Consider the following 72,089-nt stretch of genomic DNA (forward strand, 5'->3'; position numbering starts at 1 on the left):
CAATGTTGTTTCCTTATCAGACCAGACATGCATTGTATTTTGCATGTGTCAAAAAGTGCTTGCCAGCAGGACTCGTTCTGATAGCGACAACAGGAAGTCTGAAATACACCAAAGGAATGAAGGCTTGGGAAGCCAGACCCAGAGGAGCAGCAGTAATAGCTGTTCTGGATAAGGAGGTTAAGCCACAAAGAGTTCAAGCCTATCAGTGCTGGAAGTTGGATTGCAGGAAATTGTAGGTAGCTGCAAACAAACCGGGGGGAAAAAAAAAAAAGCACAAGGAAAAATGCCAAGCAGAGAAGAGCTGTCTTAAGTTTGAGAGAGGCTCTGTTCAAAAAAATGTCGGATAGATATTGTCTTGGAGCATAACTTAGGCTCAGATTCACTATATGTGAACTCTGGCTTCTTGCTGCGAGTTCCAGAAGAAGCTGTTCATTATGAAACATCTCTTTAGCTCACTTTTTTGATGGAATAAGAGACGCAGGAAATGAGCGTGCTGGCCTGTCTGTTCCTGCATACTCTCTATCTGCCCAACATTAAATTCTGCGCAGCTGCCAAATCTCCTGTAACTCTCCTTTTTCCAGCCCCATGACCTGCAGCTCAGAAGCTCCCAGGGTCTTCCAAGAAGTAGCCCAAGACCCCCAAATCTCACAACATCTATAAGCAGAAACAAAACTGAGCAATGAGAAATCTGGACAGATTTTTGTCAGTGACTCCTTTAATGAGTGGATGAAAATTTAGGTTTATAATACATGCTGGGATACTAGCACAGTCATAGCATCGGCTGCTAGGAAAGATATAATGCTTGTATTTAAGTACAATAGGCTCTTTATAATCAGATATTTTGTAATGTTCTAGGGTATTTCTGATGCTAGTGGTCTAAACTGTTAAAAACTATAGCTTAGACAAACAATGCACTGAGTATCCCCTCATAAGACTGATGAGAAATCTGATACATTTTTCCATTGCCTGTGCAGAGGAAACCAAATGGAAAAGAGAAACCACAGGAACTCAGCTCAGCAGCTTAGTGTCCAACAACGTCTTGAACAGTAAAAATGACAAGTACAATTGGAACAGGAAACACATCTTGCTTTTCAGTTCTGGGGTCCACTGCAGTGTCATACTGCTGCCTAATTTTTAACCAGGCCCAAGAAGAACGAGCTCATTGCAGTTTACCACAATAAAGATGAGGTATATCTCTGGATAGATAGTAGTTGGATTTATCCAGCCTTTTGGAAAATTAAGGCATGGTTCAAACACATATTTCTTTTTCGTTTCTTCTGAGACAGCCAACCATATAATCATTCCATGCGCTTTGAATAACACGAGAAACTGAGACTGACTCACTGTTTCCTATTTCATTAGCTCAGGACAGGATGCAGATCCTATAAACACATTCCGTGTGAGTCTTTATATGACATGAAGTTCCTTGCTCTAAGTTTGCAAACCCACTGGTTTTTATATCCCTAAAACAACTGTTTATGGTCTCTCTCTTCCAGCTCTTCTGACTGCCCATATCTAAGCATGAAATACAACTTAGGACTGCAGCATTTTTCCCTTCATAACTTTCTTCTCTCGGTCACTGTATTCTGCTTAAGCTTCTCTCTGACTAATAAAATCAAAATATCTACCCATCAGTAGCTCACCAATAGTGAAAGAATGGACCTAGGATGGTGCCTAGGATGGAAAGACCTTGGCTGTTAAGCTGTTCATTGCAACTACAGGTGAGGAGGTCACAAAGTCAAGAGAAAACTGCATGGTGACTAGTCAACAAAAACAGCTTTAAAAGTACATAATCCAGATATAAGTAACTCCTGAAGCCAGTGAACCAATCCATAAGGTATAGGGTAAATCAGTGCCCTTCCATTAAAATATGTTGTCTACTAGATTGGAATATAAGGCCTGAGCACAAAAATGAGACTGTTTTTGTTGACACCCAAGACTCATGAGATGGTGAAATGAAGTGTGGCTTGGGATGGAAATACAGCTTTTGGAACAGGAACACAAAACATGAGTGCAGAGCCCTCCCTCTGTCTCATGGTTTGCTTGCAGCAGCAATGGGAGCGTACGGGAGAGAGAGGGACAGGTAGCTTGGGAGTGTGAGGTTGCTGCACCTTTTTAAGAGTGATGTGTATCTTGTGAATACCTCAAACATGCAAAAATCCTTTGAAATCTGCCACTCTTATAGAGTGGCAACTACATTTCTGCAAATATGGGCCTGATTTGTACCTCTTGCAAGTGGACAAACATTGAGCCAGATCCTTCAAACATGTTTTGAGTCCCTGTAGTATATCAGTAGGGTTCCAGGTGTGTAAGGGTGGGAAAGACATGTAGTAGGAAAGAGTAGGAAAAACATGCTCTGTGGTAATGGATATTGTTACAGAGTCTGTTGGTAGTGCAAATAAACAATCCTCTGATAGTCAGAGATGCAGTAATTCCATTGGCCTTGAAAAAATCTTTTGTAAAAAAACTCCACAGACTAAATGTGTTTTGGTCTTTAGTTGCCTACATAAAGGCACTTAGAGATTTAGTGGAATTTTTCACATTAGCAGCTGGCTCTAAATCAAATCAATGAGATTTAAGCAGTTCCATCCTACAAAGAAAAGGTGGCTATCTTGGGTTTCTAAGCACTTAAATACATTTGTGAGCCTGGTCTTTTCATATTTTTGATATCATTTTGTGCAGAAGAATTTGGATACTGATATTTCTAGTCCATGAGATATTCCAATGTTTCCATTAAAAATTTCAGAACAAAATATCTACATTTTATTATGTCCCACAGCATGAATTTTCAGAGAAACTTCTATACATAGCCATCAAAATATCTTGGTTTTCTACTGCTAAATTCAAGTTCTTTGAAGTTGTACTTCATATAAAAATTTTAATATATGTAATAGGCTAAAACTCAAGTACATTTAAAAAGAATTTTTAAAAGGACAGAAAGCATAACTAAACAAAATATTCCCACGCTGTTATAACTGCATTTTTCAACACAAATTTACCCTGTTTATGGAAGTAAGTATAATGAAATATACAGGTAAGTCATAGGTAATTTCTGGTGCAGTATTGCTTTAGGTGTATTTGCTAAAATGCAGACAGAGCAAAACAATAGAGTTTGAGGTTAGCTTGCTCTTTTTTAATCATTCTGCTATAAGACTAAACATAACCATCAATGGAAAGGATAGCAAGCATTAATGGGAAAGGCTGAAAAATTTAGTCAGTGTGTTTGTTTCTCCACTTTAATAAAACACCAAAGACTCTGTATTTTTTGTACCTTTTTATTTTTGCTTTTGTAAAGACTTTGGCAAATTGACTCTTCACACCCACACTGGAAATTGTCAGCAGCCCACAGCAAGGTAGCACTTTGCTGTCCACATTATTACCTGTTTTATGCAGTGGTGCTTCAAGGATATTGAACAATATGTAAAATTTTTACATTCTCTAAATCTGAAGGGGATTATTTGAACCTCATAGGAAAACTGTGCATAAAAAGGCAATGTTATGCTCCAAGCAATCTGAACTAAGAAAGGATATATAAATACAGCCTGAGATGAATAAAGCTGTAGCTGCAAATCCACTGTGGCTGTAAGTGGTTTCCCCTTAATAATGAAATACCACACTGGCAAAAATGAATATATAACTCATGCTACCCCAACCCTTATTGGACTACAAAATAATGGTATTTTAAAACAGAGAGTCCTTTAATTCTCTAGAGTGCTCTTTGGTCATGTTTCAAGTTTTCTTCTGCAACTAGGAGGGCTAAAATCTTACTTGAAAGGATGTGGAAACTGAGACTGTCACGCAGTCACTTGTTCTGGGTCTTGAAGTGAAACTCCAGATATCCCAACACTGGCAGGAACACCACAGTTGGCAGGAGTACCGATGACCAAATTTCTCTGTAAAACAAAGCACACGTTGGCACTGAAGCTAAGTTTCTTGGTTGGAGGAAAGAAAGTAAGAAAAACATTTATTCAATAAAGGAAAACTTATTTGCTGGTAGGAAGGGAAAGAAAAGAAATCTTTTCAGTGAACATAGAAGAATAATCTTTTGCTGCAAAGATCTTTAGAAGCTTTTGAAACGTTACATGATTTCTTTTTAAAGAAAAATAACTATTTCCATTGACAAGAGTTGTGAGGATCTCTTCTGCAGCTCAGATAATCCAAGCCAGAAGCTACAACTCAGCCTTAGCCAGAATTTTTGTTTTAGCGAGTTATTTGAGCTGTCCCTCTTCTGTTCCTGTTATTTCTTATGTGCATGCTGCTTCTCTGCCCAAGTTTGATCTAGCAGAAGTCAGCTGCCTTTGAAGTTGACATCATTATCTGAGAGGGACATTGTTCTCTTGATGCTTCAGGGAGCAAAAAGTTGCATCAGGACTCTCCAACACAGAACCTGAGTTGCATGACATAGTGTAAGGCAAAGACACTTGGCTCTTTCTCTTTCTTTCCCTCCCAACCCCTTGTGTGAGGCTGGGGATGCTTTTCCACACCTATACCTACAATATGGGTGGCTAATGCAGGGCTGCAACACTTTGTGCCCTTTCTGCCCTCAGTGAGTTGCAGGGAACCATCACAGTCATCATCTCCAGCTGCAGCAACAGTACGCTGAGCACTCCTTGGGGTGCTGCTATTCAGATGAACAGTAAACCATTACTCATTTAGGTATTCAGATAGTTTCTCTGGGTCTCAAAACCCAAGGAAGGGATTCTCATACCTTCATGCCTCTTAGATTTTGCAGAGATTTCATTTCAGTCAATAAAATAATATTCTTTTCTGTATCCTTCTTCAGCATTAACATTACAGGTGGTGGCAATAAAAGGTTAGAGTCCCTCTTATCACATCAGAAACAGTACTAACCTGGGATGAATTCACTCTCTGTGTTCAGATTTGTCATCTTTATTGAAGGCTTTCTACTGCGGTGGTTATTGCTTTCCTAGCCCATTCTAACTTCTGGTCCTACGTCAGCAGAAAACGAGCATAGAAACAGAGCACTGGCGCTAACTCCCTGCCATATGCTCTGATGAACTTGGCAAAAGTGTCATTGTGTGGCCCACCACTTTCTGAGTCAATTTTGTATTACTGTGGGATCCTTCTCAATAATGCTGAAAACACAGTCCAGCTAAGGAGAACTTAACATTTGCATCTCTCATGGGTGCAAATACCCAAGTTTGTCCAAATGAAGTGCCAGAAATTCATTGTCTACTGTCAGATTTCTGTTGAGCACCAGTCTCTATCACCTGCAATAAACAGGATATGTCGCAGTGTTAAGATATAGCAATGTCATTTTTTTAAACAGAAGTTGTGTCAGTCTTCTCCCAATTAACAAGCAATAGGACAAGAGGAAATAGCCTCAAGTTGCATTAGGGGCAGTTTAGGCTGGATATAAGAAAGATTTCTTCACAGAAAAGGTTGTCAGGCATTGGAATAGGCTGCCCAGGGAAGCAGTTGATTCATCATCCCTGGAGGTATTTAAAAGATGTGTAGATGTGGCACTTCAGGACAGGGTTTAGTGGTGAACTTGGCAGTGTTGGGTTAGCAGGTGGACTCAATGACCTTAAAGATCTTTTCCAACCTAAACAGTTCTGTGATACCACACATAATGCCAAGCTGTTACCATTTTCCTCATGCCATGAATAAAACATCACTGTGGCTGGAAGCACTGGGGCTTAGCACCTGGGAGTTCCTGCATGGGAAGACATTCCAAAATTGCTCCTTATAGCTAGAACCTGTCATGAAGAAAAAAAATCTTAATTACTGAAATAAGTAGAGTTAACTATTTAATGAGTTAGGCTGTTTATGAGGTCAATTTTCCCACAGTTTTTCCTGAGAGCTGGCAAAGAGGGAGAAGAGTTCTGCACTTCATTCTCATTGTGGTTGAAGTTTTGTGATTAATTGCCATCGGCTGCTTTGAATCGTTAAGGTGCAGAGCACAGGACTATTACAAGATCATGTTTTGATAGCCTTTAACTCTAGAGCTCTGCTTAGGTTTCTTTCACAGAAGTTGGAGAAATTGCTGTGAGAAGGAGAGATACCAAAGTTTCACAGTGGGTCCTGAGAGGGGACAGAATCTGTGCTGGCTGATTAGACTGCCCAGGTAAGAGGCATGCTATGGGGACTGCATTCCTATCCCATGGCACAACAAGTACCTAAACAGAAGAACAAAAAAACCCTTTCCATTACTAATGGAGCAGATACAGTCAAGGATAGTTGCAACTTTCCAAATTTAAAAAAATAAGAGGACCCATTTTCATGTAAAGGAAAAACCCCCACCCCTACTCTAACTCTGTGCAGCTCAGAGCCTCTCCCTGCTGGGGCACCTTGTTGGAGCTACTTCCTCTCCCTATTCTGGTGCCCCTTGTATCCTGTTGGTTGCAGGATGGCAGCTCTCTCAGGGAGACTCTCTACCTTTAATATGAGGCAGCTGTGATTTTCACAAAGGCCACTTTACACAGCCCAAAAAAGAGCCAGATGAGGGCTCTTGTTGCTTGTTTTGCTCCTCTGTTCCTGGCTGTGTTATCCCCCTCTACCTGGGCTCCCTTGCTGCTCACAAATTTCTGCTTTAAAAGTATCCCAAGCTACAGTATGAAAGCTGGTGATGTATAGCATATCCTAAGGAAAGATTTGCCTCTGTTCAAAAACCTTCCTGACCTCATGACTGAAGAAGAACAAAATAATGTATTAACAAAAACATGATTCACTGCCAAAGAGAAGGAGTTCCTGTAAGGACTGAAACAATAAATCTCGTCTGTACTGAACTCCCAGAGGGAGTATGTTGTGTTTCCTCCTGTTCTTTATCAAAGTCCCCAAAATAAGCAGGAATGGGCAGTGACCAGGCACAGTCACCACACACCTTTTTCCATGGAGTAATTAAGGCCTGCCTCAAAGTGAGAGAGTACTCCCTGCCTAGCTGCATAAGGGAGAGCTGACAGCACTACCACCGCTACCACCAAGCATGAAACTCCTGGAGATTGCCTCCTTTTTCCTTGCTGTACTCTGTGTTTGCACTGTAGGAGGTAAGTTCTTTGGCTTTTTTGGATAGACTTGACACATCTCTCAAGTGGCTTGTGAACAAAGCTTAGCTGTCAGTCACTGGGTGCTTTTTTTCATTTCTGCTGCAGTGATTGAAAGACTGTGTTGGAGGAGAAGGTTCTAACTGGCAGTCGAGTTATATGTGTTCTGTGAAAAACTTTCCTGCCATTGTATTTTTGTGACAGCTTTCTTTCTAAGTGTCATGAAGCTCCTAAATCTGAGAGGAGTTAAAAGCAGAGGTGTATTTACAAAAGTTTTCAGTTCTGTTTTTCTTCTATGCATTAAAGCATTTTTTGTAAAGATGGCTTTAAGGGGGGAGTTGAATCTGAAAGATTTTGCAATTTTTGCTCTTGCAAATCAGATCCATCCTGATAGATTTCCCTGGCACTATGCCAGCAGTAAGTTTGGCCAAGAATTTCTCTCAGAAATAATCTTAGTTTTGCCCACAAAGATACAGGGGTTTGCAATATTTATCAAGTGTCAGATAATGAGGGGTGCAAGCCTATGGGTCATGTGAGTTACTGGGTGCAATATCTTTTAGGTACAATTCTTAAATGCACATTTTTAATCAAACTTTTGGTGTTCAGGCAGTCACTGAACTGATGTTTGCATTATTCTTCAGCTTGAAAGATCATGCTTTTAAAATAGAATTAACAAGTAAAACCTGAAAGGGTGAGAGAAACTGCAACAAGGGCCAGAATCTATCATCACCTTTGTCAAAAGATACATTTAAAGTAAAATCTGCTTTTTGTCTGTACTTTCATTTCGCAGCCTTCTGGGCCAAAACTTCCACAAATGCCTATAGATTTCCTGAAAAGGATCTCTTAATCAGACCTTTAAAAATTGATAATACTAGATTAACTGATCTAAACGAAGTTAATCAACTTTTGCTCAGGTTATGTGTTGAAATCTAGTCTTTTGTGGTATATCTTATGCCATTGCTTGGGCTCACTGCTCTTAGGGAAACAGATCAATAAAGGAGATTAAAAATAAGCTTGTGCCACAGAAAGCACTGCTTTTAAAATTATGTTAAGTAAGTACAAGCCCTAAAAATGTTTGAAGTACTATTTATTCTCTGTCTGCTACTCCTAGTAAAAATAGCCTTCCTGTCATTGTCGAAGCTTTAATTTCACAATTTCTGAAAAGCAAAGTGCAGATGCATCAAAAAGAGCATATTTAACACAACAGTCCATAAAGCTTACCACAAAGCAACATGCAAAGGTGGGAGGAATCCTGCTAATTTTGTACAATCCTTTCTTAAAAAAGGATTTTGCCTCCTCTGCATGATATGAACATGGCAGAACCGATGACAGTGAATAAGCAGATTTTATATATGATACATTTGTTCTGAGCAATTTTGATTCTGCAAAAGTATTTTTTAACACTTAATTGCAAGGTAGATGTGGTAGTGAAATTCTGTTGGTAAATTCACATTAGAAAATTTAGAAAATTTATGGGGAAATTTGGACTATGTCTTTATCTACCTTGTGAAAGTAAAGTTACAAGCTTCCTTCAGGTTACCCCATGCATCAGCTTGTTAAGACAGAAGTGATTTTATTGTCTGTTGTGCAAAGCTGGACCAAAGTATTTGGATTTCCACTTTTTGTGATCTCTAAAGTGCTCTGGACATCTGGGCTGTAACAGCAGAGTCTTGTAATCTGAAGCTGGGAAGTGATGGTCAGGAGACTCACACCGGTCTCCCTTGTGCTCAGTCTCCCTTTTTTGAGCATTGGAGACAGCAACAAGACCTTTCTGCAGTTGTTTTTAGTATTTTAAAATTATGATCAATAATTCTTAGAGAAGGTCAAATCACACCGCAGTGTTTTAATACTCCCTCCCCCAGGTTTTGGAGTAGTTTGCCTTCAAAGCTCACAAAGATAAATGTGTGGGCTTGCAAATTTTTCATATGCCACACACAAGGTGCTTGTCTGTGTATCTTTTGTGTATCATATAGAAGTGGACTAGGAAATTTCCACTGTGGTTAGTAGAGAACATACCTGGTCTCCTGTGGGGCTTCCAAATTTCATGCTTTTTCTTCAGGTGTATTCTCAGAGTGCCTTTCTATAAAATTTTCTAATTTGTCTTGGGATCTTTCATCCTCAAAAGCCCCTATTGTTTTGAAGGAGTCTGCCCTCTGTCAGCACATTACTGGGGGCTCAGTTATGTACAGATGTGGTGGCTGATAGCCTCCTGACAACTCATTCCTCCTATCTTGACTTTTCTCAACCTTCTGGGAGTTAAATCACATGCTTAATACAGGAGTTCCTTCATGCTCTTCACAAGGTGTTCAGTCCTCCTGGCATATTGCCCTCTATTCTTACCTGTTCCAAAATGTAGCTTGAATAAAAATGCTTTCTGGGTTGGTTCATAGAATTTCCAGCTTTAAACAGACAGCACTGGAATGTGTCAAAAAATACGTCAAATTATAGTAATCAAATACAAATGCTCTTGAATCTGCCTTAGGATGTCATTACTTTTAAAATGTGTAAAGGTGAAGTTTGTTCTTCTAAAAGATGGGAGGATAAGCCTTGGCATGTGCTTATAATGTAAGTGCTTAGATGTTGCGTCTTCCTGCGCCTTGGTCTTGTACTACAGCGTGGCTGTGGCTGCACAGCACAGCACAGCAAACGCCCTCCACAAAGTGCTGGTAGCACAGCGCTGCATCCTTTTCACTCAAGCACCCAGGCTGGCTTCTTGCAGCAGTGGTGGCAGAGGAGAGTGGGTTGTGCTCCTCCCAGCATCGATCTGGACGTGTTCAGGCTGTGCACCCGAGCGGGGGAGCTGGAATGTATCACCTTGCGTTGGACACGTCCAGGGGGTGGGTTATTAACGCCCGATTGCTGACCCCTGGTGACAGCTAGAAGTAGCTTTGTCCGAGTGCTCTGTCAAAATTGATGGCACTACAAAATAACAAGGCTGTTTTTCTTTTTCGAAAGGTAGGAGCAAATCTTGGCATTCAGAGTTTGGTCTAAATGCCTCTGAAGTAATTTGGAGCTGTTCCATTTCACTGTGGATCAGCCCTAAAAGATGTGTTTCCCAACCCCCTTCCTCATTAAGGGGATGCAGTGTAGCATCCCAAGCCTACAGCCCAGCCGATTAATCCTGACTCCCAGGCTGATAGCTTGAGAAAAGTTCCACTGAGCCAGGGCTTCTGTAGTGATTACACACATTTGCAGCTGTCTGAACTCTGCTCTTGTTGATGTAAACTAGAGGAGATGGATAGTCTTTTTCTTTTCCATCTTCTGTGCTCTCAGCTCATAAGCCTTCAAGTATTTTAAAAATTAATTTTTAAATTTAAATTCTAACTAAACTGTTTTGAGCAGTGAAAGCTTTTAAGAATGGTCTCCCCTCACTCGGGGTTATTATTCATGTTTGTTCTCTGGACAACCAGCAAGGCACAGACTGTCACAGTTGGACCATTGTCTCATTTCTGAAAATTTGAGAAATGTGAATAGGCTTTAGATAAGACTTTCTTACACCTTTAACTTGCTTGAGCCAAAACTTGGAAAGTCTTGTGAATTTGCCTGTTGTGAAAAAAAAAAAATTGTATTTGGTTCTTTTACTGTTCCTAGCAGTTTGCCAACACTAGCTTTGTCAAAAATCAAATTATAGTGCTGGAGTTTATCATGCCCTTTAATTGAATATTGAATTTTTATTCCTGCACAGATTTTTTTGGTTGGTTTTTTTTCCCTGCTGCCACATTCCTTTAATTCCTTTTGCATATTGGGCCAGTTTTTGCCTAATGGATTTTAAAGGTGTATTTATTACCGGACAGAAGAAAACTGCATGTTGTAGCCCCAAGCCTGAAAGCAAGTTTACTGCATTTATTGAGGGTAGAAGCAGATGGCTTGATACCTGCTTGGTTATGATTTACAGCCAAAATAAATGGAAACTGAATATGAAGGGCAAGTTGCCTACAGCATTCAGCTCCAAACCTGGGAACACATAATGCCGTATAACATGCCCAAAAAATAGTTGTCTCTTCTGAAAATTTACCAGAATGTTTTCTCTTTTCTTTAGCTGACTCTTTTTATCTGTATTCAAACCTAGAGTTCTTATTAAATGATTACTAGTTTATAAATTAGGAAAAATGATCTGCTGAGGTTTGGTTTGGTTTGGTTTGGTGGTGGTTTTTTTTTCTGAATAGGAAAGTACTTTGAATTTGGACTCAGGTTGTTTATACATCTGAGTCCTGTGTGGAAAACCTACAAAAGTACTTGAACTTATATTTTCGTACTGTAATTTGTACTGCAAAATTACAAATTAAAAATAATATTTAAGGAACTCTTAACCTTGGGAAGGGAGTACTTATAACTGGTACTATTCAATAGCCAGACTAAGTTCAACATGTAAAGACAATAAAATCTCGTGGAAAACTGATTTTTATTTATGGGCCTTATGAAGTGGGGAAGAGGCTGTTGTTGTTTGTAATTTTTGCTACAACAGCTCAAGGAAGACTCTTTAATGGGTTTATTTTGCAATTCTATAAATAGAGAGATAAAGTTGGATTTGTGTGTAGCAGGTGTTATTTCCAAAAACAAGTCAAGAATCAAAGACCTGGCTCCTTTAGAAGACAAGCATCTACTTTTGGTTTCAACTAGTGCTCTAAAAGACATGTTTCTCTATTAAAATAGGTTTCCCTTTTAAACAGAAGTGTCAAACCCCTGAGTAGCACCATGTCCGGCCCTGCAAGTCACTGTCACGGTTCCAGCAGCTGAGATATCAAGTAGCCATACCTTGGCACTTCTCTGGTGAAAATGGACCCTTGGATGCTCTAACACTGGCATGTGGTATCCGCCAGACCTGCCTGTGATAGGAAGAGGGGTTTGACACAATTTAATATGATGTTATCTCCACACTGCCTTCTGGCCCTACCTCCCCATGTGAGAAGACTGAGCTGATGATCACTTGCCGATATGATGACTTAGAATAAAATTCAGCAAGTGTGATCTGCTGGGGTGTTGTAGAAAGGGGTAGGAAGCTCTCTACTGCCACCCACCCATGGACTAGAGGCTGGCCTGGAAGGGTCCAAATTAATTTTAAAAGACTTTTTTTTCTCAGCAGTCAGAGTAGACAACAACCCCTTTCAGGCCAGACTGACTAGCTGATGGTCCAAAAACGTTATGTTTCAAACTAGAAACAGGGCAAGGATTTTCTGACTGCTTTTATGTGGAAAGTGAATGCTTTCCTTTCGTACAAGTGCAAATTCTATCCGGTTTATCAGTAGATAAGCAGAATAGTTCTACAACTATTTTGAATCCCCTTTTTTTTTTTGTTCAGCGGCAGTAACATGCTCCTGGGTGTTAGCTGCATGTTGTAGATAGCAATGCATCTCAGGTTTCTGAAACCACAGAGCAAGTGGCACATATTTTGCATCACATTTATCTGCTGTAACCATTCTGCCTTGTCTTATCGCTCTAACAAAATTATGTGTTTTGCTGGGATAGGAGCATTACACCAGCCTTGCTGTCTGAAGATTTGTATAAGATAAGTAATCATTCTAAAAAGCACATTCAGTTTGTCTTAATGGTGTGATTTCTCAGTGTGGTACTTGCTTTGAGGAGTGTCAGTGTAACTTTAGGGTTAAATCAATTAACATGATGGTATTAATGAGATGGTTATGCTTCTTTCAGATTTCTTCTTTCATAATCTTTAACAGGAGATTAATGTTGGTTTGGGGTTTGAGAAATTTGACTATTGAGGCAACAGCTGATAAGAATGGCCAAAGCTTTGGATTTTAGTTGGTCTGAGGAAAACAGTGCCAGGAGATTTACTAACTTTCCTGGCCAATTTGAGTTATTTTCCTCTGTAAAATACTTATTTGTTGAGATGTGTTTGCATTGCGTATTAATTACTTGAAGTGATCAGAACCCCATATGTTCCTTAAGTTTTTACTACTTTTCCTACTTTTTCTCATACCCATTGTTCTCATGCCAACATTGAGTCTAAGGTTTTATTTGAAATACAGTGTTGATAACTTTTTAAATGTTATTGTATGGGTGCTATCTATCTCAGTGAGAGGACAGCCTGAAATCATCTTTCCTAGACAGATAAATTACTCCTCTTCATCTCAGCACAGGTTATATATCACAACAATATAGATGATGTAAATATAAGTGTTTGCAAACTCATTCAAAGGTTAGAGAAGCAAAAGTATCACCAAATATTTTCAGACAAAATGGCAAAAATAGGTGACAATTACTCTGCAAAGAAATGTGAAATTCAAATTCTTTCCACCCAAATTCCTGGTCTCATGTCCAGTAGAGAGGGACAGCTTTTGACATGATACATGGCTAATTCTTCTATGGCCATTTGAAGTCCACAAAGGCAAAAAAATGAGGGTTTTCTTTACCCAGGAATTACAGACACTCTGAAAGTTCTGCCAAGTTGTCAAACCTCATTTGCCCTTGACTCATAAAGATCTTCATTAAGTCAGAAATCTGTGGTGTATTGAAGGATGTGTTTGGGACCAGTGTGCAGTTCCATTGTAGTTACTCATTCTTGCACAGGACTGTTAAAATCTCTTTCTGAAAACTACTGAATTCTTTGAATTGTGGAGCTTTTTAGACATCCTATGGAGTCTTATTCTGTTTTGACTCTCATCACATAATCCTTGGAAATTGTAGCTACACCAAAGGCTGGCTGCCCAGAAAGACTCTTCCAGCAGAGCAAATTTAGGTTCTATTTAGGAAGGTCCTTTCTTATAAGAGTAGTGTATTAATATATTTGCTGTGATTCAGAAGACAGCAAATGTATTTAAGAAACTGTTGGGCTTGAAACAACTCACTTGTTTCCAACATGCAGCAACAAAAAGAACTTACTGGAGATTTATGCCAAATAACCTAATCCCTGAGATGTGCTAATGACAGCAAGGGAAGGACACAGCACACATATCAGAGGCAGAAAAACCTTCCAGTGCACAATGGTTTTTTGGTTCTCTGCACATTTTATCCTGTCTAATTCAAATGGCTCCAGAGGATTCCATTACATTTGCAAGCCATTCCCTGTGCTAATGGAGCCATGTGGCTGGCATGTCTTAATGCTCTTGAATTTAGGTGAACTAGGCACAATTTATCTTACTGGCTTGGAGACACTTCCTTGTAGTGCACTGTCTGCTTCTTCCCTAATTGCTTTCACCTTGCATTTCTAAGAGCTGGCAGAAAATGCTGTTTCCAGATGCAGAATGTAAAGTGGGGATTGATCATTCACGGGAGAAAAGCTTGAAGAAGAGCAGAAGGGGTTTTGTAGGAATGGAACAGCTTATTGACAATTGTAATAGTTGTAATTGTCATGGGGAATACAATCACACTAATGGCCAATAAAAGTGCAAGGGATGTCTATAGCTGTTCACCTGCATGATATGGTCAGCTCCCAGCTCACCATGACTTCCCAGAGCGCTGACTGGGAGCTGGGATTTTGACGGGCCTGAGCGCTCTGAGTGTGGGCCACTCTGTACCGCCAGGAAGCTGTTTCTCAGAGTGGGAGCTGGTGTGGCCAATGCAGCAGTTCCCGCTGCTCTTTGGTAGGTTAAGTCCTCAGTGCTGACACTCTGTTGCAAGTGCTCTTTGTAGTAACAACTTCGTTTTTTAAAAAGGAATACTTTGTGGCAAAAAGCTTGTAAGAAGAGAGTCTCAGTTTTGCGACTGATCTTAGCAGTTGTATCAGATTGGTAGAAATTCAGAATAACCTGAGTGTTCAATCAGCTTGGCAAGATAGAGACAAGGAGATCTTCATTTGCTCTATGTGCCAGTTAGAGAAATGAGATATTTTCAAAGTATACCCTTCATCCTTGCATATAAAGTAACTCCAGCGAGACTGTACTCTGCTCAGGGCTTGCAAAGGCTGTTTGGGGCCTTCCCTTTGGGATATTCTGTACCATTTAACCTTTGTTCTAGGCGGAGTGGAAAAGATGAAGAGAGTCTCAATGGGCCATTGAGCATGGAATTACATTAATTATAGAAGCAATTTATAGTGTTTCCACGGAGTTTTCTGACAGGAACTGCTTTTTGATGTTCCAGAGGCTTTCAGAGCTTTGTCAGGAGCAGAGTGACATGGGCGGGTGTGGCTAAAATGGGTGTCTAGGCTGATCCCAGATGTTCTAAAAATAAATTCATCATAGCAGACAGTGCAGTGACCCTTTCCTGAATTATACAATTAGTCATGCTGCTGGAGATGCACTGGGATCACAAACACAGCACAGAACTATATGACTTTCCTAACTTCTGCAACACATTGCAAAGGGGAGCTACCAACAGACCCGGGCTCAGCTCTGGCTGGTTTAGATTTGCCCTACCCAAACACACTCTTTCTGGGAAACAAAAATAGGCTTGCAAATAGCACGGTGAGGAAAAAGCTGTAAGCACTGCAGTTTTCTCTCTGCCTTCTGGGTGGGGGTGACTTACACCAACACTTTTATTCCTTCCTGTTGCAAGGGAAGGGGATCTCCTTTATTTCTTTTTCTTGTTCTACTCAGCAAGGCACAATATGTATAGAGCTTTCTATGTAAAATTGCACCCACTAAGGACATTTTTCAAATTTATTTAGCTTGACTAACACAAGGGTGAGGGAGGTGGCAGTTCATTTTTTGTACTATAATATAGTCCTTAGAAACTCATACCTTTTATGTTACACATGGACAAACAAATATATCACAATCAAAGGGTGGCAATCTGGTGGTTTAAATGGCTTTAAAGGGTTTAATTAAAACCTATTAAATAGTTTTAACAGGTTTAAATAAAGAGAATTTCAGAGCTTGGAGCTTTCATTCAAGGCAGGCTGGAGTGCTGATGAGCACGCTGAGCACATTTATTGTTTTATGGAGTGCGAACAATGTACTCATCCACAGTAATAGAGATATCCACCAAGCTTCACGTGAGCAGAAGGCACACTGAGAAAGCTTGTGATTAAAAGCCTTTGATAGGGAGTTTGCACTTCTTCTAAGGCAATAAAACCCCCCTTAAAACTGGCTAGTTAAGTGCCCAGATTTCTATGTCCACATCTGCAGAGAGGCAAATCATGCTGTGCTTGGGTTGTTTCAAATACTCAGTAACACGGGGGCACTCATCCAAAGCTTCTCATTAACGTTTTGAGGAGGGGAGCCCTCAGCGGCCTTGGCAGCTGCCTTGTCAATATTTCTCTGTGCAGCAGATCCCTATGCAGGAGCTGTTTGCTGGGTGCTGTGAGCAGGCTTTGTGGGAGCTTTTTGCCTGGGGATTGGTAATTCCCAGGAGCTCTCTGCTAGTGCTTAGTGTTGGGTCATGCTAGCCCCACACGCCTGAGTGAGCAGGAGGAGCTCTGGGGCAGTGCTGGCACCGAAGCTGCATTTCCTGCCTTCTCCCTGGTCCCTGCTGGAAAAATTGTGGCAGCTACCTCCCTTTCCTTCCTCCCCTCAGCTCTTGCTGCTGGCTGCCTCCAGCCCACCCAGTTTATGTTTCCTCTGCAGAAACCAAATCCCACATTACCCCAATTGCTGCTGCCTGTTCCCATGCCATGCAGGAGGAGCCCTGTCCCTGCCTCCTTTCCCAGCTACGGGGCTTTGCATTTATGCTCTCCCTTCCCTAATATCCATCTCTTTCACCTGTTTCCAGGTGCTTTTGCCGTTTAAAGGAAGAGTGTTGTGTCGGTGGCCCAGGAGCTGCTTCTTCCTGCCTTTGTGTCTTTCCCTATGCTCATGCCTATAAGTTTTTCCCACTCTTTTGCAGCAGGCTGTCTCTGTCGTGTGACACCAGCCTGCAAACCATGACCAGCAGCTACAGTGAAGAAGTAGAAAGTAGACTTTAAATGCAAGATCTCCACATGTAGGATTTTCATAATGTGTTTTTGGTTTGTTGCTGAAGAGAGACGTGACTGAAAGGAAGGTAGCAGCTTGGCAAACCGGAGGTGGTTTCCCACCTCCCTAGGCAGCAGGAATCACAGGCTTTCAGCTGATTGGCATCAGGCAGCAAAGGATGTGGCCTTTCTCCCTGCCTTATCATTTTTAGCATTGCCTGTAATATCTAAATACATCTCACAGGCGTTCACCTTAACCATGGCCAGTGTAACTTTGTTCAGGGTCTACTTTGTCCCTCCAGCTGCTAATGTAAGATATTCACAGCAGATAAAATCCCGAGGTGGAAAACGGCTTACATTGCAGGAGGCTGCGTTAAGAGCTTTTGCAGCAGTGCAAAACCATTGTGAGGCCAGGCTGGAAAAACACTGTGCAATTCTGGCTCTTGACAATAGCGAAGTGGCAGTGACCCAGCATGGGGCTGTTACTGGGGACACAGCTTTCCTTTCACCAGGTGCTGTCACAGCCTGAGTGGTTGTGTGCAGGTCCTGTTACAGGAACATCTGAACGCATGCATGAGGCCTGCCACACTGTGAGTATTGCTTTGCATACTAAAGAGACATGAAAACATGAGTGTTGTGAGGTTTTTTGAGTTTGCTTCAAATTCATGAAGTTTTCACATGGCTTTGTTTAATTTAATATCCTTCACTACACACTGTTATCAGCTTTGGCCATTTACGGGGTTACATCAGAACCTTGATTCCCATTAAAAATCTAGTTGATGTGACTATAGAGGGAAAATCTGAAGGGTGAGTCCTTAAGGATTAAATGCACTAGAAACAATATTACTTCTATAAAATTAATTCTTCCAGAAGAAAATATCAGGGGGAGTGGGGTGGTATTCCTTTTTTTAAAAAATTTGTCTCTGGAGTGTTTCACTAATAGATTTTTTATTTGTGATCTTCAAATAGCAAGAAAGGAGTTGATGGTTTCAAACAACACTGTTAAAATTGCACTTAAACCTCTTCTAACAGTACATCTGTATTTTTGTTCTTTGGATAATGTATGAACCTTTACACAAAAATGCATTACAAAAGAAAAAAATTTATCTCAGGGTTTAGGGTAAAGGGTCATGCAGCGGAAAGAAATACAAATGAGTAGTGAAAACTGAAATAAGAGAAGTGCAAGGACTGTACTGGGCCTGGGGAAAGATCAGATAAGAGAACGTAAAAATGAAGCAGCATTAAATGAAAGAGAAAATGTACCAGACAACAGAGCTTAAAGGTAAGAGTAAACAAGTTGTGTACATTGTCAGGCAGCAGCTATTTCTTAGGAACTTTGAGTTCCCAGATCTGTACCAGATTTTCTTACAAGGACAGCTGTCACTTTCTCGAGAAAGGACAATTTTGTTTTTTATGAACTATACAGTCTTTACATGGGTACTGCTGGAACAGTGGTTACAGAGGCTCTTTCATGGTCATGAGGGCTAGCAGAATTATCATGGGCTAGAAAGTGATCACTATTTCTGATGGTGTGGAAAAACAGAAATTGAAAAAATTTTGACTTCTCCATGATTTGTGTGTAGTTGCAAAGGCCCAGGGTCACACAAACAACCATAATATAACATCCTGAAAGAGAGTAGGTTTAGATTACGTATTAGGAATAAATTTTTTACTAGAATTAGGGCAGAATTAGTCAGGGTGGTAAGGTACTGGAACAGGTTGCCTAGGGAAGCTGTGGATGCGTCATCCCCGGAAGTGTTCAAGACCAGACTGGATGGACCTCTGAGCAAACTGGTCTAGTGGAAGGTGTCCCTGCCAACAGCAGGGAGGTTGGAACAAGATGATCTTTAAGGTCCCTTCCCACCCAAACCATTCTGTGATTCTATGATAATATATAATAAACAAACATAATATCAACACCTGTAGATTCTGCTTTATAACCTTGAAGCAAGGAATTATTATGTACAGGTTTCCTTAGGACATGTCTTTGGTAATTGTTCCCAGCTACAGCCTGTAGAGCATTGGTCAGGTTTTGAGTGGGAATATATTACATCCTCATCAGCAAAATGGTTAAAACACCAGCTTCTGGCTGTTATGCCAATAGTTTGACACAGGCACTGGAATACCTGTAGAGTTTACAGTCCAAATTTCCCTTGTCCATTACTTCTCATTCAAAACTTCAGTGGACATAAGTTTATTCCTTTGTCTTGGCTGCAGCTCCTCACCTACTGCTGTTGCTGTGCCTTCCACTGATCCTTTCCTCTCTAGGCTGAACAAATGCAATTTTTGCAATCTTTCCTGAGAGGTCATTTTTCTCTAGACTCTTGGTGATTTTTATAGTTCTCCAGTAACTTCCCACCTCCAGGAATCCATACGCTTCTTAACAACATTCTGAAGCTGGACCAAGTATTTCATCTGAATGGAAGGATTTTAATCACACCGTTTTGTCTATCTAGTGCACTGTCAAGTGAAAGAAATGTCAAACAGCCATTCCACTTGTTATCTGTAACAATAGTGACTTTCCCATAAAAATAATTTCTTTTCAAAGTTAAATATTGATGCCAAACCAGACAGCACTTAAATTCAGTAATTCATGTAATGAATAGAATCAATATGTACTTTGAACAATCTATTAATCTTCAAAAATTGCTTTGGCATTCAATTTTGTGTTATCTGTTTCATGTGGTGTTTTAAACTTCATAGTTTTTGCCCTGTGGTGTCCTGTAGGGTATAAAAAGAATTACCGATATAATAACGTGCAGTCATTCCTTTTTGTTTCCTGTCCTGATTATAGCAATGACAGGCATCTAATTAACACGAGGTCAGAACCTGTTTATCTCTCCACTGTAAAAGTAAAAATAATAAGAGAGAGAGCTAAGAGGTTGTGAGAACTCTAAGCTCAGATCTTAGAGACTAAAGCCTACATCAAAAGCTGTAGTTTTAGGACAACTGTGCCTATTGGTCAGTCCTGTCTAAATTCAGGGACCCCTTCTGAATTTAATAGCAGAAAGTAAGTTCAGTGTTTCAGTTCATCCATTTCAAAATCTAAAGACCAATGAATGTAGTATTGCTTTCATTTTAGAACAAATACACCATTTAAATCTAAGCTAGAAAAGACAATAAATGGAAATTCTGTGAAACTAAAAGAGAAAAAAAACCAACCAAACAAATCACAACAGTTACTCTCTTTTTAGTTTGGTTTTGTGGCCATGTGTCACATGTTCTTGGATATCTTCTTAATTCCTCCTTATTTTTCCCTGCCACCCTGCCTGTCTTACTGTCTCTAGGCCTTTCTGCCCTTCCCTTCTTTTCTTCCTCTCCTTTTACATTTCTCCTGGTTTGTATTTCTTCTTGCCTTATTATCTGCTTTAAGACCTGGTTTGTTCTTTTTTTTCTTTTTGGATGTTACCACCACCATCATCCCTCCTTTACTTAGCCCAGTGTAGTGTCTGAGAACCTTTTAGCCCCATGTGCATTCTCCAGACTCAAGGATGCTGCATCACAGGTTACCTGTGCTCTTTTAGCTGGGTTTATTGCCAGCAAACACAGCAAATAGCAGTGGTTTCTGTGTGGGAGCAGTTGCTGAGTAAATTTGGCTACTCCTACATCAGAGTACATCAAGGTGCTCTCATATCAAAGGGATCACTGCATTCAAATTTGCTAAAAAACATGCAGTTGTAACTTTACTTAGTTGTCCATCATCTGAGGCTGCAGCCGACCTGACATGAGCAGAAAAATGAAGATTTCTGTCCTTTTCTTTGTCTATCAGCAGTCTCTAATGGATGAAAATTATTTTCTCTATCATTTTTAATCTCTTGCTTTTATCCCCCATAGGATTCTCCTTAGTTACAATTTAACATTGCAAATAAGAGCATAATAAGCCACCAGTTCTATCATTTCTTTTAATCAAACAGTTCCCCCCATCCTGTCAAGTTTTAAACATTCTTATATCTTGCTTTCAACTTATTTTAAAGTATACTTAATTATTCACCATTTCAAGAAAACAATTAATTCATAAAACTCTATTGTACTCTGTTAATTGAATTTACCTTAGTTTATCTCTAACCTGTGATAAAATCAACCTATAGTGAGTCATAATAAAACTGTGACTTATATTCACATTTTTTTAGTTTTAAGGAAATCTTGGCCTATCAACATGGTTATTAAATGGAACACCTTTAAAGGATGAATAATCTAAATATTGCAGTGAGCTTTCTACAAAGTCGTGCCGAGTTAGAGTTTTGGGAAGAGTGAGTTTGGGAACGAGCTGATTGGCCAGCTAGTACATTTAGCTGGCATTACAGACATGGTAGATACTGAGGTATGTTAAAACAAAACCATATGAAATGTAGGCACTGTTGAAAAAACATTCTGTTCTACTGCTGTGGCCTTGTGGTGTGGGAGATTACAGGAGCTTTGTCAGCAGCGCATAAAGAGAATGAAGAGATGGAAAAATGTTCACTGTTTAGGGAAACAAGATTGCCTTTAGGTCTCTCTGGATAAAATTTGTTTTCCAATTATTTCAAGTGTGGGCTATGAAGCATTACTGTGACTGGGTAACTAAATGGCAAGAAAACCTGTATTTTAAATGCAGTGTGCACGAGTCTGTGCATGGTGTGACTGTGTTCTGGGGAGTAGAGCTGGGGCAGCAGCAGGCCCATAGAGGACTCATTTAATTTTATATGGGATATGCCCATATCAAACTGGGCCAGCATGTGCTGTGACAAGGCATTATGAAGGCAACAGCATACCTAGAAAAGATGCCCAAGAAAGTAAGACTCACTGGGAAAGGGCTGAGACCTATTACACATATGCAGGTGCCAAGAGGGCACACTGCTTGGAGAGAAGTTGTAAGGGCTCATTTGGTTAAACCTTAATACATTTCTGCAGAGCCCCTGCAACTGTATTTTTTTTTTTTTTTCCAGGTTAGATCTGTGGCTCTTGCAGGCTTCGGGTGATGCTTGTGAAATGTTAATCGGAGCGCAGTACACTGAGCAAAGGGAACAAAACTGACTGTTCTGACTGTTCTCTCAAAAGAGAGAATGCCAGCAGATATTACCATGAATGGAGTCACACAAGAACACTGACATGGTGTCCTGACTCAGTTTAGCATGTCTGTATTACAGCATGCTAATGCAGCCTGACAGGATGTCATGCTTCAAATCTGACAGCACATGCAGATTAGCCGGTGCCATTTTCCTCTCCCATTCAGTTACAGAGCTGATCTATTCCTCCACAAATGTACCCGTACTTGTCTCACAGCCATCTAAAATGGTTGAGAAATGCCTGTTTCTGAGTCAGTGTAGCTTTTTCACCCCCTCCAACACCCCCAACTTCTTTTAGTAGAAAAATATGAACATCCTAGCAATAAGACTGAAAATCTTGCTTGAAGCCAAAACACTTGTTGAGTTATGCTGTTACAAGCTTTCAACACAGTAAGAAGAGACAGAAATTACTTTTCTTTTTGTTTGTTGAAGTTTCTTTTTTGAATGATTTATTTGTTCTGTAAGATTGAAGAGGCACCTACTAATGACCTTTTAAGACTGGCATCATTTATGGCAGTAAAATCCCAATAGCTGGAGCACTGCGTTGAGGACAATGGAGAACATCAGTCATTACTCAATGTGGTGCTTCTCAAGCCATGCTCTGTGAATTCTCCTCTTCCTCTCACATTTAGGGATCAGGGTAATGCTGAAAAGCCTTCCTGAAGTGCTTATACTAGCCAGGGAGCAAGTACAATCTTGTTACTTCAAGACAGGAGAAGAGCTCCTTACTCCAGTGGCCAGTTATTTTAGTTAATCCTCCACCCTGAAGACTCAGAGCAGCTGTGGTTGTACTCAAGGAGAGGAGGAGAGAGCAAAAAACTTTAATTTGCTCCATCTCCCCCTACCAACAAGTCTGGGAGACACCAGTGGGAAAACTGCACCGTAGTCCGAGGTGGGAGGCAGCAGCAGATGCTCCCCATTACAGCAGTCAGGGCAAAATGAAGGGATTTAGGATACAGCTTGACAAGGTTGGTAGCAGTTACATGATTTTGTTGCTTCTGCTAATAAGCTTCTGAACTTGATTTTCCAGGAAGGTCCTTGCTGCTCTCTGGTATTATGACTTTGTAGTGCTAAATAGGTCTGGAATGTGCAGAAGTGACGTGATTCTTTCTGCGTTTCTTTCAGAAGATGGCAATCAAACCACTACTGGCAGTGAAAGCACTTCTGCAGTAAAATCAAAAGCTGGTAAGAGCTCCAATTCGCTGTTATCTGGTGTTCTGAAGATCCTGTTGTCTTTCTAGCCTCAGCTTTTCCAGCTTCTGGGCAAAATTGGGTGAATTATTTCTTACAGGCTGATTGTAGAGCAATGTATTTCCCTGAGTCTCTAATGAAACTCTGTTGCAAATGAAGGATTGAAGTATCTTAGTATGGAGCCAGTTAATTTAAGCAGGCTACGCTTTTTGTTTCAGGTGAAAAAGGTTCTGTGAGTTCCTAAACTCTCAAGGAGTGGTTCAAATGAGACCAGAGAGTAATAAATTACCAAAGACTGCCAGTTCAAGAAGACTTAACAGAGAAAATACTTGTTTCAGACATTAAAAATCTGTGTTTCTGGTCTACAACTTCGACTGTCACATTCAATTCTCTTTATTGTGCAGCTTTGTTATGAAAATATATGAAAAATCAATATTGACCATATTTCAATTATGTGAACTCCTTTATTAGTCTGAATGTTGAAGACTGCTGCATCCAAGAAGTTATACGTGTGAGAGAAGAAAACATGGACACAGTATTCTATTTTTTTATATGAGTCTGCTGTGGGGCTGAAAGCACTGAGATTATGAAGTATACACTTGAAGTGCTAGTAATGGAGGTGGATAAGATACAACCAGGTGAAATATGCATGTATTATGTTTGTTACAGCAGAAGATTTAGATCTATTCAAATTGTGTTGCAGTTCTTTTATGGAGTTCTCAAAAACCCTGATGTTTATGTCTGTTTAAAAGACACTTCATAAAGGCCCAACACCTCACAGTGAATTAGCTCTTTGAATGTTTCACTGAAATTTTTCTTGCAGCTTTTTTTCATGGAAGGGAAAGCAGTGTTGGTATTTATGCCACTATGAGAAAAGCATTAGAAAACCAGTATGAGATTAAAGCAATTTGTGAGTGTGGAACAAGGGGGGGGCATTCCTTGAGGCATTGCTATTCTAGGTGAACAGCCAGAAAACTGAGAGCAGAGAAAGAGAGTATGAGTTATATTTTAAAAGTTCCAGTGTGAATGTTGCATTTAGAAGTACTTAAGTCATATGAGAGAAAATTACATGTAATGCTTTATTCCTGTTCCTTCATGTATGCCATCCATTAAAAATGCTAGAAGAGGTAGTAGGTAGGTAGAGGTACTAGTTGTCAGGTATTTACATGAGCCTCTGTAGCTCACAGTAGCACTTCCTGTTTGCCTTAGATTACAGAATTGAAAACTCAACTCTTAAATTGGTTCGTTGTGGGGTTTTTTAGTCCAGATTCCCTGGCTGTAATTTGGTAAGTCCATTCCTTTGAGCAAGTGCCAGGGGTACATGGAACCTGCAGGATGCCATCCATACACAGCAAGACAAGGTGATTTAAACCTTGCTATTGCTTTAGTGATGTTTGGGCAACTCTGCTCCCATCTGTCCATATCAGCAGTATCTGGGAAGGGATCCCTGCTGCCTGCAGGAGCCCTTTCCCCTCCTCCAAGTCTCACTTCTCTCGAAGAGAGAAACAGGAGCCACCATACAAAGGGCACCGAGTTCACCCCAAGGAATATCATTTATTAGAGAATACTATTCATATCACCCACAATGTCCTAAGCGTTACTGTACTCCAAAGAGGAAGGCCTGCTGGGTGCTCCTTTTACCCCAGAAATCTGAGTGCAGAGGAAGAAGACTCAAATGTGTCTCAGGGTGGGCAAGCACAGGAAAAAATTGCCCAAACACTAGTGGAGTCTGTTCCCCTTCATCTCTTTACCTGTGATCTATATGGAGATTTTACATCCCTTCTCCTGCTAAACAGGTATGCAGCAAAGTGCTGCTCAGAGGGGTAGTCCAGCAGCACAGTGAACCCATCCATCCACACCAGGCTCCTTTCCCCTCACTTCTTCCCTTAGAAGTCACACCAAGCACCTCTATATAACCCCCAAAGATCATGTGCCTCTCCTTTAGGGGCTGGCTGGAAGGTACAGTGGCTACCTTTCAGTAGGCAACTTGCAGATTGTTCACAGGCCAAATCTCCCCCTGAAATCAACCCTTTCAATCGTCTTTCAAAATATGTGGGTAATAAAGCTCTGTAAGGGCCAGCCTTTAAACAGGAATTCACTGCCTTGGTAAGAGAACACAGCTAGAAGAATGTGACTTTTGTTTTAGGCATGATAAAATAAATCAATAATGATGTGAATGCCTTTCTTGCAGTAGTGGATCCTGTGAATATGACAGCTTCACAGGCAACATCATTGACAGCATCAGTGCTGGCAGCAAATTCAACCAGAGCTGCAAGTGAAACCACCACAAGCAGTAAGTGAAAATCTCCAAGTTAACTGATGCTGTTCTAGTGATCATTGAGGAAATTAAGCCGGAGTGTCTCTTGGTTTGGGAATTTGTTTTACAGAGAGTGAACTCTTTGGTGAAACCTTGCAGATGTGTGCAGGAGCTTCTGTTTGGTCAGTCTTAAAGGAAGCTCCAAGCTATGCCTTCCAACTGCATTATCACAGGCTTGTCTTCAGTGGGATGACCCACCTATGGGACAGGGAGTGGCTTTTTCTGCAGTGAAGGGGACCCTGCCCCTGTTATTCTTGAATTTAAATTAAATATCATCTTGATAATTTAAAATCAGGCTGCAAGCAGGGTAGTTAGGTGTGTTTTATGTGTGTTTACAAAATTGAGGAAATAAATTGAATGTCTTTCCTATGTTAGACTCCACGCCTCCTTCAACTGATGCTACAAAACAAGCAACACAAGGTACAACACCACGACCACCAGTGGTGACTTCAGCAGCAAATACAAGTTTCAGCACAGCAAACAGTAAGTGATGATTTCATTGAGCCATTTCTGATTCATTCTATGCTACATTTCTGTAGAACTGCGAAACAGTAAAAAGAGGTCAAAAAGAGAGTAGCTTGGTGATTGGTGATTTGGATTTGGTGATTTGGGGAAGCAGAGCTATTCATCCTACCATATTATATATCTTTAATGAATCTTGCCCTAGAATCCCCCACAAAGAAAGTTACACCTTTAATTTGTAATGGAGGTGATCTGAAGCCATTACACTGGATTTTAATCTCCCTGTAATTGGGAGAGATGTATTTGGAACAGTTTTAATTTTACTTTCTTCTTTGTTTGGGTTTTTTTTTCCAATAAACATTTAGTCAAAAAAAATTATTCTTTGTGATCAGAATGGTGTCAAAACAACACCCCCTTGTTTCTTATTTTTATAAGAAACTTCTTTAAGGTACTTTTATTTCCCATAAATCTTCGGAATACCAAGTGTGTTGGCCTGGAATATCAGATTGGATTTTAGAAAAAAAAGAAACACAAAACCAAACAAACAAAACCCCCAAATAAATAAACAAAAAACCCACAAAAACCCCAAACAAAAACCCAACCAAACAAAAAAAATCAAACCCACATACCCAGCAAAGTATTTGGGTTAATTTTAAAAAGTATAATAACCTCCAAAAGAACCTTCGTAAACTTAAGACGAAATTCAGTCTCCCTTGTTTGTCTGTGATGTGCACCGTAAATGTTTGCTCCAGTCTTTTGATGAACCAGAGCTTTGAAACACTCATTTTTTTTTAATATTTAATTAACTAAAAAGTTAAAAATAAACCCTCCAGATATTTATCTCGGTAGTCAGTGGCACACCAATGCACTCAGAATTGATGTTTATAGCATACTGAACTGTGACAAATTATTAGAATGTGACTTCTCTTCCCTTGGCTAATTTGCCTAAAAAGGGACTCCTGTGAAGCAGTCTGTATGCTTTCTTTGTGCAGATTTTCCTTTAAAGCCACCCTTCATGGACCCAAGCCTGCTAAGCTGCCTGAAGAACTATTCCCCTTTCGCTTTGTGGTTTCATTTTCTACTGATGCAGCTTTCCTGCTGTGCATTGTGTAAGGAGTGGTCTGACTGTCAGCCCAAAACCTTTGGGGTTTTGGCTTGGCTTTTAAATGCCAGTGTCAATGAGTCAGAGAATACACACAGCCTGGCCAGCGCACAGGCTGCTCAAAGTGATACCAAAGGCCCCAAAGAATCTCTTAAAGCTTGCATTTGTGACACTGCAGGCCTGTCAGAAGCCCACAGCATGGCACGTTGCATTACGGATGTGATTCCTGGTCCTTTCAGCTTGGCAGAGGTTCCCGGCTTGTGGGTACCGGAGCAGCACAGCCACCTGGAACTAAACCTTGGTGACAGGTAGAGCTCCCAGCAGGGGAAGGAAAGCTAATGAGGAAAGGCATGCCTGCCAGTGCAGCTTAGCTCCAGCCACTGCTCTGCAGTGAAAAACTGGTGCTGGGGGTACAGTGGTGCTGGAGGTGTGATGGGCCTGGGCAAGAAGCTTTCAGCAATGTGCTTCTTTTCCACTCCTCTTGCATTCTCTTCCCATCAGCTAGAGTTCAGTCCCTAGCTGTTTGTGTTGTAATTTCGTTTTAAAACTCCTCATTTAAGCTAAGCACCCTCCACCACCAACTTGTGATTAAAAAATGCTTGGTAAATTAACCTAAAAACAGGGCTTACATGTCTCTCAATCCCCTTAGTAAGAAGGAAAACTGGGACAGTGTGTCCTGGACATCGGAAATGCCCTAAGTTAAAACAATGTGGATCATCTTTTAATGCAAAAGTAGTCCTTGGAAATATCTGTATGTGAAAACCAATTTTAGTGGGTTTTTAAGACTAAATTCTGGTCTACATTTCAAGAAAATCATAGCCTTGGCTTCAGCACGAAGGAGTGGGATGGGGCACAAGGTGTTGGTGTTGGTGTTGGGACAGGGCGTGGCACAGGGGCTGTGTGTGTGTGACTGGCCTTGCAGAAAACCCTCAGACCCCTCAGCCACCATCGGGCTGCAGGCTACAGCCATCCCTGCATTTCCACCCCCTGTATGGGCACAGCAGGGTGTCCCTGGCTTCCCTGCATCCTCCCAGCCCCTGTCGGCATCCTCGGCAGCAGCACCGGGCTGGGGGAGCAGCACTCCCTGAAGCCAGCACAGGCACAGCAAGACTCCTGCTCTCAAAATGGACAGGAGAGGAAAGTTGGCTGCTCTCTTTTTCTTTTTCACTAGCACTCATTTCTCCCCTTTTTTGCACTGGCTGTATGAAACTGAGGCAGAAATTGGTGGTGCCTTTATGACACTTCAAAATTTACTTTTGCTACATCTGATTTTTAGTAGAAAGCAGGCACCTCTGTTGTTTTGTAATGGAAGTCATCCCTTTCCCTGCTTCAATCCCTGCTAAAAGCTTCAGCAAGTGATTGCATTCACACAACTAAGATTTGACAGGGCTTCCTGTCTCTGCTGCAATTTCTGTGGCTGCTGTCACCTTTTATTATAGATCCAGGAAAAGCCCCCGGTGCTCCATACACTGAAATCATGCAAACATCTTTGTCCTTCATTTTCCTTTAAGACTTCAGTGTTCTTTTCCTCTGCAGGCCACAAGTACAATCTCTCCTTCTTGCCTTTCTGCCCTGTTTATTGTATTAGAAGCCAACATTAGACTGGTCTCCTTAGCCTTCTTTTTTATCAAGATAAGGTGTCAAATCCAAGAGTTCGCATTTAGTCAGTGACCTCACGTGTGTGGTTCAGGCCCTTAAAACAAGAGTTTATATGGTGTCACACCACAGAAAATTGCATCTGCAATCAGGATTTCGTATCCTGGGACACTTGAAGTTATCAAAGGGAATAAGAAATGAAATGCAACAAAAATTTCTGTTGTTCCTCCCTTGGATACGGAGCAAGCATCTTATGCAAGATCAGTATTCAAGGTGTTAATTGACAAATAAGAGTGGATTTTTGACTGTTGTGTTTCTGAGTGATGTCATGCCACTCTCCTGGATAATGATACATTATGGTGCAATGGTATATTAACTATTAAATAGTGACAAAGGGAAACAGTGGAGGATTTAATTTTTTTTTTTTTAATCAAACTACTGGTAATTGAAAAGGAAGTTTTACTTCAGGAACGCTACCAGAAAAGCATTATACTAACAGGTATTGCTCAATTTTCCTCAGGTTGTTAACTCATACTATAGGTAAACACTGAGTATAGTTGGCTGCTGAGGCATTTTATGCAGAGACAAGTTTTAAAATACGTATTTTAAAATACTTTGGGGTTTTGCTTACCAGAAAATGTAAAGCTGCAGGCAGCAGATGCAATCAACTATGGATGTAAACATTAAAACTGAGATCTGTTTGGTTACCTCCCTAGCCAATTTCCATTCCTCTGAATGGGCAAAAATGTCATTGGGATTGATACAACGGGATTTTTCAAAGCTTTTGTGCGCTCATTAATGCAAGTGGCTTTTCAGGCTTATGGGGGCAATGTGTATGTGTGTTAATGCTAAAAATATGAGCTCAAGGGAAAAGCCTTAGTCTTCCATCTAACAAAGCTTTTGTGCTGGTGTTTTAACGTGGTTTGGGTGGAGTTCGTTTTGCCCCTTAAAAGTCTTTCCTTGATTGATTAATTGGTCAAGAATGGTATCAACACATACAATACAGATGTCTATATTCTTTGCAGTGCACAGAATATACGCAGAGTATTTGTGGGTTACTTGAAGCATCTTACAATGTCAAAGCTAGTTAGGTAACAGCTTACCATAAAGAAAATTTAAAGTACTGTAGGGAAATGCCATAATATATGTGGATTATGCATAGGTTAAGTAGAAAACCATGCTAAGATCAAGTGAGGATATGTGTCGAATTTCAGCAGGTTAAAGAGAATGAAGTGTTTTCAGAACACAGAGAGCAAGGAAATTCCTGAAGCTCAGACAGCAGCTTTGCAGAGCAGCTTCAGGTTCCCTGTTGTTGATTATCCCTTTGCCAAATACGTGTTAACACACTGTCATTTATCTTATCAAAGTATCAGCAGGGAGAGCTGCATCACCACCAGAGATTGCTGCTGCAGCAATCATCCCCATGTGGACAGCTATTTTACACTCTATACTGCTTTACCATTTTTATTCATAATCAGCTGTTGACAGCAAACCCATTAACCGATGATGCGGGCGCTTTTGCAGCAGCAGCAGCTGCAGCCACCCTTCTGTGCTGTGCTGCTCTTCTGCAAGGCCAGGCCTCCCCCTGGCAGCAGGCAGGAATCTCCGCTGCAGCTGGCCGAGGCGAGGCGCGACGAATGACTGCAGCGATGTGTCAGCGGGGCCGACAGCACTGAGTCACGGCGCAGAGCCCACCGCCTGCTCCCGCGTGGAGCGCGGCCACCGCAGCGAGGGCTTGTGCTGTCTCCTGCCGCCGAGATCACATTAAAGCTCGCACAGAGATGAGTTACGGGATTTACCAGAAAGGCAGATCTCTAGCAGCATTCCGTACATGAGCAGTGGCTGGGTGTAGATGCTTCTGTTCCCACAGGCTTTTGGTGCAGAAGCTGTCTCATCTGCTAAATGTGTTGGTGGTAGAGCCTGTGCTGTGCATTAGGCATGAGGCTTGGATGCTGCTTAAAAGCTGCTTCAAAGCCACAAGTCAGCAGAGAATTTGGTTGCTAGGATTTAATTTTGCAGTGGAATTAAGGGAACCGTACCCACCAGGTTGCGTTTTTCGTCTTGGAAGTGGTGAAAACTGGCACACGGATTTTTGCCCTGTAGCCCATCTACTTCACCCCTTCACAGGGAGCACTCAGCCTGTTCTGCAGTCTGACGAAATAAATGCAATAAGCTTCATGCTAAGCCCTAGGTAAAGGTGTAAGTCATACTTCGTTCATACCTGGTGCTACCTGGGTCACTGGAAGAATCTCACCCAATTAAAATTTTTAAAAAAATAAAATGGAAATGCCATCATCCCTCCCCTCCCGATCCCCTGCCAAGGCATATCCAGTGCACAGCCCGTGTTCCTGAGAACAATCTGTTCTCACAGCTCCTAAACACAAGAGGAGCACCCGAGGCTGGGTTGCTGCCAGGACTGATAAGATGCGTGGAATGAGTGATCCCCATGGGAAAACAGCCCTCTGGGGGGTTTCAGGGGAACTGGCTGCCTCCCTCCTCCTCTCTCCCACACACCTGATTGTTTTGCAGTGTTCACAAAGCATATTTGTGTTTGAGTGTCTCTGCACATGAAGGCCTACTGTTATTCCAATTTACTTTTCATTTTCCCATGCAATCCTTTACTAACCTATGACAAGGGAGCCACAAGATGGCTGCTGTTACTGCTACAAGCCTGTGCATTTTGTAGGGAGAGGTAGGTACCTCAGGTTTCTTTCCATTTTAAAAAATTGATCTCAGATTAAAATTTGACATATAAAATTTGAGTCTGAAGCCACGACAATAAGACTCAAATGTGGAACAAGTTTGCTTTTCAAGATTCATTCAAAGCTTCCATGAAGAGAATGTAGAAATTGTTAACATTCTCAGATCCTTGCACTATACTATAGTAAAAAATGAGGTACAGGGGCTTTTTATACTCATCTCTACTGCAGGTTAGATTTGCATGTTGAAGGGGTACAATGCTGAAGTTTCTGAAGAAAGCTGACATGAAATTCTGCTTCTCATCACTAGAATCCCACTGAAGGTTTTAGGCACTTAAGCTTGTTTTGCATAATTTTCATGCCTCAGCCTTGAAAGACACCATCCCTGGCTGCCCAGCTTCTCTCAGTTTCCAAAGTTATATGAAACCCCTGACTCCAGCGGCTCTAACTCACTCTTTCTTAGCTTACTGGAAATTGAAGCTTGCCTTTCTAAGGTACTGTATCTAATGAACAAGAGGGGAAGGGAAGGACCAAGTTAAAGGTGTGTGGTGGTAGAATAGGGAGCTTTGGGTTCTTCAAGGGGCCAAACTGGTAATCAGTTTCTAGATAAATTGTGTGATGAAGCATTCCTCAAGATATATATTGCGTGTGTGATGTTGCTCGCTGACTAAAACATGTCTTAGAGTTGTTTTAGTTTCAGTGTTTAAAATTCATATGAAGAGGCACTGAAAATAGTTTACAGCTCAGTTGCCTCTCTGATTTGTATCAGGCAGGAAGTATAAGGTTACTCTTGGGCACCTCTATGTTTTATTCAGTAGGCACTGTCTTGCCTGTTGTTATTCTGAGGTTTGAGTATAGACGTAGGAATTATGGGCAATGCTGGAATATTTTAAATTATTTCTCGTCATTCAGTGACCTTCAGTTCCATGGGCTCAGGTTATGCCCTGCACTGTTGCTTGGCCTCACCTTAGGCTGTAAATCTTGTGACACAATAGCCTTGATCTCCTGTTGACTGATTGAGAGCAGAAATACGACAATTTATTTTTCATACATTAATATTCAGGGATATGTTATTTCCTAGGTGTTAACAGCACAGAATGAAATAATTAACTCTTTGCTTAAATGCAATCCCTTCAACTTTATACAGTGTCACATTATGTGATAGTTGTAACTGAAGCTTGATTGATTGATTGATTGATTGATTTTTAAAATGAAGGAAAATATGGAGGGCAGTAAGTTGAGCTTCTCTCTTCTGCTCATGTTGCTCTTGGTGCAAGATTGTCTAACTATTCTAGGCTCCCAATTCAGAGCTCAGGGTTGTCTTCTGTCACAGATATGAGGCTGTTTCTCTTGCTACAATGTGCTTTGAAGATGCCTCAGCTATGCCAGTGGTAACAATTCCATAGGGATGATTTGTTCCTTGAGAGGCGGTTACCAGAAGATGTAGTGCTTTCTTACCTTAAGTCTTTTCTGTGATGGTCAGAGTGTTTGTCTGAGGAATGGTCCAGGATCTAAGACAGTGCTTATGCAGGTGCATCTTAGCTGAACATCTCTCTAATTTCCAGCTACACAAGCAAGTGGAATGCAAGTGGCACAAAATGGGAGTTTGGATGCTGCATCTACTACGGGATCTTTTTCTTCTGCAGTCTCTACAGAAGGAAGCACTTCTGCTTCTGGAACCTCAGGTAAGTCTCAAAAAAATACACTTTCTCTCTCTATATAAGCAGTTAAAATGATGCAAATAATTTTGAGTCTTTTCTTCTTTTGCTATGCTTCGTTCTGGAATGAGGACCACATCTTATTCATGCAGGGTACACTGTGTCCATGTCATCTAGCCCTGAAGTTCTGTTGAGTGATGGGTGAACTTCCAAACATTCAGTTGAGATATGTGGTGTCATTACAGGAGGATATAAATTACAAGTAATAATAGTGGTCTTCATATATGCTGTGTGAGGTCATTGTGTAGCATTGACTGTCAGAGGAGGTCATTAAGATAAATTCTCTGTCTGCAAGGCAGAGGAGACAAAGGAGAAAATAGCTATAATTTTTGCAGTTGTTAAAAAAATCTGGAGAGAAATTTAATGCATATTACCAATTAAATTATGTTGTTCAAAGTACAACGTGGTCACATGCAAGGTCAAAAATATATTAATTCTTCCCAACTCCAATTTGATTTTATTGTTTTTCTGGATGTGTTTTGGTGTATGTATTCACTAAGAAACCCTGTGGTGAATGCAGATCCCAGGTCATATGAATGATCATCTGTTATGCTTCCAGCTGGCTTAGCTTGTCCTAGGTTTTTTCAGGTCTTCTTAAGGTCTCTTGGGCCTTCACTTCATTTAGTACTTACTCTTAGCTACATGTGTGTAAATCCAACAAGGATGCTGTCATTGTTTGAATATACCTACTATTATTATTATTGTTTAACATCCTCCAAGGGATACAAGACTCTGTTTACAACCGCTGGATTGTGTTTGTGGGAGATAAGCATGTGTGTGTACTGTGATTTTTCTCATAAAGGATAGATTTGGATTTGAAAGTGGAGCAGTATCATATGCTCAGTATGCATTGAAATGCTTAGAAGCATGGAAAAAGATTATAAGCATTTTAAGGAAGTTAAAGTCAACTCAAGGCCAGTGATTCAGAGAGAATTCTTTGCAATTATTTCAATAAGCCCATTCCCCATAGTGCACATACTGTGACCTGGGTTACTTGGCTTTCCTATTAGGTTTCATGTCTTGTGGCAAATACAGGCATAGTATGGCAACCTCACCATTGGTGTACTGCAATAAAACAGTAAATTACAACATTTTTAATTAAAAGGTCTCTCACACAGGTAAATTCTCCAGGTTAAAATTAAATTGTAATGCATATCTGACTATGTATCATGTACTGAATTACCTATTATGCTGTGTATACAATTACATTTTACATTTAAAATTCATCAAGAAAGTTTTACAACCTTCCTGGTGTCTGTTTGCAAAAGTCATCATCTTACTCAGCTCACTCTGCTGTAAAACCAATAAATCTTCTAGAGCTCAGAGACTACCCGAGATGCCAGAACTATAATTGCCTGGCTGAGACAGAAAGAACCTATCTATCCAGGGGAAGTCAGTCTAGGTATCATTGGCATAGCCAGTGCTCCGAGTTCCCATAAAACTGCCATTTCAAAATCACTTCTGCCCACAGCAGGATTTCCACACTATCACCTTTCCTGTCTCCTCACAGCACCAGCTCCTTGCTTCTTTCTTGAAGCTTGTATATGCAAGAAATCCCCTTTCTCACCCTGATGTGTTAGGTAGCTTATCCCAAACGGTTACACCTCAGACCACCCTTGCTCCCTTATTCTCTGTATGTGTTAAAGGCTTTAAGAAAAAATATTTTGGTTCCTTCTAAACAGATCCCTTCTCCTGTGTGCAATTGCTCAGGCCCAGGGGAAGCCATATGCTGCACCCTGATAACTTTAAAGCAATGCAAGTGTGAAGCCAGTTGTTTCATCCTGTGCTGAGGCTGGAGGAAATGCCACCTCTCTCCCTGCCATTCGATTATTTATTGCTGGGTCTCCAGAATTTTGCATTCAGGGGCTTATATAGGGACTAGATGCCTTTTGTTCACCAGAGTAGAGGCTGGTGTGTGCCAAGGCTGCAGCCCGTGGGAGATACCTTCAGCTTGCAAGCTATGCTATCTGAGCCACATCTTCTGTGTGGGAGCTCAAAGGAAGACAAATTAATGTGAAATGGATCCAAACCAGAACACTTCTATTTGGTATGCCCAACCAAAATAATTCAGCTGGCTAAATATGTTTAGTTTTGAGACCATTTTCCATTTTTAAAAAAATGCCATTTTGGTGAAAGTTTCCTTTCTTGATGCAGAAAAAGGAGAAAGCACACTTTGCAGAGAAATTTCCAATCATCCATATCAAAAGATCAGGGTGTGGGAGGAGTGCTACAGAGAGCTGGAGAGCGACTGAGATGAGTGGGGGAGCTGAGGAAAGAACTGTAGGAAGCTGTAGGAATATCAGAGAACGGTATTGCTGTATTAAAGGAGATTGAAAGCACCAGCCACAGAGGAGGTGCTGCGTAGTGCTCACCCAGGCTAGAGGGGGCAATCAGGACTGTTTTTAGCAAAGAGAGCAACCTGCATGCGTGCCATTGACACAGGCACTTCTTTAACTTTGGCTGTCATGTGTAATATACCTCCCACTCCTTCTCCACCTCCACAGAGGATTGCTTGCTAATATTTAATTTTCTCCTTCTGTTTAATTAATGAAACGTTGGAGATTAGAGTCTAAATACATCTGAGAAACTGCAAGTATTGTGGCTTTTTATTCTGTGATCTAAACAACAAAAAAAAAAAATCCATAAAGCAGTATGAGCTTAAGTTCACTCAGCAGGGTGGTAAGATTAAATGATCTATTATAATAAACTGTCAGATGAATCAACCTGCTTCATCTATTGATATCTTTATTGCACTCCTCCAATTATAAATCCTACTCACTTGATTCACAGGAGGCATCTCCCTAAGAAAAATTTTTATGAGTAAGACTAGTAGGGTTTGACTCTTTCTGTACACAAACTGTAGGAACTCTGGAAAGTGATATTAGATAAAAATTACCCACCATATCTTCAGCTCCTTCACAAAGAGAGAGACACAAAAATAGAAGTTTCTGGGAGATGGAAAACATAGCAAAGCCTCAGTTAACACTATTACAGGTCTATGGTGTGGTCAGGGCAAGAAAGCCTTTTTCAAGTTTTTAATTTTGCTTTGATTTATACTGTGGTATCCCCTCTGAGTAATCAGCCAAATTTATTCGTTTGTTTTGCCAGTGAACACAGTTGGATATGGCTGCACTCCAAAAAACAGAAGTAGCAAACTGCAGGGTATCCAGGCTGCTTAGGTAGCAGTTGTTGGAGAACAGAATAGGGAGAGTTTAGTTTTTGGTCTCTTTCTCCATCTGTCAAACTTCTCACCAGTGCTGAACTGACTCAGGCAGGTAATTTCAAATAAAACCATGGTCAGGTGCCAAATTTTTTATCCTTGTCCTCCTTACTGCACAAGGAGGTAACCTGCACAGCCAGTGTTGCACACCTCACTTTTCATGATGAATCTGGAAATCTTCCCAAATTATTTATGCAGAGCATCTTGCTTGCAGACCCAAAGGACATAGCAAACTCTATACAGGCAGCTAGAGCAACTACAGTAATTGTTACCCAGTGAAATGCTGCTTTTCCTTCTGTCCTTCTCTTTCTGGAGAACAGCAACATGTGAGGCCCCCCCAAAAAGGGCACTGGATGGTTATTTAGAAAATGCAAACTGAAAGCACCTGCTGAATCACTCCGATAAGCCCAGCTTTGTTTGCATGGCAGGATTAAGCAATCTCTGAACAGAGGGTGAATTGGTGCCTTGCTTGCGTACTGGAGACAGGGAGAGAGAGGAAGGCATGAGAATTTTCTGATTTAATTTTTCATGCTCTAGCAAAACCTGGGTGAGATACCTTTCAGAAAGATGCTGGTAGTTTTATGGTGTGTAGGTGTGTGCAGTTGTTAAAAAATAACAGAGGCCCAGAAAGAGAGGGCAGGGGATGCTGTCATGTTTCCTACCTGGGGTAATTTCTGCTGTCTAGGTTTATTGAAGTGGCAAGGTCTGGCCAGGATGGCTGCATGGCTTTCGGTTGTGCCTGTGGGTGCTGAAGCATGTCCCACAGCCCCTCCTGTTTGCTGAGCCTTATGTCACCTGCATTCAGGTTTGACAAGCCTTAAATCTTTGGGGTGAACTTGGGTGACAGTCTTGGGCTTCATATGCTTTTTCTATTTATTTATTTGTTTTACTTTGAGCCAAGATGCTTCACCTTGTTTGCAAGAGTGAATGCAAGGGAAAATGTATAATTATGTTATAATGTTCTTTCAAAGGAAAGTTCCACAGACTTGAGAGAGAGGTTCAAAGTCACTTCACTGAGAAGTGACCTATTTGTAAGAGCTGACAGTCTTCTGCCTTTCTCCAAGAATATCCACACATAGGGCCTTACAGTTTGCTAGTTTGACCACATCCTGTGTGATCGCGTGGTATTTTTATCATGGCATCCCACGTCTTACAGGCTGAAGGAAAGGCAGTATTCTGGTAAGCAGCAATCATGTCATGTTAGGATGTTTCCTTAATGCCAGGTATGTGTTCTGCTGCATTCTGTACTCTGTGTTGTTCCTTTGACAAGCGGTTTATTAACTTCCTGAAAGCTTTTGCTTGGTTTTGTTGGTAATGTTGCCCAAACATGCTACAAATGTTGCCTAATGATTTATCACAGAGATCCTCTTTGAGCACAGTGATATTGCTATTTGCAGATGGATTGATGAGACGACAAAAACCTTAGGAAAACAGTCTCCTCTGCATTCTAGGAAGCCAGGGTGAGGTAACTGTGTATATTCAGGATACTTAGCATTACAAATATTTAGTATGTTCAAGAAGAGCTCTTACTGCTGACTTTTAAGTACTTAGCTTTTTAACCTAAACATACTTTTCATGAATGTTTGTGATTAAAATGCAGTTAAAATCTTGTCACATGTACTACTAGCAAAAGCAGTTATTTGCACCCCAGTGGCTGAAGTGATCCATGGTTTTAATTGGGCGTAGAGGGAAGGAAAACGAGCAGCATTCTGGTTTTCAAAGAGTATATTCACAGCAATAGAATAATGCGCGTTACAGCTCTGCTGGTAGGAGCTGTCTTTGTGCAAAGCATCAGTCCATAGCTCAGAAAGTGCAGTGACGGTGTAAGAGTGGATTTGTACTCCCTGGGGAACCTGGTTTAGAGGGGCACTGCAACCTGGGCACTCAGGGGAGAGGTTTAATGCTTGCCTGGAGTTACAGCTGCCTTCATGATGTTGCCTCTGTGATCCCCCAGCCTGGCACAGCTGGGATGTGGAGGCCACACTGGTGGGTCATATCCTCCCATGGAGCTCTTGGGACAGGGTCAGAGGCACCACTCCCCCACAGATGCTCTGGCAGCACTGAATAGACCCAGTGAGGGGAACTTCTAAAATGTTCTCTAGCCTTGAGAAAGGTAACCAAATGCTATGATTTGGTGCAGGTCAACAGCTGTCTGAACATGAACCAGTGTGTGCCCAGGTGGCCAAGAAGGCCAATGGCATTCTGGCTTGGATCATGAATAATGTGGCCAGCAGGACCAGGGCAGGGATTTTCCTCCTGTACTCAGCACTGGTGAGGCCACACCTCAAATCCTGTGTTCAATTTTGTGCCACTCACTTCAAGAATGACACTGAGGTGCTGGAGCATGTCCAGAGAGGGGCAATGCAGCTGGGGAAGGGTCTGGAGGGAACTCCTATGAGGAGCAGCTGAGGGAGCTGGGGGTATTTAGCCTGGTGAAAAGGAGGCTCAGGGGAGACCTTATCACTCTCCTCAACTGCCTGAGAGTGTACTCTGGTGGGTGTTGGTCTCTTCTCCCAGGCAACCAGGAACAGGACAAGAGGAAATGGCCTCAAGTTGCATGAGGGGAGGTTCAGGTTTGATATCAGGAGGAATTTCTTCTTAAAAAAAGTTGTCAAGCATTGGAATAGGTGGAAGGTGGTGGAGTCTCCATCCTTGAAGGTGTCCAAGAAACAACTGGATGTAGCACTTAGTGCCATGGTCTAGTTGTCAAAGTGAAGATTGGTCAAAATTTGGACTCCGTGATCTTGGAGGTCTATTCCAGCCTAAATGATTCTATGATTTATAGCGCAAAAGAATGAGTGGCTGCTGAGGATATATAATGCCTGAGGTATTTTTTCCCCTGGTAGCTCCTGTAATCCAGTGTGAAAGGTCTTACCAGGCAGGCCAAGTGTCAGTCACTTGTCCCTTGCAAAAGACAGTCAGTCTTGTACAAGCAGATAAATATTTTGCAGCCAGTTCACACAGGTGGATATTCTCAAAGACAGAGAGGAGTTAGGTGCTTGTCTCCCTTTGACTTGAAGAGATTCAATGCAATGTAATAAAAGTCCTTATGGGAGTGATGGTTGTCCACAGCTGGCCTACGAATGTGAGGTGTTCACAGCTGCCCTAATTTCCAAGCCTGCTACAGTCTAGACACACAGAAACAGCAGCATGCTAACAAAAAATATGTGTTGTGCCCCAAAAACTTGTGAAGTAGCTGGGGGAAGCTGACAGTAGTGAGACAGTAAGCATCGTGCCCAGTGCTCTGTAAGGTCAATTTCTTCCTCATTACCAGTGCCTCTTACTCCTGCTGCTGGGCAGTCTGCTAGGCAAAAACACCAAGGTAATAAACAAAGATTTATTTTTAAAGGCTTTTGTGACTCTTGAAGATATGTCTCAATTAGTTTCTTTTATTAAAACACTTACTTCTCAGTTAAAGGTCAGCTATTCATTCCCAGGCACTTACTTGGTTTTGGAAGGAGGAGTTCTTTAAGAATGTATCAATTAATTCAGGATTTTCTTCTCTTGAGCAGAATAACAACCTAGCATAGGCTGGGCTTCGGATTCTGCTCCCATCTATAAGTGATGTCACAGCTCAGACTTTCTGGGCTTGGGAATGGTGTTGGCATGTTGCTAGAGCCTGCCAGTTTGCATGATGTGAAGACTCTGGATGTCTAAAACAGATACTAACAAAACTATTCCTTCTGTTTTATTGCAGGCCTTCCCGTGAGCTCTCCAACAAGTTTAACAAGTAAGAGCAATATAAGGGTTTGCTCTATGCACACCAATGAAAAAAGGCTGGTGTGGGTGGGAAAGGGACAGTCTGAGGAAAGGAAATGTTCAGGGAGCAAGAAGGATCTAGGGGAATAATGAACCTGACACACAGTACAGAGAAGCAGAAAAGTGATGTTCAGCTTGTAGCATTGAGTAACTTGGCTGTGATTTCAGCCGAGTACCATGTTGGACTAGCAGATACTGGAATGCTAGCAGATACAAAAAAAATCAGGCCTGGCATATTACATGATGCCATGGGAAGCTGATATAAATAGAGTGTTTACCAAGGCACTTGTTCTTGCCAGGCTCTCATTCCTCACCCTGTAGTTAGAAGCAACAAGTCCCAGAGTAAGGCAAGTTTCCTGTGCTAATGAACCTGTATTGTCCTATTTTCCTTTCTCTGGGCTTATCAGGAAACAGTCTCTTCTGTACTGGTCTCTGCAGTTCTTGCTGCCGCTGCCTGCAGAATCTTGGCACTCCTATTACCATGATGGATGTATTTCTCCAATTCATTTTTATTCTGATCCCAGATTATTCCATAACTGGAAAATACCTTTGAGATCCAGAGAAACTAGACAGGATTGGCTGACTTGTGAGACTTTAATGAAAGAAGTGGGGAAATGAGCTTAAGGTTTTAGTTCCTCACTCTATTTTGTTCAGTACTGTTTCTTTTCAGCTGTCATGTTTCTTATTGATGGTCACAAGTAGTTAAAATGCTGACCTATGGTTTTTTCTTTCCTTGATTACTCACATCTTGGTCAATTAACACATAACCAGGAAAAAAACACAGTGGATTTCAGTCCTCAGTTTTTCTCCTGAGGAGGGGCACACATCTCCTGCACAAATGCAGGGATGCATATTCCTGTTTTTCAGTGCAGTTTGTTTCTGTTGACATTTCCAGTCAGTATCCAGGGTAACTCATTGCTGTGATAATTGCCTGCTTGCCCTCTATATCATGTAGTATAATAGATAAGGTAAAAAAAAGGCAGTAGTATTTCCTTGGGAAATCTGAAGCAATCACATGGAATTAAGAATTCATAGGAATTATTTTAGTCACTTGATGATGGCTCAGTTTCCAACCTTACATTATCACCCCTCAGCAAACAGGCACCAAGGGAAAAAGAATTTCTACTTTAAAGAAACAGTCATTTTTCAGAGATAAAGTCTTGGGCAATGATTGTTTCCTGCACTATAGCATCAGAATGTCTCAGTTATGACTGTATTGTTTAGGCACCACACAAACACTTAGTAAGTGATAATTTTTCCCCAGGAGGTTTCTGACTGTGTCCAGACAAATAAGGGTAGAAGAGTGGGGAAGGGGGAAAGAAAACAACCACAAAAACATTTTTTAATAGTGGGCATAAGTTTAAAATCAGTTTTGCAAGGAAGGGGAATTCCTACACGGTTGGGAAAAACAAACCTTATTTGTTACTGTAACTCCATGGATTAGAGTTACAAGTACTGCCTATACAAAAGTTTCTGTAAAAACAGGGACATGTCTTTCAGAGACTTAGTAGAGCAAAATTGTATTCTAGACCTCAAAATGGCCATAAGAAATTGGTTTTAATGACTTAACTAATTTCATAGCTTCCACCCAACAATTTGAGCCCTCTTCTGTTCTTTGGAAGAGGAACCATGCGATCCTACAGGTGTGGGTTGTGAGTAGGTACCTGAGTAACAAAACCTCAATGGCTGTTAACCATGTTCTCACCACCTTTATATGGAGTTATAACCTCTGCTAGGACCCCTTTTCAAGAGATCACCTTCCCCAGATGCCTTTGTTTGAGAGCCACTTCTGATATTTAGCCAAGCAATGGAAATGCTTGACCTTGCATCACATCTGTCCAGCCAGTCAGCTCCTTCAGTGGCAGTGAGCACTTGTCTGCTCAAGCCTCCATCCAATATGGAATGCAATCCCATGTGTTATACATTACACCCAGGGAAACACCGATATATGCAGTTTCTGTTTTCTCTCTGGAAGTTTAGTCATTGTTTTTTCATAGGCTGTATGCAGCCAGGTAATAAATATTTTGTGTTGTTGATACCTGACTCAAATTCACATTAGCACCTGAAGGTAGAAATGTATTCCTTTAAATCCAGCCCTAAAAAATGTCCCAGAGGCTCACAACAGTCATTGGTCTCTCCAAATGTGGCAGAGAGCAGGCACATTCATATATAACAACACTCAAGAAACTTGCTATCTACAAATATTGCACCTCTTTGGAATTCTTCATCTACTATTAGCACTTTTTTTTTTTTTTTTAATTAGCAGTGAATATTTTGGTCTTTCTTCTGTTGGAGACAGGTCTAATTTTCACTCTCTTTCATGTTTATTTACTTGTTAAAAGTTCTTTTCAATGTTGAACAGTACCATAACCTCCTCAAAGTGAAAAACTTTGTAGCTCACAACCTGTAAGTGGACAAGCAGACAATCCTAGGGAGATCTGCACCCATACAAAGTGTGTGTTTCTTCTAGGCCATGCTAGATAAACTTTTCCACCCCTCTTGTCAAGTTTTCCAAGTATTATTTAGAAGAAATATAGATGTGAAGCACCAAGTTGAAGCTCCAGAACTGGGGACACAGAAGTTGCTTTGGGAGGGTGATTTTTCAGAGGGAGTTGTTTGGGGAATTCTGGCAATACATGTTTACCTGAAAGGCAATATTTCTTTTGCATGTCTAGCTTCTGGAAATCCTAAAAGCAGTTCTGGAAACCAGACTCAGACAGGGAGTGATATCCGCTATTCTAGTGAGTATTCTTACTTAACTGTATGGCTTTTGAGTTTTGAGCTGGCCACTTTTGCTTTTGATGAGTGATTGGCACAGCAGACAAATTAAACTGGCATTTTTATTTGTAGCCTTACTGGACTTAAGCCCTATTACAAACCATTTAAATGCTGGTTATAAAACTCCTCTCAAAGAAAAACAGAGCTTGGTAAGTTTACACCGCTCTCACTGTAGAGCAGCACAGGATTGATTCAGAGTGGTAAAATTGAAAAAAAAAAAAGAAAAAAAGAGAGAAAAAGAGTCATCCCCTGTGAGAGAAGACACAAGGGAACATACAAAAAAGTTGCTCATATACATGTTGTACATATTATATGAGTGTGTTGTTGTGAATGTATGATACACATATACTATTCCTATCAACATGGGAGGAAAGGTCCAGGAGGCAGTCTTCTGCAGACTCTTTAAGCACTTGATATTTGCCTGATGCATGCTACTTAATCTTTCATTTTAATATTATGCATCTCTGGGGCAAGAGTGTTGCTGCAGATTTGCTCTTTCCTACCCAGCATACTGACTAAGCAAAATATGTTTGATGTTTTCCCAATGTAAGCAGTCTCCCTTTAGTTCCATAGATGCACAGACACATCTATATGAATATTAAATATTAATTGCATCGAGAGCCATTGAATGCAGCCTCCCCCTGACACAGGGTTTAGGCCAGCAGGTGGAACAGTGCCTGATAAGTTTGAATGTGGCCGGTTGCTGCCAGAGAAAAGATAAAAAGGGAGAAGCTGGGTTTATATGTTTCCCTGGGAAAGCTTTTCTTCATTACATAATTCTTTTTTTTTTTTCTGCTTCTTGGCTGGGAAACACTTGTCAGGAAATGGCAGATGGTGGGAAATAATAAAAGGAAAGAAATGTCCTCATTTTAAAAGGAGATCTTGCATTTTCTATCCCTCGTTGTAAGTGCTGTGGGGGATGTTACTGAATTATGTAATTCCTTGGTGTCTTCCTGGGTGCACAATGCTAAAAGCAAAACAATCACTTCAGTTGCTGAATTTCAGACAGGTCTCTTTTTTTTCTTTTTTTTTTCTTTTTTTTTTTGGAAAAAGAGGAAAAAATAAATTGCATGTTCAAAAAATTTATTTCTGGAACACAACTTTCTCACAAAACCTTTGGAGGCCATCAGCATTGGGGTTGAATGACGAGTGTTTTCCTCAAAATTATGATGGACCCAGTGGAGCAGGTGCTTTGTTCTTTTATTGAAAAATGGGTGAAAGCAGTTCCACGGGGCAGCACAAGTGTCAGGGAAGGAGTAAAGGTGGGAGAAGGAAGGTGCTTCAGTCTTCCCTCCCCAGAGAGTCCAAGCCTGAGGGTCAGTGGTTGCAGGAAGAGTAACAGGAGCAGCAGGTTACCCTGCTCCAGAGAAATGGGTGATGTTTGGTGAAATGGAGCTGGAGGTGCCTCTCACCTTAGTGTGTGTTAGTGCCTATACACAGAGGCAATGTAAGTCAGAGGCAGCAGCCAGAATTGTTCTCCCTCTTTTGCAGATGTTATCTTGCCAATTGTCATCACCCTGATAGTCATTACCCTCTCTGTCTTCTCACTGGTGGCTTTGTACAAGATGTGCCAGAAGAAAACTCCAGGTATTTGGTTTGCTTTCTCTGCGGGGGGGGAAATCAATGTGCTTTTCATTATTAAAAGATCTCTTTTAGATTACCTTAACCATCATTGTTGTGGCAGTCTGTGGGAAAGCCTTTTGTATTTTGAAGTGCTTTGCCTAAAGTGGGAAACTAACACTTCATTTTCAAAATCAGTAGGAAGAGCAGAGTGAGCAAAAATGATTTTTGGAGAACATATAATGCTGTAAAGCCTTTTGTTCATGATTTTGCAGCTACAAAGAGCTAACAAACACCTGTGCTAACACAATCAATCAGATAGAAATAGACAGTGAAAACTAAATTTGAAGATATTCAACAAAATCCCTTTATTTATTTTATCTTTCTTCTGGATACAGGCAAAGAAATATCAATGTTTTCTTTTGGGATATACCTGATACATACACACACACACACACACATGCACATGATGCATGAGTAAAATTTTCTAGTTACAGTATAATGTGCATGGAACAAAATCCCTGAGCAAATAGTATTTGCAGAAATAGTCATTTTGACAGAGCAGCTAAAATCAGTATCTGTTTCTCTGTTGTCCATTAAATACTTAAGATAATGGGTTATAGCTCCATCAGAGTCCATTTGATGAATATTTCAGGGCTGCCCAAGTAGGCCACAGGTAAGTGTAAATCTCCATTAAGTGAAAACCCAGATCTGAATCCAGACTGTGGTTTTTCTGTCCCTGTGAGCTGCCGTGAGTTAGGAGACCTGTGCAGAGCTGTGAAATCACCCAGCCTTGGAAATACAAAATCACAACAGGCTATTGAAACTGTAAACCAAGACAAACAGTGTGTCACAACCAATTTAGCCAATGACATGGCAAAACAGACCCAGATAAACAGAGGAAGGTATGATCCTTACTTAGGAAATTACTGAATATTCAGAGTCAAGAGACAAAGATGTGAGATGAAGAACATTTCCTTACCAGCCTCCCCTCTGCGCAAATGTCATCAGGCACTGTATTAGCAAATTCATTTTGAAGATAGAGTAGATATCTGTGGTGCTTCCTGTAGGATTTGCCCAGGCCCATCCAGTGCACTTCTCCTGCGGATGGAAAGCCCTGTATTTGGTGCCATGGAGTTGGTGCCGTGTCTCTGATGTAACCCCCAGCCCCTTCTATCTGCCCACACTTGCACATAAGCATAAAATACATTCAGCATATGATTCATTTTGGAGACAAACCTGTTCCTCATCGATGGGGATGACAAACTCTGTTCTTGGATGTCGTGCCAGGCTGTACCCCACAGGGGTACGGCCTCAGGAACACCCTTGTTCCCTCAGTCCCCTCAGCCCGTATCTTTTAGCTCAGTTGTTGTGTACTCAAGAACCATTGCATGCTCATGTCCTCTGTGCCAGCTACCCAGGGATTTGGGAGCTGCAGGGAAAAATGTGCTTCTGTTGTGCTCTTGGGCAAGTCCTCTGTCATTCTCCCTGGTTTCCAGAAGCATCAGTATGAGCAGCATCAGTTCGCTTCCATAGATGACCAGAAAAATAACAATTACTATTCAAGCTGATTGATTGTGTGAATGAACTTAATGCAATACTGCAAAATTACAACTGAGCCTTGTGCCAGCAACTGCAACAGTCATGTCTAAACATTTGGGGTTTGAGTTCCAGCAGTCAAAATGATATTAACTTGTTTTTCTTCTTACAGAGAGACAAGAGAATGGCGCTGAACAGTAAGTTGAATCCTTTTCATTGCTTGGAGATCTATCACAGGGCACTTGTAAATGTAGCAGATTTTGCATAGGATTTTCTTTCATCTTTCTCTATTCAAACATAATAATCAGTTGCCACCCCAAAGAGAAATATCCTGTTGAAAGTGCTGCACTTGCAGTTATTGTAGACCTGTATGCATGATAAGCAGCTGTTTCAGCATGGGTAGAAATGTGGTGACTCTCAACTGTTTTGCAAGTGGTCATTTTGAAATGGATAAACAGCTTATACTGTGCCACAGGACTCACTGGCCCAGTAATTTTCTTTTTTTTTCCACTTTTTCCCCCATTGATCCCTCCCCTCTCCCCCCACATCTTTTCCCACCCCCCTTCTTTTGTTCATGTTTTCCTTCTTTTTAATGTGTTTCCTTTTTATTCTGGGTTATTTTTGTATTTATTTATTTTTTTATATTTATATTTACATTTCTTTTGGTCCCAATTATATCATGTTCCTCTGTCCCATCTTGTTTCCACTAGACCATTTGCATAGGCTCAGTTGAAATAGTAGCAGCATAAGGAGTGTGAGGAGAGGGAAACTGAGAAAGATCCATTAGAAGATACGTGCTAAAGGACATTGAGCTTGGCAGTGGCCACTTCTATGACCAAAAGCAACATTTGGGCTGCTGATTTACTTGGTAGCCCTGACTCCCTGGGCATCTGAAGTGGTCCTTCTTTGCAATTCAATATGTCTAAAGGGCTTGCTTTGCAGAAAAAGTATGACTCCTTTTCCCCAGATGTACTTCCTCTGTGAAGTCCTAGATTAAGCCTGGAGTCATTAAACTTGACTTATTACATATTGTAAGAGAAAGGTATTTTCAGAGATATTGTTATATGGTGTTTTCCACCACCAAGATTTCCACTTCATGACCCCATGCAAAGCCCTTTTTAAGCCTGCCAGTGTAGACTGGAGTAGGTGCTGCCTCCTCGGGACCATAATTTTAGAGTTTTGTTTGGCTGACCAGCATGTGTGCTGACTGTCTGCTTAAATGTTTTCTGACTTCAACAGGGCCCAGTCAGACAAAGAAGGAGTCAAACTTCTTTCTGTGAAGACGACTTCTTCTGAGACTGGTGAGTGTTGCCTTTGTGTGTATGTCTGTTTCCCTGTCTGAGCTCAGAGAAGAGCAGCTTTTGGGATGTCATTTCTTATAGCAAGCCCGTGTTCACTTTCTGTCAGGTCAAAGTTGCTGCAAACAATTCCTCTACAGTGCAAATCCCCAGACTGGCATCCTGTAGAGCTGCAGTTCAGCTGTTCTGTGTGTGCTGTCAGTACTTGGGAATGAGAAGTATGACTGGTTTAGGAAAATACTTTTTAAATCATTGATGGTAAGTGATCTAGCTAGGCATGTTCAGGAGTAACAGTGATCATGGTATTTATCAGCTAGATCTGGCTGTAAAAGGAGGTTTGAAGACTGGTAATATCAAAATCACAGAATGTTCTGAGCTGGAAGGGGCCCTCAGGTGAATTTAAGTGAATGGCCCACATGAAGATCAAACCCACAACCTTAATGTGGTTATTACCATGCTCCAACCAACTGAGCTAATATCCCAGCGATCAAAAGGCTTGGGGTCAGTGCTGTATGTAATCAGGGTTCTGTTGGAGTTGGTGTCAGTCAGTGTACAGTGACTGAGCCCTGTACTCAGTAACCCTTTGCATTCAAAATCCTACTCTCATTGCAAATCCCTCTGTCCTGTGCTTCAGGTTCTTACAAAATCTGTGGTATAAAGCCTAAAGGAACAAAGGTTATTCATAACATGCACAAAAGAAAGCAAAGTCTCAAAGGAAAGAGGTGGATGCAGTTATAGATTCTGAAAAAAAACGGAGTAGCACAAAATAAGACTGAGGCAGAACAAAATTCTGACTAATCAATCAAAACCCCTAAATCTCTCATGGTAGAGCTAGCCATGGTGAAACTTCACACCTTCACCCAATGCTTTCTCAGTCATGTAGGTCCTCCCTCATCTGCAGAAATCTTTCCATCGCTTGCTTCCTAGTTTTTAGGTATAAAGCTCTTTTTTTGTCTTTAAGCTTTTTGGCCATCTGTTTCTCCTACTGACATTTCTGAGGTTGACCAATCACTGCATTCTCCTTTTGTCCAAATCCTTGGGAAGTCCTCTGAAATACAGCACTTGATATGAACTATCCTCTGCTTGCTGGAGAGGCACAGTTTAGACTCTCCAGCCTTCTCTGCAACTCCCAGAAGTTTTCATGCAGTCCAAAACGCCTACAGGGCCTCTCTCGCAGCAATTGCAACAAATCAGAGTCGGGCAAGGTCCCTCCCCATGGCCTCATGACACAGAGCTAGGGGTAGAGTGGGACAGGAAGGGCCTGCTCCACCACAGGACACATCATTCTGCCCCACTGTGGGGTTGGTTTGTTTGTTTGTTTGTTTGTTTGTTTGTTTTAAACTGAATGAAGTTAGAAACTAATTAATGGACTTTTTTTGATTGATTCTGCCCTCATGCCATTTCAGAAATAAAGTGACTTCATTAACAGTAGCAGAAATGTTTGTGGCTTACAGCAGGGTAAATGAGAAAAGACACAGGCTCACTTTTTTTTCCCCCAGATGAGCTCTGGTGCCTGTTAATCAGCTACTGGCTCACGGATTATCTGAGCATCTTCCATCCAGAGGATGCTTGATATTTCTTTATACTGAAGTATGATTTGTGCATGCTATAATTAGAAGGTTTGAGTCATAACCACTTAGAAGACAAGATTCTTGCCCTCTTCTCATTAATACAATTCATATTTAAACTAGCTGCCATTTTCTCTTGAATTCTTACATCATTATATGTTTCAAAATTAAACATGCTTTCACATAAATTGAAGTCCTGCTTTTGCCCAGGTTTTTAGAGTCACTTTACTTCTTAAATTAAAAGCACTCTGGCAGAGGAGTCTCTTTCTTCCAGAAATATCTGTCACTCATACAGGTATTTCAAATATGTTAGGATGCCTCCCCATTGAAATCAGATTTACTTGCTTCGTTAAAAGCTCAGGCATAAAGGCAAATATTTCTTATAGTATAGGTGCAAGAACTGTCTGACTCATGGGCCTTCTCACAACTACTGACAGCAATTGCCCTGCATAAAACTTCTTTGCCTGTGTTCTTCTTCTTTCCTTGGTCCAGCTGTTTAGAAAGTGTGTGTTGTGGCTGTCTCTGCACGTACCAGCAAAACTACAAGGAGTTGTGAGTAGAAAGACTAAAATTAGAAAGCTCTAAAGAGCAGCCTTAACTTTACAGGCAGGGCTACATCATCCTCTCACTATGAATAGGCAGCTCGTCCCTAAGGTCAAGCATATATACAATGAAATTCTGCTTTGATTTGTATTCAAATTAAGCTTTATTAGAAGTATACATTTGGGGTTTTTTTAATTTTTGCTTTTTATTCCAAACAGAAGACTTTGAGATTATATAATTTTGTAAAATATATACAGGACAAATAAGGACCTACAAACTGTTCAAGCTAGCAACTTAGAAAGACCCTGTGTCAGTGTCATGCATAGATCTTGATCAAAGGTTATGGTGAGTTTAATCTTGCCTTATTTTATCTGTCTAAAAACTATGCCAGCTGCACATAGTTGAAAGAGATGTATATGTCCAGAGGGCTGTTTATCCCATCTGCCTTGAGCTGGAGCGGGCTGACCTGTGGCAGTCCATGGACTACTGAAGGATCCTATTTCAGGACTTCTAAAATTAGGTTCTGGATATGAAATGAAAGAAAAGGAAAGACTCCATTTTCAGAGACACAGCTGAATTCAAGAGTATTATTTCAAATACCTACAATTAATGTGAAAAGAATACAGGAAAAGAATGGTTTTCAATTAAGCCTGGACTAATGTAATGTTTTTTAATGGTATTACACTAGGTAAAATGGAGCTTTAATATTCTCATTTTTTATAAATCTTCTTAGAAAGATGGAATTGCTAATGGTTTTGAGCTCTAAGGCACAACTGGTGTAGAATTGATGTAAAGTAAAAAAACCCGAAAACTAAACTAGACTCAGTAAATTTTTCATGCATGTTTGTCAGTGAACTGCAACACCTGATGCAAGATAAGTGCCTGTTCTTGCATCTAACTTGAAAACTCGTCTTGGATAAAAATGCTCAGGATGCTGAATCATCTCAGAAGTTTTACACTAATGTACAAATGCAGGACTTACGGCAGCCATTTCATGTTGGCTGTACAGGCAAATTTAGGGTGACTCTCCCTAGGGAGAATAAATGGTCTTCTACAATACAGCATTCTAGAAAATCTACCTGCAAAAATATTTATTTGAGATTCAACATAGCCTACAGAACTGCACATTTAGCTTGTCAGTGACAATTATATTTCCTGAGAATATAAGATGAAGGGTTTTAATTGATGACTAAGAGATCAATACCATCAGCTATGAGGTTAAAGTATTGCCTGTCTTGAAAACAGACCTAACTTTTTCTGTAAGGGTTCTTGTGTATTACACTGAGAAACAGCAAGGGTATTGATCACCTTTTAAGGACTGATGAAAAATGTCGAGGAATGAAAATTGTTCCGTTACAGAAAGGTTAGTAAATAGAAAATTGGGTAAGGCTACTCCATACAGGTGTATGATGCGTGATAAAAGTATTGATACCTGAGTAATGACTTGACAATTTTCTTTTATGGCCCTTGCCTGGAATAACTATTCTAGAGCATGTAAAATGTATGAAAGGCCTTTTAATAGAAGCACACCAGTTCAATATTCAATGTAAAGTCTCGTAGGGATGTGCAGGTGACATAATATTTCCGGCATGGGTATAATCCTGGCACCTAAGCATAAGCTGACCCAATAAAGCATGATTTATGACCAGACTGAGCTGTTTTGACGTGAAAGGGTAGGATATGACTTACTTGGCTTGTAGACGTATTGCCTGTTCTGCACTGAGTTTGCTGAAAGGCACCTGAGGCTGGAGAAGGGTCTGTGGTACTTGTCTGCATTAGGGCTTCCAAAGATACCCATTGTGGACGAAAATGAAACTTCAAGTGTTGCTACTAAACAGAGATGAGAAAATGTACCAGGCAAAGATGGATATTTGGGAGACACTTAACCTGGTCCATTTGAAACCCCTTTAACCTATTGCAATCATGCTGGAGAAAGAGATCGTTTAATACCTAGAGGTGCTCTGAGATGGCAGTGCAGTGCGCGATAGCATGAACCGAGGAAACAGAAAAACTTGCATTCTCCATATGCTCCACATCTCTTCCAAAAGCTGCTGCTGTTCAACAGGAATAATGGCCTTAGACCTGTTATCTGCTGCTTCAACTGAATGTACCTCAAGACAACCCACAGTGGTGCTAGGGCATGGACATGGAAAATCCTGTGATGTTCTGAAACAGTGTGGTCGGATGACATTGTCTTCGTCACTGCTTTCCACGACCCTCCAAATGCTGAGACTAATTGTTCTGCCTCACTCATCAAACCACAGATGTGGTTTTGGTACAATGGGACAAATCAGGAGCTGATGCAGACCTCGTTTCCTGTTATGTTGAGTACATCTAAGCACAGACCGTGACATTTAAGAAGGTAAGAAATCTTTGGGGTTTACCTCATTACAGACCCAACCAAGGGAAATTTACCCCTGTGAGGGGGCATGGTTCCATAGTGGGCCATGAGGTTTCTCAACATGCATTGGGACTTTGACCTCTTTTTCTTTATATCTAGGATCCAGATGTCTTTAGGAGCAGAAGAATCTGACCCCCTAGATGAGAACACTCTGTCAATGGAAATTCCCTTCCCTCTTCCAATTACTTGCAAGATAAGCAGTGTAGGTCAGTGAAGAGCAGTCTGCTGGCATGCTGCATGCTTAGGAACGGTAAGAGTGGGTGTTCCTGCTAATGTAGGATATGATACTGATTTTTTCTGTTTCCTATTCTGAGATGTAGTTTCAGGGTCTTATGTTTTTTCCCCTGCAGGTAGAACACCTAGATGACACTTTGTAGGAAAGGTTCGCCTTGCAACAGAAAAAGATGTCAAGTACCTCCCTCCCTTTCCTTCTCTTTCTCATTTTCTGATACTCTATTTTTTTAACCTTGTATTGTATAATAGCCTGAAGTTGTGTTTCTTTCTTCCCAGAAACTGTGGAATAAACTTTCTTAGCTCCTTACAGCTTGTGGTTGGACTCTGTTTGTGTTTACTCTCACCACCAAGTTCTGACTGCACACACTTCCAGCTGAAACTTTTGGACAAAACCGTAGTCAAAAACATAGTCAAACCGTAGTCAAAACAGCATATGCTTCCTTCTGTATTTCTGATTTGACTTGTGAGCTGTGCATATTTTCAAGGGTTTTTAAAGCAGTCTCTTACATTCAGACTGCTGAGGGTCAGGTGATGTTTTCCCCTGTGAAGCATTTGCTGACTTTACAGCCTGCAGTTTTCTGAGATGCTCCTCATGAGGGAGCCACCTCCCACCCTTTGCTGCCCATTCGGCAGCAATTGCCTTCCTGTCCTTCGCCTGAACTTTTCCACACACCCTCTCTCTGCCATGGTGAATTGTTCAGATCCTTCTGTCGTGCTAGCCATAGCGAGGAGCAGTTTGCAGGGAAATGGTGAAGTGTGTGGCAGGGGAGCTGCAGTACATTGCAGGTGCTGGACCCACTGGCCCACATCAAACCCAGCCACTGGTTCCCAGTTAATGCTGTTCTCCAGCATCTGTAATACACCCCTCTTTCTTTTATTTCAGTATGGTAAAAATAGACATTTTGTTTCCTGTGTCTGCAGAGGTAGTTTTATACTTTTATAAAAGATAGGCTTCTGCAATCAGATTTTATGGAAAGCTTGCTTTAATTCTTTGCTCCAAACCTGAGTGCCACTTACCAGCAATTTCTCAGCAGCAGATATTACAGTGAAATAACAGCACAATTAATTTCTTTCTTACAGACAATATAATCTGAGATGCGGTACAGCCTATTTTTTATGTGAAAGACTATTTTTACATCCTTTTTCTTCCAGCTTTCCCAATAATGTCAGAGGGCTTTACCTAGGTCAAAGGCTTTCTGTACTCATAGTACTCAATCTGTACTCTTTTTTATGTCATGATGTTCTGCAGTGTGTGTGTATTCTGAATACTATATTCAGATTCTGAATCAAATGTGGAGGGGCAGGGGAAGAGGGCCAATTGTAGTGAGATTAATCCAATATCCTTCCACAACGGTGAGACAAAGAAATGTTTGTTTCAGAGCTTCAAAACTGACCTTATTGTAATCTGTAATTTCAGTTGATTGTACCCATTACTTATTCACATACATTGGCATCAGGATGCAACATTAATAGTTAGAAATGGATATATTTGTGAGTGAAAAATCAAAACAAATACTGCACAAGTGAAATTTTAATTAGGAAGAAAACCCTGCATTTTCACTGCAGCACTATTTCTTTCCTGGCTATCTTTCAGCTTGGAACAGCCCTCAGTATCTGTGTACTCAGTCTACCTTCTATGAACTCAAAACAAGTACACTGAAGGATGAGGATTTATGAGTACAAAAGTTGGGGTTTTTTCTTGTACATCTTCCTTATCTTTATCCTTTTGAACCATGGCCATGTTTTAGAGGAGGATGTGTGCAAGGTGTATCGGATCAGGCCCAGTGCTTACACTGCCAATTTCTTTGGGTGGATCGGTGACCAAGGCTCTAGCAGAAGTGTTCAAAGGGTAGCCACATGGAGGCTGTGTATGTGAAAGACCAGTGCTGTATTGTGGTGGTTGCTACAGCACCAACTCCTTTAGTACTGAGGCTAAGAAACCATCATCTGAGCCAGCTGTACCTGCTCGGACCTTGGATCTATGTAGCCTCAAATCCTGTCACTGAGGGTGGATCACATGAGGTGTGAAAGGAAGCGTGACAAACAGGAAAGGACTCCAATAACCTGTCCTCCACCATAGTCTTCCAGCAGCCTGTGGCTTGGAGACATCCTGAATCAGACTTTGTATCCTTGGTGTTTTACAGATTTCAGTGGCTATTAATTCCACAAATTTGTCTTGTTTGCTGTGATATCTGCAGCCTCCTGCAGCAATGAACCTGATAGTTTGACTAGAGATCTGTCTGTTATATGACAGTAATAGTTAGAGACCTCATGATGCCTATGTCTTTGTTTTTGCAATCCAATTTCAGACAAAAATCAACAAACAGATACAACACTGGAGGATGAGAGGGAGAATAAAAGGTGTAATGGCAGGCTTTGCATGTCAGCTAAAACTTCCACATCAGTATCTGATTTCATTTTCCAAATATTCTGCCTAAGGCCTCTTTCTCAAACTGTGCATCATTTCTTTCAGTTTTTGTAGAAGTGCGTGATATATATGAGGTTGGCTTCTCACTGCCCTCTGCCAATCTATCTGAGCCCACAACTCCTCCTCCATCAGGAGAGGTGTCACAAGGCAGGACCACAGGTAAAGGGGGTCACGTAGCACTTGCAGCTGTGCAGTTGGTAGCACTTTAAATGCACTAAATACTTTCTTCCAGTTTCCTTCATCTCCCATTTTTCTGAGGCTGCGCACTTACTTTTCAAGGTGGACAAATGTACAGTGAATTTTCAACCCATTATCAGAAAGTTATTGCCATAGTACCCATCAAATTGGATCAGAATATCAGAACACCAACCAATACCTTTATTCAAGATGCTGAATACCTATATAGTGAGCAGCTGACAGTTCAAGTTTCTCCTGATACCTTCCATTTCCTGCTGCACAACACTAGAGTTTGTGTGTCATCTTTCTCTAAATGCATAATCCAGAATAAATAAAATCCCAGTTTTTCACTGACAATGTTGTGCAGCAATTTTGCTCTTGTTGGTATATTTTGTGGAACTACGCCCTTTCTCTTTCAATGATGGCCTCAAGTTGCACCAAGGTAGTTTAGATTAGATATTAGGGAAAAATTCTTCACAAAAAGGGTTGTTGTTGGAACAGGCTGTCTAGGGCAGTGACAGAGTCATCATTCCTGGAAGTGTTCAAAAATGTGTAGATGTGGCACTTGAGGACATGGTTTAGTGGTGAACGTGGTGATGTTGCTGGGTTGATGGTTGGACTTGATCTTAAAGGTCTTTTCCAAACTTAACAATTCTATGATTCTATGACAGCCTTCAAAGGATCCAGGTAATCTATCTGGACTGGTTGAGCACCTCCAGTGCCCACTCTATTTTCTCAGTCACGAAAAACTTCAGTGTGAAATAATTTCTTCAGTCTATTAAAATGCCATCTGTTCTAACAAGCTACCGAACACAAGTACTTAGTTTTCATTTCCCTTATGGGAAGCAAGGTTCAACCCATTTGTTTTGGTGGGTGATGGTTTGGGGGCAAGTTTGGGTTTTTTTCAGTCTTGGAACCTATTTGTGTCAGTTAAGGCTGTTTTGAGATCATTATAAATGTCTTCTTACTTGCACCTAATCTGAATGTTCTTGGTTTGCCCTTTGAGTTGCATCTGGATATTTAGCAGAACATCAAACTGCTGAACCATTGAACTCCCAAATTGATCTGGACACGTCTCTGTGCAATCTCCAGGCATACTGCAGCCCTGTATCTAAACCCATCCATTACCCTTTTATCTCTTGAACAGAGAGCATCTGTGACCACTTCTTCTCCAGTGTATAATCATTGTCTCATCATCACTGAATTGTTGGCTGGCACTAATGATCGCAGACCTTATGACACAAATATCTTCAGGCATATTTGCAACCATGGAGCAGCCATAACTTGGTTTCGTTTCACAAGTCTTGCAGGCTCCTGCCCTCTTGGAAGTGCAAAGCAACATAGAGCATCCCTGCCTGCATCCATTTCTCACCAGACATTGATATTATACTGTTCACTGTTCCAGGGATAAAAGGTGTAGCAGCAGGAAATCTGGATAGGGCGTGAGTGTCTGTGTGCTGCAGTCTCAGGATGTGCAGAAAGGCAGAGTCACCCCCCCTGGCCTGGCTACTGCTGCGGGCAGGTACCACTCAAACACTGCCTTCTGCAGCCAACGCTGCTCGCCCATTTCATACACTGATCCGAGGTCTAGTGGCATAAATGGGATGTTGACTCTGGAGCCTGCCCTTAGACATGTTATTTTCCTGGGGTGCTTCCATGTGAATCTGTCTGCAGAAAAAAACAGCTGAGAGTGGAATTGATAGAAAAGTATTGATATTTATTACCACTATTGAATATTATCTTCTGCAAGGTAATATATTTCACAATTAATTTCTCCATCACCTTTTTTTTTAAACAGTTTTGCCAACTTCTCTCTTTCATCCTCTATTTAATCTTCTATTTCTATATATTAAGCAAGGAAAGTAGAGACATGCAGAAGGGGAAAAAAAACTAAAAAAGAAATGAGCATTCTTGAAAATCTCATTCCTTTGTTAGTATAAAACGTGCAATATTTGAACTGGTTCACTTTACTTTAGCTTTTCAAAACAAGATTTTTATCTAACAAAAAATATGCCTTGTTAAGATGTTTCAGTTTTTTCCTAGAAGAAACCTGTGATTCTCTTTTCTCTACCTGAAATGTGACATGATCAGAACTTCTGAAGCTCTATCTTAGCAACACTTCAAAATTACTTTAAAATTTTTTTTTTCCAAAATTGAACCCTTGGGAAGTGAACACCATTCCAGCACATTATTGTTGAACAGTTTTTAGCAGATACCAAGTCTTATACTCATCTCCAAAAAGCTGGACTAAATTAAAGAGCCTTTTTTTGCTGTGAAGAAAAGCTGTTGGAAAACTATTGATAAGTCTTTTCCATTCTCTTCAGGAGAGCAACTATTTAATTTGGCTGCTAATCATTTAAATGCCTAATCCGTGAATTTTTCTATAATCCTAACTTGTATTACAATTTGCAACCCCAGGCCATTGATCATTTGTAGCTTTTTAACACATATTCACTTCTTCTGGAATGTAATACATCACTTCCTTGCCTCTCATGTGTGCATGAGGAATTAAATTGTCTCCTGCAGGTGAGTAGGGAGGCTGAAGGCAGTTTCCTGGAGGCACTTGGGGTTTCCCACCCTCATGACTATCTCCATGTGGCTCTGGACAGTCTGTGAATGCCACTCCCTGTTCATCTCCATGTGCAAATCTCTGACATAAAGTAATTCCACTGCCATTCCTGGGACATGCCCTTGGAAATAGGACATCTGTAAACACGTCCTCATCTGGATTCTTATTTGCCTGCCTGTAACTGCTGGTAGTGCCTCTGCTTCTCCAGGGAAGGAGGATTGAGAACTGTGTGAAGTTCTTAAATATTTATTTTTCTGCTTTGGAGGAACTGAGCTGATGTCAATGTTACTGGCAAAAATTAATTTTATAGTTCTATCTTCTTATTTTTATAATTCAATGTTCTAATCATAGCTATAAATTAATTAAAGTCTTATTCCTCTTCAACCCCCTTGAGAACTGCCTTGGAAAATATGTTGTGGTAGTAACCCACCGTTTTTGAGCAAATCGCAGGCGAGATAATCAATAAACTAGGAAGAGTGATAAAAATCTATTGTGTGGACAGTTTTTGGCATTAAGTAAATCTGACAAGGAGACTGGCTGGTTTGTACAGTGATCAGTGATGTGTTCCTGCTAGACTCATTGGTCCTTTTGTCTTTCCATGTTTATCTGATGCAAATATATTTTCTGTGTCTTAGGAGAGCACTCATCTCATGGGAAGAATAAAACTCGGCAACTCTTCACATCTCAGCAATAAATACGTAAGTTCATAGCCTTTGTTTTCCATCCTGTAACATTAGTGTTTGTCAGTCCCTTTAATACTTTTTAGTCTCGGTATTGTGCCACATAACTAAAAAAAACGGTTAAAAATGCAAACCAAAAAGAACAATGACTTAAGTTGGCAGCAGCCTCAAGGAAAAATGTCTTAAAGAAAGCCCAGCTTGAGCACACCATCGTGACCAGATTCACAGGCAAACTGAAGAAGCTGCCAGCTCCAGAGACAGACCTATATAGGCAAGAGCATGTGACTTTAACTGTTCAGCATTTCCTGGATGTAAATCCCTGAATGAATTTTCTTTCTGTTTGTGTGAGAAAGAATAGATTTTTAAAGACAGATACCTATTAAAAAAAAAAAAAAAGATTTGGTACCCAGAAATTTTTTGCTCCTTTTTTTTCCATGAAAAATCTGAATCTTTTTCACTTCATGAAAAAAGCCAGCACTTTGATTGAGGTGGTTTATTACCACTTGAAATCCTTGGTGGTTAACATACACAGCAAGTGCTGGATGCTATTTTTATGTGTGAGGTGGCAGAGACCATCAGAGTACCTCTGAAACCCAGTTTTTTATGTGGGCACTGCATTGTCCTTCATTTATGAAGCTTTCTCAGGCACCACAGTATCCACTTCCCATGGAGCTGCTTCTCTCATTTGTGGAGAGCTGTGGTCCTTTGCTGAGGGAGAAGGAAGCAGCTGTGGGAAGGTTCCTAAGTGACCAGGGTAGAGCAGGAGGTAGGGGAGAAGGATGGCCTGAGGAGCTGGGTGTCCCAGCATGTGTGGGATGGACCCGACAGAGGCTCTGGCAAAGCCCAGCCTCCCACCAGCACTGTAGGATGAAGCCCCTCTAGAATGGGTCCCATCACCCTCCACTGAGAAATACCTGGCTGACCAGAGATGTGAGAAACATCTTTGATGGTTTTGGCCTATTCTCATTTCCTCTAGCATGCAGAGACCGAGCTTTCCTGATGCCAATAAAAAGGACAAAATTAGCTCCTTTGTTCCTTGAATTAGAGCAGCAGAATGCAGTTTTGCCTACATTATTGAAAACCCAGAGGTGGTTCAGTTTGTGTGGATGCAAGACAATGGCCTGGACAATGAATTTAATCCTTATTGTCTAACCCATATTGGATTTATTCTGTGTCTTCCATTTTAGCTTGCTCCTATGTTCCTGAACAACCCTACCTGGAATAATAATCCTGAGATACACTTGTCATTTCAGATGTGAAGCAGCCTGTTTTATCACGATATCCAGGAACATCCCACCAAAGTTGCATTTCAATGGGAAATGTGGAGCAGCTGAAGCTTTTTACCATCGGGGCACTTGTGTCAATGACCAGGTTTTGACTTCTAAATCTCAAGCATCTCCTTTCACTTCCGGAAAGACATGTAATTTTTTGATGACTTAATTACTGGTATATCATATATATTTATTATTTTCACATATAGTAAAAGCAGGGAAACAGGTTGAAGAGAATGTAAAAAGAAGAAGGGTGAAGATAATGTAAAAATTAGGTGATGTTTGCATAGTAGCTACTAAAAATGTTTTCTGCACACAGAGGAAGGAATATGTCAGTATACTTTGTTGAACTTATGGTAGCTAGGGATCTTTTAATTGTATGTAGCAGAATACAAACAGGGCCTGACCCTGGAAACAGGACTGGCCAAACAGCCACTATGAAAATTAATTCAGTGTTTTCCATGAGACTCCTCACTGTAGCACATGCTTTGCTTGTCACAAATGTTTACAGGGTGGGATGCCTGGCAGAGATGCTGAAGTGTGTGCTTGTTTTCTGCGAAGGGAGGAATATACCTTGCACTGAGGCTCTTTTAAATTCTGTAAATTACTGAATATAATCCTTGTAATGTAGCAGGCAATAGTTGGTTTTCACCTGTTCCTTGGCTAATTGCATTATGTGTGCTACAAATATGACTCCAATATAGCCTGGGGCACACAGTGGGAATCAGAAAGGGAAGCAATTTCACAGATGATCCTTCGTCCCTGTGTTCTGAGTAATGCATTGGATTCCTGTGGGTTATTGAATAACTCTGGAAGTTTAGAGAGTGTTTCAAGTGCTAATTACAGGAGCTCTTATAATTTGTACAGAACTGGCAGTTCCAAAATATCAAGTAGTGCTTCTATCTGCATGTACCCTACCTTTCTAGAACTATAAATGTTTGAAAGTTATATTACTGTGAGCATCTGCTCAGTCTCAATCCACTGACTGGTAGCATTCCAAGAATTACTTTTTTTTTGATTGAAAATTGAAAGAAGACAACTGTTGGTCTAAGTGTAGGACCAAGATCCAGGATGATCATCTAAGTTTTGTTACCTATTGATACAATACTTTTGAGGAACTTCTCTCTCCAATTTCCTTCTCTGAAATATTAAAACTTGCCTAGCATTATGGTAAGAGACTGAGCAGATTTATTAGTTCATGTCTATAGACAAATCTGAAAAGTGTTTATTTCCCTGTGCTTGGCCATTGCTCTTACTTCCACTTTGGTGGGTCTGATAATCTTCTGTCTTAGTGGCACCATGAAAGACTTTTGATGAAGCTTGATAAAAGATGGGGAACAAACAAGTGTCCATGCTGCAGCTGAACTTACGTGGTTCATTCAGGTATTCCTGGATCACTTGTGTTCTTCAGGAGCAGAGGAGTCTTGGATGCCTACTTTGGAAAGGTCAGGCCATCTGAAATATGCTAGTTGGCATCTACAACTATTCTGGTTCCTGATTTATGAAGTTTCCTTCAAAAAAAAAAAAAAAAGCAGTCACTGTGGATTTTCATGTTGATTAAAAACCCAAGATATTTTGTGGTATATTGTATCACAGTGAAAGGACAGTAGAAAAAAGCAGAGAAAGATTGTGAAATACCTGTTTGTGTTTTTGTGCAAAATACATTCAGAAAATACCATGTTGTGTCAAGAAAAAAAATGTACTGCCTATTAAAATTTATTATCTTTATTAAGTAGCTATCCTTTTCTGTTTGCAGAAATGCAATCCATTACCCGTGTCTAGCACAACTATTGTCCATTACTCTGTGCTCCTGTATCACAGAATGAGCTGGGCCCTTTATGACAAGCCTGGAGAGCAGACATTAGATATTCTGGGCATGGTGGTGGCAGGAGCTCCATGAAACCTTGCAGAAGGCATGCTGGAGGTGGCAAGTGGAAACTCCTCCTCATTACAATCAGTGATAGGGAGAGAGCAGGCCTCTGCAAATCCTGATACTGGAAAAGTGAAAAACACCAAAACAGGGAAGGTGTTTGGGCTCTTCATGATAAGGGGCACGGCAGACAACCAACTCATCAGAAGGCTGGGAAACATCTCTTAAAGGGGCTGACTTGTGCTGAGTGTGTATGAAGTAAAAGAGGTGAGTTTAGTGGAGAGCGGAAATAAGAGCCTGAGATCCTCTTAACCCCTGAAATGACAAAACTTGTGGTAAAGGGAGACATATGAACTTCCATGCTTGTTAAAAATCACAAGGGAATTAATGTTGGCGTGAAGGAGAGAAGACAGATTTGCTTGAAGGATATCTGTAAAGCACTGAAAGGATTTGAAAGAATATTTGGGGCACTTTTCTTCTGCAGGGCTGGAGGTGCTGGAATTGGATTTAACAGGAGGTGATGAACTGTCTGCAGAGAGAACGCAGTATTTAAAGAAGTTATATGCAATGGCTCAGGTAGATGAAAAAGAAATGAAAAATCAATTCAGGTTGTCTGGCTCAACAGCTCCACTGTAATACATGTCTAAAAGAGCCACTACAGTTTTTCTAGCCACTAGTATGGCAAAAAAAGCCCCCAAAAGTTAAAGCTGGTCCTCCACTGTGAGTTTTGTCTGTATGAGAATACCAGGAAAATGGATCTATATTTGTAAAAGTCTTTTCACTAAAGTTTGGCTAAATCTTCTATGGACAGTCCTATTTAAATTTTGTGTTCTTCAGCTTCTGTGTCCTAATTTGCTAAAGCAGTGAATGACATCCACTTCACTGTGGAATGAACGTGCCCACAGAAATGTAATTGAACTGGATCTGCTTACAAATTAGTTCAGCTCGTGAGATACTTGTTGAACAAGTTTGTAGGTCAAGTATATGATTCTGATCTACATGTTACAATCCAAGGCTAAAGAATGTATTGGGCTGGCAAAGACTTTGGGGTATCATTAATCACTGCCAGCAAAGTGTGCAGGGCTCAGTTTTGCCAGGAGAAAGTGTTTTCAGCACTGCTCATCTCAGGCTCAACTTGGAAAAGCGAGTCACTATCTTCAAGTACAGAAAAGTTTCCCTGAGCTCTTCCCAGAGTCTAACCCTGCTCAGTAAAAAGCTTTGCAATATTTTGGGAGTGACCAGTTGCAGAATGCTGGGATTTCGGACCCAGCTCTGAACAAGACAAGTGAGCACTGAAGAAAAAGAACCAACCAAACACAAAAAACCCCATGTGGCACAGTCTATTGACTGTTGGCTTTCTCCTCTAAGATGCTGTATCAAGTAACTTATCTGACTCACAGACAGAAAAATGCTTTCATCATTATTTACAGGGAAAAGGTCTAGAAATGAGAAAAACAGCATAGAAAAGTTGAAAATAATTGTTACTAAAAGGTAAATGCTGAAGAGGTAAGCATTAAGTGCTTTTCAAGCACAAGAAGCTTATGAGCCTTCTAAGTACTTACATTTCATTCTCACACGGTTGGCCGAGGGCCTCATGTTGGCTGCTTGTGAATGGGCCAGTCTTCTGGGGTTTATTCTGCTTACTGGATCACAGGAATCATTCTGATCCTTGACACTCCATTGTCTGTGGACAGAATTATTTCACAGGCACTGCTCAGAAAGTTGTTTAAATGAAAAATATTCCTTGGCCTGTTTGTTGTGGGAAAGTTGTATGGCCTGCCAGCAAGACTGTTGCAAGGGAAAGCAGTAGCCCTTTCAGGATACTTCACCTTCCAAAACCCCCAAAGCCACCTGTAGTTTTGGAATGACTCCACCCCACTGAAGAGGGGTGAACCATTTCACTGCATACCAGTGCACAGTAGACTTAGAGAAAGGCATAAAGCACATCAGTCTCGCTGGCTCGGGACAGGGAGGCCATTGGCAGCATCTGTGAGACTCCTTGGTTGTCAGCAGCCCAGGATATGGCTTTTCTGCTGTGCCCTGTGGTGACAGCACTGCCTTCACAGCCTTCCCTTCAATTTCTGGGCAGAGTGCTGGCTATTGATTTGCTGTTGGATTTCTGCAGTGCTCCTGGGAGCTCACTCACCAGAGCTGAGTGAACCAGGCCTCAATGCTGTGCCCCGGCATGCTGGGCATCTCCAGCATGCTGCCTGCAGCAAAGCACTCTTCTCAGGAAGCTTTGAACATACACCTCAGGACCTCTCTGGCACCATTAATTATGGCTCCTCAATTTTTTCAAATTAGAACCCTATATCTAAAAAAATAAAAGAGCTTAAAGATTACTCTATTGATTTCCAGTTGAGGCAGCTTTTCCATTTATGGCCAAGGACAATCTATAAAACACAGCCTTTAATTAACCCTGGTGAATGCAGCTGACATGAAATGTCAATACCCTCAAAATTTTCAGCATAGACAGCTGAAGGATCTTCTCAGCTCCCTCACATCTACTCTGCATGTTCCCTGGGTGGAGAGCCACAGTAGAGGCGCTTCCCTATCAGGCTGCACTGGGACAAGGACAGAAACCTCTCTGCTACCACAAGCATGTTTATTGCTGGCTGTGCTGGCTGTGCCTGTGGATGTGCCTCTGTCTTTGCTTCATCTTGAGGGCTGGACTAGACCTTAAAGGTCCCTTCCAACCCAAATCATTCTGTGATCTTCTCCCCCCATGGCTTTGCAGGTAGGCAAGACAAAGACCCACAAGTAGCCTGCTGGTGGCCTACAAGGGACACCCAGCCGGTCCTGCTGGGTCCTGGGGACCCCATGCCATGGTGGGCAGCTCTGGGGCTGTTCTTCAGTCACCCACAGGTAACCCCTTCGTTCCGCGGCTGTCACATTGTGGCCGCTGTGCTGGGCCTGTTCCCTGCAACAATGTCCTGTAATTTAAAGGTGTTAAACTGCACAGAGCTTAGTCTGTTATTTGAGGTCAAAGCTACTGAGGTGCCTCAATAGGGCAGCCTCAAGTTCTGATGCACTTCAGGACCTGCATGGGTGGCAAAATTCCAAAGAGAGGAGCAGCAATCAGGACCTCTGGCTGGTCAAGAGTGAAACACAAACCTGCCTGTGGGAAACTGCCTCACTGCCTCGCATGGAGGGGCTTCTGTAGCAGTGCTGTCATCTTTTGGGGCCACATCACGGCACTCAAGGGAGCAGCACTAAACAGTGCAGCTACAGAACTCAATATCACAAAAAAACACACTAAATAAAACTGGGAAGAAAGATAGTGCTATGTGGGAAAAGAGCATTTCATCGGTTTCCATCTCTGCTTTCCACAGAGCATTTATTTTCTCCAGATTTGGTGCTTTCTGATAGAAAAGCAACTGTGTTACTGTGTTCTTTATTATTATTAACAACTTTCACCTTTCTCATTTCATCAGTAGGACGCTTCCCTAGTCAGGGGTGCTGTTTTTCTAATGAACGTGGCTCGTGGCTCGTTTGTCTGTTTCCCTCCCTCCCTGCTCTGCTTTTTGTCTGCTTGCTCTTTGGGTAGTAATTTGATGTATTGAGCTCTCACCACCTCCGCTGCCCCCAGGGCTGAAGTTCTGACAATGCTAAACAGTTAAAATGCAATGCAATTACAGGCAGTACAGAACAGCAGAGAATAAGCCAGCAAAAATTCAGTCGTGCATAACGCTGTGGAGACTGTGTGGCTGTCAGTCTTCAACTCCAGGAGATAATTTGGGCTTTTTAAGAAGCAATAATTGAGCCTTTTGCATATGCTGCGGTTATGAACTAGTCAAAAGTCTGTTTGCTCTGCACCCTGGAGTACCAGATGGATTGGATTGTCCCTGCAGGTCTTCAAGGGCTGCCAGCTTCACACTTCAAGACTTTTCTAGCTCCTGTACTTGTAAGTTATTCTTCTGACAGCTCTTATGCATACAAGCACCTTGTCTGAATTTAGCTGGCAAAGTGAGGAAGGAAGGGTGAGGAAGAGCATACCAAATGAAATCCGCGTAGCCTGGGGGAGTTCAGAGCCAGAGCTGAACTCTGCTGCCACATCATCCAAAGAAAAGCCACATGTGAGAGAGAAAACCACCTCAGACCTTCAGCCCTCAGAGTATGGTAAGTGCTGTGTGCTGCAGCTGTCCCATGCCAGCCAGGCTGGTCACACTCGGAATCTTTCAGTCCTATTTTCACAAATCCCACATGCGCATTTCCAAGGAAGACTCAGTACTAGGAACCTCAACAAGGAGCTGCTACTAGAAGAAAGTAATCAGAGGGAGACTTTTCCCTTGGGATTTAGCAGCTGACCTCAGTGGAACACACACCTGATGGAAAGAGCAGAGAGGAGGTGATTGCAGGTACCTGCAGCTGCTCTGCTGACCATCGGGGATGATTGGACTTGCAGGTCAAATCCTAAAGGTGAGCTACAGAAATGTGTAAGTGCTCCCCCCTCTCAGTCAGAGCCCCTGCTTATGGAACAGGGAGCAAGAGGCAGGATGGGAGGAAAAGCACCTACTGGGTACAAACCCCTTATCGGCCCCAGGCTTGCTGGGCTTGCTTACCACACTCTCCCTAGGTCGCTCCCTCACATCCCCAAACCTGTGGGCATTCGTTGCAGAGAAGGACAGAAAAGACTTAATCCTACTGCACTATAGTTTTAGTTCTGCTCAGTGCTCGGCATGAAAGGCCTGGCCTAAACCTCTGGAAGATGGAGATAAATGGGGCCAGGATATGAACCAGATTGCACTTTCATGCTGCTTAAGCCAGGTGCTTTTAGGAGCCATGGCAAGCTATCACACACCTGTGCCAGACTGTGCCTGGCCAAGGGGCTGGGAGAGACACCAGGAGCCCACCTCACAGGAAAGCTGGCCCTGAGGCACTTGTGTTCCCCATCACCCCAATAATTTCTTTCAGATGCCACTACTGTGTATTAACTGGGAAGATTTTGCCTCCCATATCACCCTCCCTCTCTCCCAGGTAGGTTTCTTATTGTTGGATCTGCTTTGCACCCTCCTAAATGCTTCTCTTGGCAGAGAATGGAGGCTTTGGGGCATCTTCCATCCTCCAAAAACCTGGATATATTTGGGTCCCCTTCAGTTGCCCAAGCTTGGCTGCCAGCATAGGAGCAGGAAGGCTGAGCAGTGGGAGGAGGGGTTTGCTGGGGGTCTGTGCAGTAGTTCAGTACATTTCAGCTCCTGGTCCTTGGCACGGGATGATGATGGGTCTCAGTGAGGGGGAAAATTGTTACTGTCCTGTTCCCACGTTCCTTCCCTTTGGAGAGGTGCTGCTTTCATCTGCTCCCTCAGGCAGTCTGCTTTTGCCTCTTCTAAAAAACCACAGTGTTACAAGGGACAAAACATCCACCCCTCTCCAGGCTGTGCCTGCTGCCCTCACACAGCCATGAAGGTGTCTGCACACTGAGAAGAGCCCTTTGTGATGGGCACCATCTGGCCCCCTCCACACAGCCAGCATGGAGCTCTGTACCTAAAAACATACGGTTCAAAACTCCATTTTAAGCTTGGTGTTCAAGGTAGGTGCCCAACTCCCTGTTCCCAGTGCCCAGCTTCAAAACCTGTACATGATGCAATCCGGAGTGATGTTTGCCCCTTCAAACAGTTTCTTACAGGTCATAATTTTTAGACTTCTTTTAGACAGCATTTTAGCGGTTCTTTGAAACTTCGCTGGCCTGAAACAGTAGCATGCACAGGACTGCAACACAGTGAAGGTGATGGAAGAATGTGGAATGAGAAGCATAAACAGGAGTTGGGCAGGTGGGGAGGGGCCAGCCTGCTGCTTCATGCAATGTCTTGAGAGCAAAGGTAAGGGGTGGCTTTTGAAAAATGAAAAATGCCAATATGCTCCATCTCTGCTTTCTGGGCTTTCAAAGCTCCAAAAAAAATCAATTCTCCTGTGCCTACAGACCAATAATGGAATGAGCTGTTGGGGGATTATCCCCTTGGTGAGGTGTGCCCCACATACTCCTTGGAGGAACTTCCACAGAAGTCATCCCTGTGCCATCTGTAGTCCGGAAAACACGTCCCTGCCTTCCTCCACGTGGCTTTGTTAAATACTGCCCTTTTCAACACAGCAGGGCTGGGTCAGCTGTGGTGGTGCTTTGTGCACACACTCAGTTTTCTACCTCCACACAGGTCATAAATTAAAGTATAAGGAGGAGGAATCCTGACACTGAAAAAGTGAGTGGGGTCCTGCATCCCTGGGGCAAGTGGGTGTGAATTTATGTACCTGTGCATCGTCTTGGGGAATGAAATTAAAGTGTGTCCCCCTCTATTTTCCTGGAGTGCACCAGGTGATCTGATAAGATTGTAGCTGTCTCTGAGGGACTGCAAGGCAGATGCATGGGTCTGATGGGGCGATAAAGAGCCTTGCTTTCTTGCACTTGGAAAAAAACTTATCTGAAAAAACTGCAGCTTTCTGAGCCTTGCCATTGATTGCAGAGTGGAGGTGACTTCTAGATCTAGAAATGCTTGGTCTAAAATATTCCAGACTATTTTTATTTCCCTCCTCATTAAATGAGGACACCTAACCTACTGGTTTACTGTACCAGTTTTAGGAACAGAATCATTAGGATTCAGCTGCAGCACAAAGACAATGCACTAATTTCAGCTGAGCCTCAGTCATTAGGCACATATGGTTTCTATTTTCCATAGCTGTGTCTGACATATTAAATTAGTTATTTTGCCCCTGTGTGTTGGAAGCAGCAGGAATTAGTGTAGAGTTTAAACAACATACCTGGTAGAGCAAAATAAGGAAAAGTTAATGACCACAAGTACTGGAGAAAGAATTTTAAGTATTCAAGGTCGTGTTCAGGGAAGAAGAAACCCTATTATGGATCAAATAATTTCATGGCTTTCAGAGAACTCTTTCCAATAGAGCACATGAGTACTTAGAGTCTGTGTTTTGTAAGAGAAAATGAGTGACCTTATTCTCACATTACTAAGGGAAAAAACAAGACTGAAAGTTCATCACGTTGCCAAGGCATGACAGGTGCCTGTGGTGGGGACAGGGACAGCCGCCATCCAAAGGTCACTCCTGTTTTGCTCTGCAGGTTTCATGTCCAGGGAAACACCTTTCAGGCCTGAAGTCCTACGAGTGAAATAGAAACCAAGGGAAGCTGCAAGGGCCAGTCATCTTTTTGGAGGCTAATATTGGGATAATGTTAACCCACCCTGTTTTATTTTGGGTTTCTTTCATTTAAATGTAATTTAACTTTTTAATTGTTCACCCCTCCATGTTTTTGTGGCCTACCTGAAGCTATGTGACAGCAGGTACCTTACCAGAAATATTTGGTAGTCAAACCTGTTACATCAGCCCCCAAAACTGCCTCTTGCCACCTCAGAGCATCAATGCCCCAACCACCACTCCCATGCCATTTGCTTTCATCTCCCACATTAATCAAAACTGGTTTTAGCTAAGCTGACTTGCAATCTCCAGCACACCACAGCAAATTGCTAGAGAAATACTGAAAACTTCTGGGGCAGGTGTAAAACAAGCAAACAAGATCAAAGCAGTGGTTTGGATCTGTTGGAAGAAGTAAAAGCTCAGCTTCCCAAATACACAACCTATGAAATCTATAAACTTACGATAGAGAACTAAAGAATTCTATCCTAAAAATACCTGTTAAAAAGTTCATTTACAAAAGGAAGCAGAGCTTTTTGTATTGGACAACTTGCAGCACACTTCTGTCTTTTAATCCAGAGAGACTAGAAATGTCAGTGTAACAAAGTAACCATCTTTTTCTTGGCATCCTCCTCAAGCAGCAAGAAATTCGGTGTTCTGATTGCAAATGCCCTTAGCTGAACCCTGGGTGCACCACTTGCAGTGGTGGTGGATAGGTAGCAAAGCCTGTGATGGTTTATTTTTCCTTGGGGTTTCCGTCCCCTGGAAGTGAAAAGTCTGCTTATAAACTGAAGAATTTTTCAAGGGGAAATGCAAGAGGAGCCCTTGTGCAGGGCTGCCATGCAGGGAAGGATATTGCAGCAGCAACAGCAGCAGCCCCTGAGCTGTGAAGTACCATGGCCAGCTGGCAGATGGAGATGTTCACCAGCCCTGAAACCAGAGCTTGGGAAGTGTAGGTCTCACTTAGCCCTGCAGATGGTTAAACAGCTGTGCCTTCAGAGGGATGCTTTCTCCCGAATATATGGACAGGTACGTGCCATTGGCACTTGCTGGTCATGTCCCATGTAACTCCCTGTGTTGAACAGGGCCACCTGCTGCCAGCCCACATCAGCACCCTGGGTCTAGGAGCTGCTACTGGCTCCTTGTCTCCCCTGGAGACAATTTGCTTTTGCAGTGGGAAAGGTAAATGGTGATGATGAAGATGATGATGATAATGATGGTGATGCTGATGGTGGTTGCTTTATTTCTTTACCTCACTACTTACTTCTGTCTTCTGTGTTGCAGGCTAAGTGTGGAACACAACAGTCTAAACATCTATGTTCTTGTGATTGCCCTGAAGCTTACAGGCTTTTTAGAAGGGCGAAGAGCTTCAGAGAAGCTGGCAGTGCTCCTGTCATCAGCTGGCAGTCATCAATGGGATGCTAACCACAACATAATGGAGCAGCTTGGACCATAGAAAAGCTGTCTGGATACCTACAAGTTATTCTCAAAGAAAACTGTTTTCTTTGCATATGTGCACAACCTGCTGTTCTTTCAATCTTCAGAACACCAAAATCATGACATTTTCACCAAAACATCCACCAGAGTCTGTCCTGAGAAATACAAGGCCTCACACCCCAGCAGGGCCTATTTCTTTCTCCCCATACAACACACGCTGGCCACAAGGACTACAAAGCTTATGTCTTTAGCACATTTCCCCCAAACCAATGACTACAGTGGGATGAAAAGAATGAGCTTCTGACTGCTCAAAGCAAGAGCCTTATTTCCACCTGTTAAACAACATCTCTGTGTGTCAGCAGAGTCCAGCAGAGAGAAGCAGACAGACTATGTTTAAATCAATCATTTCTTATTGAATTAAATGAAACTATATACAAGAAGAACTATATACATGGAGAAAAAAGTCTCGACATCGCTTATTCTCCAGAGTACATCTGAGTCTGTTCTGAGCAGCAGAAGCATTCATAAATAAATGGGATGATACAGTTCTGGACTGAGGTCCACCCTGCAGGTTGGGCACATGTCAGCAGTCTCCAGGGCAGTAGCGAGGCACCGACTACAGAAGACATGGCCGCACAGAGTTGACACAAGCTGTCGTTCACTTTGCATAATCTGGAAGAAAGAAAACCACAACATGTATTGGGAGGAAAGAATTTGACTTTGCTGCTCCGCTGGCACCAGGCAAATGAGACTTTAGAGCACCTGCAATCAGAATAACGAGGGACCCACAGATCTGCCAGTGCCATCTTGGCCAAGGCTCCTTCCTGTACCTTCACCACCAAGAAGGGACTTGTGGAGCTTCACAGCTCTTCACGGCTCTGCTTCCAGCAGCTGCCCGCAGCATCCCACATCAGCCAACTGACTTGAGCAGCTCCCCTTCTGGCCCCTTCCCCCTCCCACAAAGCAGAAAAGATGACAGTGTGTGGATCCTCACCTCTGAGTAGACATCCATGCAAATTGGACACCTAATAACAACTCCTTGCTGGGCACTAGAGGAAACAGAACCAGAGAGAACATGCAGCTGTTAATATCACCACACTGCAGTGCTTATTGATACATAAAAGCTCACATAATCATGCAACTGCACTGACTAGCCATGACACATTGCCTTTGAAGAACCCTGCTGTCTTTAACTCTCTTTGCAGCACATGATGAGCAGTTAGGGTCTCCCTGCCCTGACAGAAAGAGTGTCCTGTCTTTCACCAGGAAAAAGGTGCAGCCAGTCACTCTGCTCTGGGATTTGAAGTAACAGCAGTCTCCAGCAGTTTAGGTACGGCAGCTTTGACTTCCACCAGGTCATCAATAACAGCTTTGGAACTACAGGATCCAGCTTTCCGCTGGGAACTATTCACCCCAGAATATTCATTCCAGGACCCAGGTCTAACGCTACAGAGTAACACGGCTCTGGCCAGCTCCAGCCCCAGGAAGGAGCCCTTGGTCAATGTTAAATGCTGCAGCACTGAGCTCTTTCAGCCTTACCTAAACAGAGCAGCAAGGCTCATTCAGTAACAGAGAAGCTTGAGACTGAAGGAACAAAGTATTCCTTTTTTATATTAATCAAGTGGTGGGATTTGTTCACCAACAGACTAAACAACCAAAACTTAAACATCTACAAATTCACTGGCAAAATGCATTATGGTTTAGAACAGCAGAAGCCCTTTAGGTGGTATATTTACACCTAAAAGTTCCATAAGTGCTCTCCTACGTTGCCTTTCCAAAAGGCTCAAAGCACCCCAGCTTCATTAAAACCTCTGTCTTTCCCCCCCACCCCAAAGAAACATTTCAGAAAACCTTATACCATAATTCTCATGTTCTTTGTCTCCCCTAGTGACACGGACACCCAATTTAATTTCACCAGTCTAATGCATTGCACCTTTCTTATCCTAATGGAGTGCTCCTACAGCAGGACTTTCCTGTTTCTCTGCAGAATGGGGCTTTTACTGTGCAGGCACCCAGCTTGGACTGCAACATCCCCATCACACATGCAAACAAATCAGGCCTTGTGACTGCCAGGACTGGCCATAAAAGCATGACCTCCACAACCGCCTGTGTGCAAGCCTGCCCTGGGAAGGAGGGCTCCAGCTCCAGGAGAGAGGCAGCCAGCTGATGCCGCGTGTGAAAAAGCTCGGAATTTCTGCTGGCATTTTCCCGGCTGCTGCCTGCCGGTCCCATGATGCCAAGCCTCATTGATAACAATGGAATTATTTCCGTATCTAACAGCGCTACTAGAGCTGGTCAGAAAAAGTAAATGCAATACATTATGAGCTGTGGCCTGTGACCAATCCCCCTTCCTTGCCATACTCTCACACTCGTCTCTAAGGTTGTGTGCAAAGTTGTACATCTGCCTTGGGCTGCCCTTTTCTCCCAAAATCCAAAAGGTATCATTTGCTCCTCATGCAACACGGGAGAAGGAGGGAAATAAGTAGAGTAAGGGAAGGCTTCGCAGATAAACCAGGCACAGCAGCATAACTCAGTCCTGTACAGAAAAGGAAAAAAGGCACAGAATTCCGTGTTTGGTAGGGCATGAGCCATACGTACTCTGAACTTGTAGTGGCCTCCTCCTCTGCTCCCTCTTCTGCAGGGGCTGCATCAGCCACAGGTGCATCATTAGCTCCTGTTCCATTACCAGAGCCATCCAC

At 41.7% G+C, this 72,089-nt stretch overlaps 1 protein-coding gene across 1 annotated transcript; it reads left to right on the forward strand.

Annotated features, from left to right (window-relative positions):
* Nucleotides 1-6,812: 6,812 nt before the first annotated feature.
* EMCN (endomucin) lies at nt 6,813-59,815 on the forward strand (the record flags this gene model as incomplete). The annotated part of the gene is given in 13 exon segments (XM_082281319.1): nt 6,813-6,899; nt 6,902-7,007; nt 22,962-23,021; nt 25,219-25,320; nt 25,720-25,827; nt 32,769-32,888; nt 39,839-39,871; nt 42,576-42,641; nt 44,170-44,265; nt 45,950-45,974; nt 47,017-47,078; nt 57,631-57,693; nt 58,929-59,815. Coding segments are annotated over 12 exon segments (924 nt in total). The 3' UTR covers nt 57,690-57,693; nt 58,929-59,815.
* Nucleotides 59,816-72,089: the final 12,274 nt, after the last annotated feature.

The sequence above is a fragment of the Coloeus monedula genome (assembly GCF_965178545.1).
Source record: "Coloeus monedula genome assembly, chromosome: 5".
Taxonomy (NCBI): Eukaryota; Metazoa; Chordata; class Aves; order Passeriformes; family Corvidae; genus Coloeus; species Coloeus monedula.